This window comes from Nicotiana sylvestris, chromosome 7, assembly GCF_000393655.2.
Source record: "Nicotiana sylvestris chromosome 7, ASM39365v2, whole genome shotgun sequence".
NCBI lineage: Eukaryota > Viridiplantae > Streptophyta > Magnoliopsida > Solanales > Solanaceae > Nicotiana > Nicotiana sylvestris.
In genome coordinates this window covers 134799540-134871628 of record NC_091063.1, presented here as the reverse complement: position 1 = coordinate 134871628, position 72089 = coordinate 134799540, and the positions used below count along the sequence as shown (strand labels likewise).

Genomic DNA, 72089 nt, shown 5'->3' with positions numbered 1-72089 from the left:
AGCAGCTAAGACTCATTGTTCTAGGGTCATGGGTAAAACATGAATGTTGTTGTTTGAAGTTTAATTTGACAAAATTGGTTTATCATATTGGGTTATTTATTTAATTCTGTTCATAATTATTTTGCTGAGTAGCTAACAGTGAAATACTATCTACGAATCTTTAGTTGAACTCGAAAGTGGAAACTTTAGATTGCATATAGAATTAAATAGAGCAAGTTCTTGAACCCGGGCCTCGGGAAACTAATTTGCAATTGGGATAGACATATACCCAATTGCCTTGTTTGGTTGAAATATAGGAATTGTAAATGCGTTCTTGTTAATCTTAATTCCATAGACATATAGGCATTGAGTTGACTTGAATAGGCGAGTAAGAACTCGACAGATTCTTATGAGTAATATCAACCCTGTCAATCAATAACCAAGATAAATTGATTAGTCATTTTGAGCCAAGAACACAACACGATTGTATTACGCCCGTGACCCTGGAATATCTTCCCCTATTGTTTGTTACTTGTGATTGCTATCTGTTTGGTTACTTGCTTTAGTTAGATTAATTCTTTATAGTTAAGTAGTAAAACAATTACATCTCTTTTGTGAACAATCTCTTGGGTATATAAAGAAATTGGGTTTGAATCAGTCAACAGTTGATCATAAGTCTTTGTGGGAACGATACTCTACTCACTACTCTATTATTGATGATCACGTGCACTTGCGTGAGTGCTTTTGGTCGCAACAGGTTTTTGGCGTCGTTGCCGGGGACTTAGAAATTAGCTACTTGACTGAATTGAGCTTTTATTACTTATTTATTCGAGTTTTAACTTTCAGTTCACTTTGTTTGTGCTAATACAGGAGTTTCTATTGAATGCGAAGAAGTAGAAGCGCAAACAACCTCCTTCCTTTTGATCCCGAAATTGAACGAACACTTCACAGGTTGAGGAGGGAGGTGGATGCGAGAACCAGAATTGAAAGAGAGTAGGACATCGAAGTTCAACCACAACCAATTGAGATGGCAAGTAATGAGGAACGCACGGTGATTGAAGCCACAAGGCCCAGTCTGGCTAATATGACTCAGGCTATTGTGAAGCCTGACATCACTGGGAACTTTGAGCTGAAACAATACATGGTGCAGCTGATCCAATCCACAGGGCTGTTTGTGGGTTTACCTCATAAAGACCCACAGAGGCACATTCAGAATTTCATGGAAATTACAGATACCTATAACTATCCGAACGTTTCCAAAGACTATGTTAGGCTGACACTCTTCCCCTTTTCACTGATTGGGGAAGCTAAGGAGTGGTTGAATAAAGAGCCAGCAAATTCAATCCGCACCTGGGATGATCTGGCGAGGAAATTCTTAATCAAGTTTTTCCCTACTAAGAAAACAAAGGTATTGAGGAGTCAAATTCTTGGGTTTGAACAACGAGCGGGCGAGACACTACGTCAAGCATGGGAAAGGTACAAGAAGATGCTCAGAGACTGTCCTCATTATTGCCAGACGGACGAAGTATTGGGTCACACTTTTGTAGATGGATTAGATGATTCTTCAAAAATGAATCTTGATTCCACTTGTGAGGGTAGTTGAATGGCCAGACCGTACAGTGAAATCCAAATCTTGCTGAATAACTTCATTGCTAATGATAATAACTGGCAAGGTGAGGGTGATTCATGAAAGGCAGTTAAGCAAATATCAGTTGGGTTACTTGAGTTAGACAAAGTATCAGCCATGAGAGCCGACATTGCAAAGCTGGCCAATCAGATTACTCGGATGACAATGCAGCAACCACGGACAATGCAACACGTACAACAGATGAATATTTGATGCGAACTCTGTGGTGACAATCATATGAGTGATATGTTCCCCACGAATCCAGAGTCCATCTATTATGTGGGGCAACAGAACAGACGTCCACCGAATCAGCATGCACAATACGGGAATTCTTACAATCCTAACTGGAGGAATCATCCCAACTTCTCATGGGGTGGAAATCAGCAGAATCAGAATCAGCATAGATCCCAAGGGAATTTCAACCAGCCTCAGAGACCACCCCAACAAATGGAAGAAAGTACCAATGATCTGCTAAAGAAGTTGTTGATTGACAATCAGCAACTCAGGACCGACTTCAGAAATCTTGAAAGGCAAATGGGGTAGTTAGCAACAACTCAAAACACTAGACCTGCAGGCGCTCTCCCCAGTGATACAGAAAAGAACCCTCAAGTCAATGGAATTACACTTAGAAACGGGAGGGAGCTAGAGGAAGTGCCAAACAAAAAAAAAAGAAAGACAAGCCCATACCTGAGGGAGAGTTGATCCCTAAAGTGACTCAAGAGCAAAAGAATGTTGCTGAGGTTTCAGAGCCCGTGGAGGCCCCTAGACCACCACCACCTTTTCCCCAGAGATTGCAGAAAAAGAATGATGATCGCATGTTCACAAAATTCCTCTCTATGTTGAGCCAGGTTCAATTGAATATTCCACTGGTTGATGTGCTTTGGGAAATTCCAAAGTATGCTAAATACATAAAAGATATAGTAGCTCACAAGAGAAGATTAACTGACTTTGAGACAGTTGCACTTACTGAGGAGTGCACTTCTAGGGTCCAAAACAAGCTCCCTCAAAAGCTTAAGGATCCTGGCAGCTTTACGATTCATGTGCGTATTGGTAATGTGGATGTAGGTCGTGCTCTATGTGATTTGGGGGCAAGCATAAATCTGATGCCCCTATCTTTGTTCAAACAATTGGGTCTGGGAGCTCCAAGGCCAACTACTATGATGTTGCAGCTGGCTGACAGATCGATAGCACACCCTGAAGGGGTGATTGAAGAAGTGTTGCTGCAGATTAGGAAATTTATCTTCCCGACTGATTTCATTATCCTTGACTATGAGGCTGATGAACTGGTTCCAATTATATTGGGGCGACCTCTCTTAGCTACCGGTGATGTAATTATTAAAGTGAGAGAGGGAAAGATTATTTTGCGGGTAGATGACGAGGAAGCAGTTTTTAATATCTATAGAGCAATCCAACTTCCCCGCCACTATGAGGAGATCTCAATGATATCTGTTGTTGAGGCCGATGAACAGATTCGTTATCCTAGTGTATATCTAGACGATTCTCTAGAGAAAGCACTTATGTTACTAGATAACCTGGGGGCTGATGAGGAGGTTGAGGAGATGATGCACATCCTTGATACATCTTGTGCGTACTTGCAAGGGATACACCCCTTCGAGCCTTTGAATAGACCAGAGGGGCCTCCTCCAAGGCCATCAATTGAGGAAGCCCCAAAATTGGAACTTAAACCCCTTCCACCTCACCTGCAATACACTTATTTGGGTGACTCTGACACTTTACTTGTTATTGTTTCATCTGACTTGTCTATATTGCAGGAAGAAAAGCTATTGAGAGTGCTACGTGAGCACAAGCGAGCACTTGGGTGGACTATGTCTGACATTAAGGGCATTAGTCCAGCCTTCTGCATGCACAAAATCCTCATGGAGGATGGACACAAGCCCAGTGTAGAGCAACAACGCCGACTCAATCCAATCATGAAAGAGGTGGTAAGAAAAGAAGTGATTAAGTGGCTCGATGCAGGTATTGTATTCCCTATTTCTGACAGCAAATGGGTAAGCCCCGTTCAATGTGTACCCAAAAAAGGGGGGGTGACTAGTAGTTAATGAGAATAATGATTTGATACCTACAAGAACTGTCACCGGGTGGAGAATTTGCATTGATTACAGAAAATTGAACAATGCCACCCGGAAGGACCACTTTCCCCTCCCCTTTATTGACCAAATGCTTGATAGATTAGCTGGCCAGGAGTACTATTGCTTCTTAGATGGTTACTCGGGGTATAATCAGATTGCTATAGCCCTAGAGGACCAAGAGAAGACCACTTTTACGTGTCCTTATGGCACGTATGCGTTCAAGCGAATGCCTTTTGGTCTTTGTAATGCACCTGCGACTTTTCAAAGGTGTATGATGGCCATTTTTACTGACATGGTTGAAAGGTTTATGGAAGTGTTCATGGACGATTTTTCTGTGTTTGGATGCTCTTTTGATAACTGCTTGATGAACCTTGATAAAGTACTTGCTAGGTGTGAAGAGACTAACTTGGTGCTAAACTGGGAAAAGTGCCATTTCATGGTACGTGAAGGTATAGTCCTGGGGCACAAGGTGTCCAAAGATGGTTTGCAGGTGGACAAGGCAAAGGTGGAAGCGATTGAAAAATTGCCTCCACCGATATCTGTCAAAGGCATTCGCAGTTTCTTGGGCCATGCAAGTTTTTATCATCGTTTCATTAAAGATTTCTCGAAAATTTCCTCTCTCTTGTGCAGGTTGCTTGAGAAAGATGTCGCCTTAAAATTTGATGATGCTTGTCTGAAGGCATTCGAGGAGCTGAAAGGAAGGTTGGTTACTGCACCAATCATAATTGCTCCAGATTGGGAGCAGCCATTCGAGTTGATGTGCGATGCTAGCGACGTGGCTGTTGGTGCTGTCTTGGGGCAAAGGAGAAATAAGATATTCCACTCCATCTACTATGCGAGCAAAACTCTGAATCCAGCTCAGATGAACTACACCGTCACTGAAAAAGAGTTGCTTGCAGTGGTATGGGCGTTTGACAAGTTCCGGTCATATCTTGTGGGGACCAAAGTCATCGTCTACACAGATCATTCAGCCATCAGGTACTTGTTTAAGAAAAAGGATGCCAAGCTGAGACTGATTCGGTGGGTCCTACTGTTGCAAGAATTTGATTTAGAGATCCGAGACCGTAAAGGAACAGAGAATCAAGTAGCTGATCACTTGTCCAGATTAGAAAATCGGAACCATGTGGCTGAAGGGGATGCAATCAAAGAAACATTCCCTGATGAGCAGTTATTGGCAATCACCTCAAGTACAGTCCCGTGGTATGCAGATTATGTGAACTTTATTGCAAGTGGGGTGACACCACCAGAATTGACACCAGACAATAGACGAAGGTTCTTGCATGATGTGAAGCTTTACATGTGGGATGAGCCATTCTTATACAGGCTATGTGCAGACCAGTTGGTTCGGAGATGTGTTCCTGAGGAGGAGATGAGTGTCATACTTCATAGTTGTCACGCCTCGTCATACGGAGGTCATCACGTTGGAGACAGGACCGCCCAAAAAGTGCTACAATCAGGTTTCTATTGGCTGAAATTGTTTAGGGATGCACACACCTTTGTTAGAATGTGTGACAGGTGCCAAAGAACTGGGACGATCACTAAGAAGCACGAGATGCCGCTGCAAAACATCCTGGTAGTGGAGCTTTTCGATGTGTGGGGAATTGACTTCATGGGACCTTTTACATACTCGAACGGCCATAGATACATCTTGGTGGCAGTTGATTATGTGTCTAAGTGGGTGGAGGCCATTGCTCTACCTTTTAATGATGCAAAGGTAGTGGTAAGCTTTGTCAAGAAGCATATCTTCACACGCTTTGGAACTCCCAGAGTGTTGATCAGCGATGGAGGTACACATTTTTGCAACAAACTGTTAAACAATGTCCTTGCAAAGTACGGGGTCAAGCATAAGGTTTCCACTGCTTATCATCCATACACGAGTGGTCAAGGGGAGGTTTCAAACAGAGAGGTCAAGCAAATTCTTGAGAAAACGGTCAGTGCAAATAGAAAAGATTGGGCCGGAAAGTTAGACGACGTATTGTGGGCGTATCAAACAGCATACAAAACTCCCATAGGTGCTTCTCCGTATAGATTGGTGTATGGGAAGGCTTGTCACTTGCCCGTCGAACTTGAGCACAAGGCCTATTGGGCAATAAAGAAGCTAAACATGGATGGGCACTTAGCTGGAGAGAAGAGGTTACTGCAACTCGATGAGCTCGAGGAGTTTCGATTACATGCATATGAGAATGCCAAATTGTATAAAGAAAAGACTAAGAGGTGGCATGACAAGCACATTCAACATCGAGAGTTCGAGCCAGGGCAAGAAGTTCTGTTGTTCAATTCGAGGTTGAAGCTTTTTCCCGGAAAGCTTAAATCTCGTTGGTCGGGCCCTTTTGTTGTGGTCAGCGTGAAGCCTCATGGAGCTGTGGAGCTGAGATACATGAGTTCCACTGGCACTTTCTTGGTGAACGGTCAACGGATAAAACATTACTGGGGTGGTGACTTTGCACGTCACAAGACCTCAGTGGACTTGAAGGATGCTTAAAAACATGTTGTAATCGTCGTGCCATGACGTAAAATAAGGCGCTGGTTGGGAGGCAACCCAACGATAGTAGTAGTGTTTGATTTTGAGCTCTAACTTACTAACAAATGCAGGCAACGAAGGGCAGGTGAAAGGAAATCAACCGGGAGCAAAGTAGGTGACAATAAATGCAAAAATAAATGCCCAGGAGCGCACTTCGCGCTCCCTTCACGCAGAAGTTCGCGAGCGTTTCTGCCTAGAATCTAAGAGAAGCGCGCGAAGTAACGCGCGAACTCCAAAATTCGCGCAGAAGTTCGCGAGCCTTTATGCCCGGAATCTAACTGAAGCGCGCGAAGTAACGCGCGAACTTCAAACATCACGCAGAAGTTCGTGAGCCTTTCTGCCTGGAACTCAATGGACGCGCGAAGTAACGCGCGCGCTCCATACTTCGCGCACAAGTTCACGCGCCTGGACGAGCCTTCCAGCCCGGAACTTTTCAGGCGTGTTGTTTTCTTTTTGTTTTTAGTTTTTCTTTTTGTTTCTTCTATTTTGTAGTTTAAATGAGCTATTGGTTTATTAACAACTACCCCTTCCCCTTTTATTAAACCAAACCCAAAACCCCCAAAACCCAATCATCTCTCCCAAACCCTCAAAACCCCCAAACTCTCCTAACTCCCAGCACTCATCTCCTATCTCACGAGCTTCTTCCCTAAAATCATTAGCAACATCACCCTACCTCACGAATTCTAACAAGGTATGAGCCCTAGTTTTAGTTTTTTTTTCTCTTTCTATTTTCAGATTTTAGTTTCATGTTGTATTTTATGCCATTAATGTAGATATATTTTGTAATTTGGTGTTCAAACTTGGTGAAATATATTATGGGGTTAGTTTGTTGTAAGTGTGGGGTGGGTAGTACTTGAATTGAGTTATGGAGGAGCTTTTGAGGGAAGCCCTTGTTGCAAGACCCTTAGAAAAAAAGCTGTGAGAGCCTAATGCCCACAAGGTGTTTGTAGAAAGGCCTCAATGAGCATGATTATGTAGTTGTGACCAATTTTGCGTGTGAAGTCTGAGTAACCGCAACAAGTCACACTACTTTTGTTGGGCTGAGCTAATGTGTCCACGTTTTGCAGGTATTATGGCACCAACGAAAAAGCGCCAAGCCACAGGTCCATTATCAAGCCGCCAAAGGGCAGCTCCAGCACGCTCCTATGACAACAACAAATTTGTCTCCCTTGAGGGTCATACCCGTTTTACAGAGAAGGCGGCCAAGAAGGCAATTCTGGAGAGGGGCATCAACATCAAAAAGGTCAAGGAACGATGCCCCCACATGTTCAATGAGTTGATGGAGCAGGGTTTGCAAGCCCTCATTGACGAGCCAAAGGAGGCTAATGTATTGGTGGTACGAGAATTCTATGCCAATCTACCCGAGCATGTCAACCATGTGGTCACAATGCGCCGTAAGGCAGTGGATGCCTCCATTGAGGCGATACGCACAGATTATCAACTGCCCGGCCCTCTGCCTGAGAACACTGACTTTTATGAATATGGGCGAAATCCAACTGATGCCAAGTGGGAGCGCTTCTTTGATGAAATTTGCGCACCAGGAAAAATGGTAGAGTGGCTAGAACATAGAGAGAAGTTCCATTCATCCGTCTTAACTCAAGAGGCGAAGAGCTGGCTGTATGTGATCAACAGTCGCCTTATTCCCTCCACAAATACTACGGAGGTGAATGGACCCCGGGCTACGTTGATTTGGTGTTTCATCAAGGGTCTTCCCTTCGACATGGCCAAAGTGATCCAAGACGAGATGTTTATCCGATGCCCCCAACGCCAGTATGGTTTCTTATTCCCATCTTTGGTGACTAGGCTTTGCAGGAATGTTCAGGTGCCTGAAAACATTCGTGTGGACAGGCTGGTAAGAAAAAGCCACAAGATTCGACTTGGCACGAACACCACGGAGGTAGCCTCAGCAGCAGAGGCAGGTAGAGAGGATGAAAGTGGTTCTGATGCATCAGAGGAGGAAGAGCAAATGGATGTGGAGGGAGAAACACAGGCTCAAGCGCCCAGAAAATTAGCTGCAGCACTGTCACGTGCAGCATCCTCTTCAAGAAGTGCCAGAGTATCCCGGTCCACCACATTGGAACAGGAGGTGGCGGATATACGCACTTCCATGCATGATTTGAGCACTCGTGTGGACGCGATAGCTGATCGACAAGTCAAGTCGGAAAAAAGTTCATGGGTTGGCTGCGAACTTTAGGGCGTGCGTGCAACGTGAACCCCGAAACCGTGTCCAATCAAGAGTGAAGTTCTAGGGAAGTCTCTTTACCTCACTGCTCTTTTAACCTTTAAGCCATGGGGACATGTCTTATTTTTAAGTGTGGGGTGGGGGATTCCTTTGTTGTATGCTGTATATAATTGTACAAATTGCCGGGTTGTTTTGTTTGTCTCATGTTGACTTGACAGTTTTTTTTTGTTAAGCAGGAGTAGTTTTATTTATTTTAAAAAAAATAATTAAAATTCTTTTTGTAGTCTCTTCCTGATGACGGATCTTTTAGACGATTTTCTTGAGGGAAGTGAGTCTAGAGAAAATAACAAAAAGATTTTTTTTAATTTTTTTCTTAGGTAGTGTAGCAATTCCCCATTGGTTTTTCTTTAAGCCGCGGTTCTTTTCCAAGGGTTTAGCTTGAATCGGGCATATGTAGTTTTATTTGTGTTTTCTTTTTGATTTGTAGATTAGGGTAATGGGCTACGAGCTATAAAATTGAAAGAGAACCCATAGCGTTGACACACCTGAACACAATAGACCCTAGAGTGTAACGCTTAGTCCTAATTGTTGAATCTCACTGAAAGCGCCTTAAATTGTATATTTGTACAGAATTGAATGCTCGTAATGGAGTGTCTTGATAAGCTGATATGAATGAGTCATATGCCATGTGTGGTGAGTATTTGTGTAGTCCATGTGTTGTACTTGCGTCTAGAACTTGCTCGGTATGTGAGTTGAAGCGAAATTTGAGGTGATGCTCCGTTTGAAAAATGATGTTAGGCTTTCTTTGACCTTTTTGAGCTTAATTGCTTATCACAAATAAAATTTGTCCCTAGTTACCCCTTTTGAGCCTTTAAACTTTTGTTTGGCACCCGCATTACAAGCCTATACCCTTTTGTTCTTAATTGACATTGTTTTGATCCTTTTACCTCTTAAAGCACTTTAATTATGAGAGGAGCGCTAAAAGAAGTAATAAGGAAATAAGTGTTGGGTGACTTTTGAGTGGAACCAATAAAAGGATGAAAGGTGCACTTATATTGTAAACGAATACACCACTAGCAGAAATTGAGTGACAAGAAGAATAAACTGGAAAAAAAAGAGATGATTACATTGTGTCTTGTTCCGGCTAGTAAGAATGAATTAATGGAGTGCTTAAAGAAGAAGGGAGTATTTGTGGGATGATATTGTGTGTGAATGAGAAGTGGGTTGAAGAATTTGCGCTAAAAAAAATTTTGCTCATGCGATGTGTTAAAGTGCTTAGGGGTTGAGTCACTATTCCTAAATACATCGTACTCATCCCTTAGCCCACATTACAACCATGAAAAGTCCTAATTGATTTTGGATCGAGCTAGCCTACATTAGTAGAGATTTACATTAAGGGCAAGTTTATGGTACCAATTGCATGCATGTGACCTCTTTTGTAAGAGTGAGTGATTTCCTTGATATATGTGAGTATATCAATTGAATGTGGTGGATTGAACTCAGTTTTTATTGATGTAATTGTGAGGGCATATGATTCGTGACGGAAAAGCAAGTCTTGACTTCTGTGTAAAGTACTTTGAGGAAGTGTGAATATTGCATGACACTTAAGAGTCGATTTTGGGGCTAGGATTGTTCACTGCTAGGCGTAATACATGTACATTATTCTAGGTGTAATGCGTTAAGGGAAATGGTTGAGTGAAGGAGTCTCTAGAGAGTATAGTTGATTGCTCGAGGACTAGCAATGAATTAAGTGTGGGGTGTTGATAATAGGCGAAATCTAGGTGATTTAGCTATTGTTTATGCTTCCGCTTGATTATATTCCGATGTCATATTATGGTCAATTGATGAGAAATAGGCTCTAATTGTGATATGTATACATTGCAGGATGAGGAGCCTATATAATGCTTTCAAGAGGATATTGGAATGATTTATGAGCAAGAACAACCCCTAGGAGTCGAGTGTGCGCAAGGATGAGATGGAAAAATTGACGAAATCGAGCTTCAGAGACACGCGAAGACACGTGCGCACTCCAAACATCGCGCATTAGTTCGCGCGTACGAAGAACGGAGGCATAATCACGCACGAAGAAACGCGCAAAGTCGCGCAGTAGTTCGCGTGTGTCCGATCCGGAGAAACATTGCTTAGGGGTAAAATTGGAAATCTGGAGGGAAATCCACTTAACCTATATAAAGTCAAGCTCGCCCAAGGTTAAAATATCAAGTTTTTTATAGTTGAGTGGAGGAGATAGAGAGGCAAGAGGCAAGGAGGAGTTTTGATCATCAAGTTCTTCTTTTTTTCTTTTGTTTTTGCTGTTTATGATGAAATTGAACTTGTTTATGATGAACCCTAGTATGAGCAGCTAAGACTCATTGTTCTAGGGTAGTGGGTAAAACATGAATGTTGTTGTTTGAAGTTTAATTTGACAAAATTGGTTTACCATATTGGGTTATTTATTTAATTCTGTTCTTAATTATTTTGTTGAGTAGCTAACAGTGAAATACTTTCTACGAATCTTTAGTTGAACTCAAAAGTGGGAACTTTAGATTGCATATAGAATTAAATAGAGCAAGTTCTTGAACCCGAGCCTCGGGGAACGGATTTGCAATTGGGATAGACATATACCCAATTGCCTTGTTTGGTTGAAATATAGGAATTGTAAATGCGTTCTTGTTAATCGTAATTCCATAGACATATAGGCATTGAGTTGACTTGAATAGGCGAGTAAGAACTCAACAGATTCTTATGAGTAATATCAACCCTGTCAATCAATAACCCAGATAAAAGATTAGTCATTTTGAGCCAAGAACACAACACGATTGTATTACGCCCGTGACCCTGGAATATCCTCCCCTATTGTTTGTTACTTGTGATTGCTATCTGTTTGGTTACTTGCTTTAGTTAGATTAATTCTTTATAGTTAAGTAGTAAAACAATTACATCTCTTTTGTGAACAATCTCTTGGGTAGATAAAGAAATTGGGTTTGAATCAGTCAACAGTTGATCATAAGTCTTTGTGGGAACGATACTCTACTCACTACTCTATTACTTGACGATCACGTGCACTTGCGTGAGTGCTTTTGGTCGCAACAATGATACTGTAGACTTAGGAAATGCAATGACCCGGCCAGTCGTCTCATGAGTTATCGCTCCATTTTCCTCCATTTCTACTTCTTATTGCTTTGTCTATCGATTCTATATGTGATCGGGTTGGTTGGATCGGGTTCGTAAATGATTTGGTAAGGTTTGAGACACTTAGTCTCTTTTGAGGAAGCTTAAGTTGGAAAAGTCAATCGGATGTTGACTCATGTGTTAGAGGGCTCGGATGTGAGTTCTAATGGTTCGGATAGCTTCGGGAGGTGATTTGGGACTTAAGAGCGTGATCGGAATGAGTTTTGGAGGTTCAGAGTAGATTTAGGCTTGAATTGGAGAAGTTGTTATTTTGGCGATTTCCGGTTGGTAGGCGGGATTTTGATGTAGGGGTCGGAATAGAATTCCAGGAGTTGCAGTAGTTTTGTTGTGTCATTTGGGATGTGTGTGCAAAATTTCAGGTCATTCGGATGTAGTTTGGTTGGGTTTTTGATCAAAAGCGGGATTCGAAAGATTTTGAAAACTTAGGCTTGAATTCGATGTGTTTTGGTTGATTCAGTGTTGTTTGAGGTATTTTGAAGATTGGTACAAGTTTGAATAAGGTTATGGGATATGGTTGCGCTTTTGGTTGAGGTCCCGGGGGCCTCGGGATAATTTCGGATTGTTGACGGAGAAGTTTGAGATTTTGTGAAGTTGCAGATTTTTCTGCTTCTAGTATTTCCGCACCTGCGGATTGGAGACCACATGCGCGATGTCATATATGCGGAAGAGGGGTTGCAGAAGCGGAAGTTGGTGAGGTTGGCAGGAACCGCAGAAACGGTTGTGGGACCGCATCTGCGAAGGCGCAGTTTCAAATATTTCATCGCAGATGTGGAATTGGGTATTTTAAGTGACTTCCGCAGAAGCAGTTCAAGGACCGCAAATGCGGTACCACAGAAGCGGGTATATGGCCGCAAATGCGAAAATGCCTGGGCCAGAAGGTATAAATTGCATCCTTCGCGATTTTTGAGCTATTTCACCATTTTTGAGTCGACTTTGGAGCTTTTTGGACGATTTTAAAGAGGGATTTCAAGGGAACTTCATTGAGGTAAGGATTTTGGACCTAAAACTCATTTTTATGGTATTATTTCACGGATTAGGCTTGTAATTTATGGAATTTAAGGATCAAAGTTTGGGGAAACTAGGGCTTGGAAACTTAGACCTTTGATCGAGGATTTGAAGGACCATTTGCGGTCGGATTTTGGTACTTTTGATATGTATGAACTTGTGGGGAGATAAGGAACCTATTGATGTGAATTTTATCAAATTCCGAGATGTGGTCCCGGGGGTGGGTTTTTGGTAATTTCCGAATTTATGTTATAAATTAATTATTTTCGCTTAGGCTTCATTCCCTTAGCATATTTTAACGCCGTGATTCTGATTTTGGATAGATTCGACGCGAGTGGAGGCCGATTCGAGGGTCAAGCGTCGCAGGCTAGAGATTTGATCAGATTGAGGTGAGTAATGATTGTAAATGATGTTCTGAGGGTATGAAACCCCGAATTTACACATCATTGTGCTATATTGAGGTGACACACACGCTTGATGACGAGCGTGGGGTCGTGCACCATTGGGGATTCTGACTTAGTCCGTCCCCAATGACTATCTTATCGTGTGTTTGACTGAAATCTATTTGCTATCATCATTATTTGGGCTGAATGCCATATTTGGGCTTCGTGCCAACTATTTGAAGCCTTCGGAGGCTTTTATTGATATTTCCTCACTGTTTTGACTTTATACTTGAACTCAGTCATGTTATATTTCACTATTTTTGTACTCAACCATGTCTACTCTGTTTTAACACTTAAATGATCTTTTAAATGATTTTGGGCTGAGAATCATGTTTTACTATTGCCCGAGTGACTTGTGAGGATTTTGACTGAGTAAGGCTGAGGGCCTATGTTGTGAGGAAACATTTGATATTGATTATGAGGCCGAGGGCCTGAGATATGTACGCCACGAGGTGGCTTGATGATATGAGGCTGAGGGCCTAGTTATGATGCCATGAGATGGCTTGATATTGCGCTTGGACCGTAAGGAGCCCCTCCAGGAGTCTGCACACCCTCAGTGAGTGCGGGTACCCACTGTGATGTGAGATATAGCTCGAAGGGCTGGTATTGCTCTAAGATATTGCCCGAGGGGCGGATTTGCTGATACTGTGCTCGAGGGGCAAACCTTTATGTGTTTATTTTCCTTAATTGCCTATCATTTAACTGCTTAAATTGTTGAAAAAGGTTTTCGTGAAGTTTAATTCGAGTTAAATGACTTCTACATATCTTTCACTGGTTTTACTGCTTCATTATAGTCTGCAAATGTGCTTTAAGTGATTTCCTGCTTTCAGTCCTTATTTATGATTATTACTCACTGAGTTGAAGTACTCACTTTACTCCCTGCACCCCATGTGCAGATTCAGGCGCATCTGGTCCCGCTCCCGAGTGCTGATCTTTCCAGCTCAGGCAGATCCTAGGAGTCTCTAGGTAGCTATCGGCGTTTGCAGCCCGGAGCTTCTTCCCTATCTTATTCTCCATGTTCTTAGTTACTTTATTAAACTCTATAGATTTCTCTGAGTATTCCGGATTGTTTAGATGCTCATGACTAGTGACACCCCGGTATCGGGCTGTGTTGGGTTGTATTCCGCAAATTATGTTGTTATCTGCTTAAACTTTGGATTATTTTATCATGCTTAGACTGTTTCTTATTGTTTAATTGTTAAAAATTAAAATGGGAAGAGTTGGATGGCCTTGTCTTCACGAGAGGTGCCATCATGACCGGGTCCGAGTTTAGGGTCGTGACAGAAAATCCTTCACAAAAGAAACAAAAAAGAAATGATGAGGTGAAGTATCTCTTTATGAATTAGTATATTCATTGTTAAATATTCTGATGGCATGATTTCTTTTAATATTATATTGTCACACATTTTCTCTTAATTATTTTTTACTTTTGTCTCTTTGCAAGTTCAATATGAAACCATCAGGGAGGAAAATGTTGGTCGCTAAAACTGTTTAATGACGGGCAAATATATATTTTTTATAATATATTTATTATCTATTAGGGAAGAGAAGGATGGTCGCTAACACTTTTTAACGACGGGAAAATATATATTTTTCATAAAAAATTAATCGTCTACTAGGACGAGATTTGTAGTCTCTAAAGGGTTTTAACGATCAGATATTTTGTCCGTCTTTAAAAACATTTAACGACCGGGTTTCTTGCCCCGTCGTTGTTGACCTTTAGCGTCGGAAGCTATTACGACGGGTGGTGACCAGCTTATTCCCGTCGTAATTGCTCTATTAGGACCAGATTTTGATCTTTAGGGACTAGATTTCCTTTCCTTAAAGGCTGTTTTTCTTGTAGTGATTATTATACCATGACGGTTTATAACCGTCCCAACAGAAAAGAAAAGCGTTCCTACAGATAGAACAATAGTAGCAGTTCAAACCGTTATGATATCCCTATCTATGGAGACGATTTTTAAACCGTTGCAAATGACCGTTCCAGTAGACCTATTGTAACGCTGAATCCCGGAACGCGTCCAAATCCGTCCTAATAGCCGTATAGGGACGATTAGCGTATCTATTGCAACAGTTTTTGAAGGGTTGCCATAGCTGTAATTTCTAGTAGTGAGTATAAAATTTCTGGCGTCATTTATTTTATTGCTCTCATATTTTATTATACACCTTTAATGTTTGTTGTTAGTAGTACTTGTTTAAATTGAAGTACTGACAGTTTTTGTGCACGCTATCTTTTCTTTAATCGACTAGGTCTGACGAGTAGTCGACTAAAAATTTAAAAAGGCGACAATTCACCCTCTCTTGTACTTTCTATAAGTACCAAAAGTATATCTTTAACCATAAGGCAACTCAAAAATAGATGTTAGAATTCACATTCCTAAAATTCTACAGCCAAAAGAGAATTTTGTTAGGCACACTCATCTATTAAAAAAAACAAAACAGGCCAAGGTATCAAAGTTACATCTTTAGAGAATAAAGTAACTTAAAAATGGACTTAGCATTCACATTCCTACAATCCTAACCAAAAGAAAAGACTATTATGCACACCCATAAAAGAAAACAGTATTGTCATTCATTCCATCGTGTTGAAAAACCAGTGAAAAAGGTGGTAGGGTTTGAGCTCAGGCGCTAGGGTTTTTGCTTTCATGCTATCCTGCTGTAGGGTATTTGCTTCCATATTAAGTCTTCAATTTGGTAAACCTTTTAGTTTAAGGAGGATTAAGCTGAAGCTTAATTAACAATGAATAAAGGAACTTTAAAACTCAGCACCAAAGAATTATAAATTACAAAGTGGTTCATATGTATAATTAGGATTATTTTCCTAAAATAGAATAAGAAAAACCTAGTTCCCCTCTCATCTTCTTTCTTCCTTCTTCTCCTTTTTAATATTCCCGCGCCCTAGCTCTATAGCTCAAATTCACTGGTTGAGCTCGCATTTCGATTCATAAAATCGCATAAATCACAAATCTCTTACTCTCTGCATCCTAATTTATGTGACGGTGTTTGACTCGATACAATTTCTTTTTTTAAAAGAGAAGAAGAGATTTTTGAACTTGTGGCCTAAAGCAAACCATAAATTTTTGTGTGGCTGTAAATTAATTTATTAAGGGTAAAATAAAAATTCTAAAGATAAATTATTTCTAAAAAGAATGTAGTAATCTTTTTGGGATTGACTAAAAAAGAAAAAAATATCACAGAATGTTGCCTTTATGCCACGTCCATATGACATTTTGTTCACACTTATATCTTTTATTACTGTTTGGATTTAAAGTTTTTGAGTATGAAAGATGTTTCTTATGCTTTTTTTTATTTTTTTATTTTTTTTTATTTTTCGACTGTTTCAAGAAACCCATGTCTGAGAGTTATATTAATTCTTTGCTACATAAAGTAAGTCGTAGCTCATTTCTTGCAGCACCTCTACTTCAAATTAATTTTTGCATCCTTTCCTGTCTTTAAAGTGAACTGTTAGATTTGACTTATAATGCCACGGAGATTCTTATGGAGAACTGGAACTCCTCGTAGTATATTTTGATTCGATAGAAATTCATGAGGATTGTCTAACTCAGATAATTGAACGTGTGTTACATGTGTAAGAAGGCGTTGGAAAATTTAAAATAATTTATTTTACATTATGTTACGTTGTAGCAAATCAATGCAATTGCTGCTTATTCCTGAGCATTTCCGCGTTCAATAGGTGATGCCAAACTCACTAAATGTTGTAAGTCTCTGTATGGTTGGAAATGGAGGAACAATTAAATAAGCTACGATAGGATTTGCAATATGATATCGATCTCTTAGACATTTTTAAGATGGTGCAAATTCTTTACATAGTCTGAAATGCTCTTGTTTACAATATTTGCTTTCGGGTGTAAATTTTCTTCTATGGATTTTATAGTTTCTTTTTTTATTCCTTACAGCTTTGAGAAGGGATCCAACACTTAGTAGTATGTAAATTTCTTTTTACATGCAACCACTGGATGCAATTATATGAATACCTTTTAGTTAATTTATAAAAGAAAAACGATAAAGAAAAAAAAGTAGAACTGGAAATTGTAAATGCTTGGACGTTTCGCTTTAGTAACTTTTAGATGATAGAGCAAAATGGAGAATAGAACATGTTGTGGAGCCAAGTCAAGCGAGATGTTATTGCTGAGGTGAACTGAAAGAAAACACTGTTTAATATTTTGCTTCAGAAGGCATGTGAAACTCTCGTCTTAATTATGCAATTTGGATGTTCTTGATACTCTAATCCCTCCATCTGTCTTTCTTTCTCAACTTGTATCTTGGTGGGATTACTTTATGGAAAGTTTTTGTGTTACCATTAGTTAATAAGCAGGGGTAATTGAGTCATTGTATTGGGTTAATAAGGGGTGGTCTAGTCATTTCGCAGGAGTTAGCCCTCACATTTTTGCTTTGCATTAAATTTTATGTTGTTTAGAATTAGGAGTGGCAAACGGGCGGGTCGGGTCGGATATGGTTCGGGTCGAAAATGGATAATGAAAAAACGGATAAATTATCCGACCCGACCCATATTTAATACGGATAAAAAATGAGTTAACCGGCGGATAATAAGAGTATTTGACTTTTTGCATATATGATCACTTTTGGGAAAATTCTTACACTACTAGAAAAACATCAAATTGTGACCAAATTTTCTGACTGAAAATGAAGCAGTCGCTAATGGGACTACTTTTGCGACCGCAGTAGTCGGAAAATGATCGAATTTTTATTACTTATTTTTAAAAAGGAAAATCGACTATTATTCCGACAAAGGCAGTGAGAAAACAGCGCGCCAATTTCCCGCCTTGGCTTTTGCGACTGATTCGGTCGGACATTAAAAAGTCAAAAATTTATGTTGACCCACTAAGCAACTGCGTCGGTCGCAACATTAAAATTAAAATGATAAAAGAATTTTAAGCGGGTTTGCGACTACCGTAGTCACTAACCTTCATCTACTATTTCACCCCCAAACCCTATTTTCCCAATTTCCTCTTTCTCTCTCACTCTCTCTGCTCGACCGATAACCCCTCTCTCTGCTCGACCGATCCCTATTTCCCCAAATTTTTTAAGGTAAATCACTAATCACTCAGCTCTCTCTCTTTCTTCTCGTATAGGTAAGTTTTTTTCCCTTTTCTGTTTAATTTTTCCATTTTACTGTTTGTTCATCTGAAATTGGAGGATCTTAATCGGTCAGCACTTAGCAATATTAATCTCCCCACTGAATGCATCCTGAATATGTATATAATCTCAAATTTGGCCTTGTTTTGAACTAGATTCTCTAATCTCCTCATTGTAATGATTCACTTAGTTTCGTTTACTTGACACTAATTTTATTTTTTTCCCAAAGGGGATGGGGCGATAAAGAAGAAGGTTCCTTCACATAGATGATAGTGCTGTCATTTCACTTTTTAAAAGGATTTATGATGTCGATACAAGCTTTATAGTGATATATATATATATATATATATATATATATCACCAACAAGGTTTCCAGTTGACTATAGCCGCCACCGGTAAATCCAGTGACATTCGAAATTTGTTCCCGGCGGAACCTCCCCGTCCTGTACATTATTTTGTAACTAAGGGTTGTTTCCATGAGAAGCATATGTTTAAGTAGATTTAGACTAAGGTTTGTTAAAAAAGAACCTTAAAGAACTGAATACCGAATAGTATATCTCTTTTAAACGGGACAATGGAGCTCTATCTTAGATCTGCTCCCACAATTGCTTGATACTTAGTTTTATCAACTACAAGTTAGTTCTTAGTCTGCATTTGGTCCAATATTTGGATAGGTTAGTATTTTGTAGATTGAATTGGTCTGGAGCAACTTCTTTTTGATAGTGCTAATCACTTTGCTTGTAGTTTATGTCAGAATAAATTTTTATTTTTTAATCAGTGATGAGATGAAGATAAAACAAAGTAAGTTTCCATTTAATATTTAAAAGAATTTCCCTGCTTTTCTAAGCAAGTCAAGGGGGCTACATTGCAACTCTATTGTTGTTATCATAAGATCACAATTTCAGGGCTACATTGAAAATGTGTTGTTAGCATAAGATCCCGATTTCAGTTGTGAGGTGTCATTATGTATCATATAAGTAGGCTTGCAGAAAATATCTTATTTGATATATGCAGGTATACCTGCATTTACTGCTCTATCAAGGTGTCAAATGTGATCTAACATTGTTTGTAGGGTAAAAAAGAGTCATTAGTAGTGGTCACTCAGCTTTATGAACTAGCTATTTTTCAAGCTAGTTGGTTGAGCTATTCTGGATACATAAGTGTGTAATATTATTGAGAAAATTAGGTTGGACGAAATGCTATTATGAGTTGTTCTCTTGGGTTCTCTCGTTTTTGGTTGTTGACTTATACTTCTTTGCTCATTAGTTTTGAACTTAATTTGGTGAAAAAAAATCTCCTGTTTTCAGTCTGTTTGTTGTCAAAAAGTTCAGCTCTTACCTGCTTTTGCCCATATATTTTTCCCTCTTTCTTTGACAAGTAGTTGTAAGATGAGTTAAAATCTTTGGAATTTTGTTAAGCTTCATTTTATTTGGTCCATGCAGATTCTGCTTTTTTTAGATGCAGTTGTTTCAAGTTATAATGTGATGGATGTTTTGACATTCAATATCGTCATTGCTCTTTTACTCTGTTATATTATGTGGCAAGCTAATCTAATATCCTTTAGGCGTGCTGATTGCTATACTCTGATATTTGCTTAGAAATCATGATGGATCGACATGACTTGAAGCTAAGGGTGTTAATGAATCTCTAAAAAATAATTAAACCGATCGAACCACAAGGTTTGTGTTTAAAGCTCTATGAAAGGCAAGGTTTAATGACTAAGGTTAATGATTCGTACAAGATTAGCACAAGAAACTCTTGTGAGTTAAACTATTAGTAATCAATGAATTTAAAAAATGTACCACTTTGTTAAAGAAAAATAATATTAATGTACCATGTAAATCATGTTAGGGGGCGCTTTGTTTATATATTGTAATTCATTGTGATGTCAAATTTTGGGAAACAAAGCTTAGAACAGTGGATTAATTGCAATTTCCTTCTTCCTCCCCCTTGTTAACTTTTGTCTTTTGGCAATTGCCTTGTTGAGGGAAATGGTTAAAGTGTTTGGCAAAGGCCAAAGGGACAATATTAGAAAGCACAATCATATCCTTTGGTCAAAATGTGAATATAGACATTACTGATTCAGATTCTCAGTTAGTTTTCTTTTTAGCACTATATATAACATGTGAGATAATAAGTTTGAACTACATTTTAAATACTAAGTTTGGACTCGCTTTGGCTCTCAAGCCATAGACTTGTTATCTTAAATCCATAGACATGAGACATTACTGCAATTTGAAGACTTGTTCTGTGGTGTTTTTTGCTATGTAAAAATAAATTTAGGTGGTTGCTTGAACCTATCCCCTCGTTCCAAATTCATGCATTCTTATTAACCCTTTTCAAAAATGATGATGGGTACCCTATATTCTATAAGACTTTAGATGTTTCTCCTGAGTTTTTGTCATAATCAACTGCCAATTTTGAATATTTTTTTACCAGTACATGTTTGTTTTAGAGCTCAAAAACTATTGAGACTGTATCATTTAATGGATGCAGTCAAATAAAACTCATATCAAGCCATAAATTGGTCTAATGGATCTGTTTTGCTGAGCAATTGATCTTTAAAATGTTACTTGGAGGTGATGCCCCTAGTCGATGCTCATTCTATTTCATTGTTGTTGCCATTTTGATGTTGCTACTGTGTATTTGTTTTACTGTTGTATGTGCTAATTCTAAGATTTTGAGAAATAATTTGCTTTCAAAAAGGAATGCCAGAGATTTTGATGACAAGCATACTAGTAGCTTAGTGAATTTTTCTGTGGACTTGTATATACCTTTTCCCTTCCTCTATTTACTTCATTTTACACCTAAGATTTGGTTGTGTCATGTTAATTTCAGGAAGCCTATCAGCAACTTTTTGAGGAATGGCGTCAAAGTCAACCCGATTCCGAGAATGGTATGTCAACCCAAGTATCACTCAATGATGTAGCTTCAATATGGTCGCAGATGGTTGGTGGCGCAAATAAAGGTAGAACCTAAGGTCTTGGATCACAATATTCCGTAGGTCGTTCTACGACATTGTTGTCTGGTGATGCAAGTTATTCGCAAGATCACGAAGAGATGGAAGTATTATGAAAATAAGTTAAAGAGTTGGAGTAACGGAAAGAAGATCACGCAAATTTTAACAAATTGTAGAGTCTAGTGGAGAAATTTATGAGCGGACGTCCATTTGGTCCTTTGAATGGCGAGGATGGTGGGGATAATGAGTTTTAATTTATTATGGTTATGATGTTTGAGACATTATTATTTGTTGTAGTTGGATGTTTAGACTTGGTAATATTTACACTTGACTATGATTGTAATGTTTTAGACTAGATTGAATGGTGCTAGAATGTTTAACTCTTTTTGGATCTTTTAGTTACAAATATTTATGTTTTGCATTTTATGGATTTGATTAGTTGCAATGGTGGATTGATTGGTTGAGATGACGAATTGATTGTCTAGCATTGTGGAATAATTGGTTGGCATGTTGAATTAATTGGTTGTTGTATATTTGAATTGGCAGGTGGTACTGCTTTAAAAGAGCTGGAATTTGACAAAAAATTCCCAGTTTTCCGACCATAGTAGTCGCAAAATGCATCAAAATATTCTAAATTCAGGAACATCTTCGACTACTGTAGTCGGAAACATAAATAAATAAATAATTTTAAATTATATTTGCGACTACGGTAGTCGCAAATATAAATAAATAAATATTTTTAAATTAGATTTGCGATAACAATTGTCACGACCCGGATTTTTCACCTCGGGAGTCGTGATGGCGCCTACTAATGTGAGCTAGGCAAGCCAATTATTGAACCATCTACCTTTTTACCAATTTTATTCTCTTTAACAATTACGAAGAAATAACATTTAAAGAACGGAATATAACATAAGCGGAAGAAAACAATAAGCCATCTGAACATGAATATCTATTACAAATGTTTGAGTCTCGACTACACAGAACTGGTGTCACAGTTTTACAGACAGTCTAAGAATACTACAAATAAAGGTTTGAAAGAATTAATTACAACACTGTTTCTGGAAATACATGTAAGAAACAGAAAAGTAGATAGAAGGAAACGCCAAGGCCTGCAGACGCCTACAGGACTACCTCGGCTATAACCAACCTCATTCCGACACCTAACTACCTCAGCTATACCCATAATCCCTACCCAGCAATCATATCCCGGCAAGGGAGAAACAACTATAGCCAAACTTGATACCACACCTAACTACCTCAGCTATAACCAAACTCGTTACAACATCTAACCACCTTAGCTATAATCAAACTCGTCACCACACCTAACTACCTCAGCTATAACCAACCTCATTCCGACACCTAACTACCTCAGTTATACCCATAATCCCTACCCAACACAAAGAATCCTCAACCTAAGCATCTGTAATATCAATTAAGGACACAATGCAAGGGAACCACAATTCAACAATAGCCCGGCAAGGGGGCAACTTAATGATCTCTTATTTTCCTCACTCTTACTTCACAATTCACTTCACAACTCAAGCCAATGCTCTAGAGTTTTAATTTTCACTTATACTTTCATAACTCATTTCACAACTCGAGCCAATGCCCTGAAAGTTCAATTATTACTTATACTTTCACAATTTCACTATACAACTTGAGCTAACGCTCCTCAATGTTCATTGGTCACAATTCTTTCCACAAACTTTATACAACAATTAGAAATCTTCACCAAGGCATGAACAACGAAATCATGAAAATCACAATATAAGACTCACGGTCATGCTTGACACCAACGTATAGATACTCGTCACCATGCCTATACGTCGTACTCAACAAGAAGCAAATAGCAAATAGGACACAACTCCTAATCCCTCAAGCTAAGGTTAGACCAAACACTTACCTCGATGCCTCGAACACAACTCAAGCTTCAATTATAGCTTTACCCCTCGATTCCTCCGCCGATTCGCTCGCATCTAGCCACAAGTTACTTAATTATATCAATAAACACTAAATGAATCAATTTGAATGCATGAAAAATGAGTTTTCCAAAGTTTTACCCAAAAAGTCAAAATCGCCCCCGGGCCCACGTGGTCAAAACCCGAGGTTCAAACCAAAATCCGATTACTCATTCCCCCACGAGCTCAAATATGTAATTTGTTTTGAAATCGAATCTCAAATCGAGGTCCAAATCCCCAATTTTTGAAAAACCTAGGTTCTACCCACAACACCCAATTTCCCCATGAAAATCTTTGATTTGAAGTTGAAATCATGTTAAAAGATGTTAATGATTGAAAAAAACTAGTTAAAAATGACTTATAATTGATTTGGAGAAGAAAAGTTGTTTGAAAAATCGCCTGTTATGTTTTTGGGGTTTTGAAAAATGAAAAATGACTGAAAATCCCATCTATTTATACCCTTTCAGACCCCATGTGCGGACCGCACAAAGTCGACTGCAGCCGCACAGCAAGGCCCTGTGTGGACCGCACAAACTCGACTGCGGCCGCACAGAAGCGCCCTGTGCAGACCGCACAAAGCCGACTGTGGCCGCACAGCCTTCACCGCACTCCGCACAAGGTCGACCGCGGACCGCACTGGTGGGGTTCAGAGACCTGCAAATTTCTGGTTTTAAGCCTAAAACATCCCGAAACCTATCCGAAACTCACCCGAGCCCTCGGAACTCCAAACCAGGTGCACACAAAACCTCAAGAACATCTTACGGACTTATTCGTGCAATCAAATCATCAAAATAACATCATGAACATCAAATTAAATCTCAAGATCAATGAAATCTTCTCAAAACTTCTTTAAACATCAACTTTGCAATTTAAGTCCAAATCACGTCATATGACATCCGTTTTTCACCAAATTCCACAGAAATATCTTAAATCATATATAAGACCTGTACCGGACGCCGGAACTAAAATACGGGCCCGATACCATTATGTTCTAATCAAATTTCATTTCAAATTTCCTTAAACAATTTCAGAAAATAATTTTCTTTGAAAATTCATTTCTCGGGCTTGGGACCTCGGAATTCGATTCCGGGTATACGCCTAAGTCCATATTTTCCTACGGACCCTCCAGGACCGTCAAATCACAGGTCCGGGTCCGTTTACCTAAAACGTTGACCGAAGTCAAATTAGCTTATTTTATAATCAAAACTTATCATTTTTCACAGATTATCATATTTAAGCTTTCCGGCTACGTGCCCAGACTGTGCACGCAAACCGAAGTGACTCAAAATGAGGTTTTCAAGGCCTCAGAATACGGAGTTTCGTTTTAAAATAAGTGATGACCACAACAATAGTGGGAAAACTCAAATAAAATTACATAATAATTATAATTATGTATACCGTTTGCGACTGAAGTAGTTGGAAAGTTAATATCAAATTAAAAATTAATTTAAATTGTTTGCAGCCACGTCAGTCGGAAAATTTACCATATTTATTAGTCATTTTTCTATTTTGACTTTTCGACTGCTGTAGTCGCAAATTACGGACGGATTCGGTTGCAAAACATTTCAGACCAGCTATTTTGCGACTACGACTTTTCGATCTAAATGTAGTCGGAAATTAGCATTTTCTGACCATTTTCTGTCCGTTTTTGCAGTCACAAAATAGCCATTTTCTAGTAGTGTTAGTCTCCCTAACTTAAGGAACTCCCAATTTGAGGCTTTACAAATGTAAAAGTTAGACTCACTGGTTATCCATTTTCTAAATGGATAATATGATTCTTATCCATATTTGACCCATTTATAAAAAATTCATTATCTAACCCATTTTTTAGTAGATAATATGGGTGGTTAAATGTTTTCTTTGAACCATTTGACCACTACTATTTAGAATATATATTATATATATTCCAGCAAAATCAGTCCTACTTCAGATTATGGTGTTTTAAGTAATGTTTGCTTCTTAGGTCTTGCAAGGCTTTTGATTAATGTATTTTCTGGATTTGAAAATAAGTTTCAGGATTCAATGTGCCCAGCCCCAGGCCAGATTCATAAAGTAGGTTGTACATATATGTGCAACAACCCCCAGATACTTAGGCAGATAACTTTTAACCCCTATCTTTCTCAAAAAGAATAACTTTTGAATATGCTAAATTATGAATTATAAGGGAGCGCATGTTGGTGTAGATGCTGATAATATATTTGTAATGTCATCCACCTTGAGGAGTTTCAGCCATTAATTCTAACATGTTGAGATTAATTTTCTCCCAATTTAAGTTCCCATATCTTTTCTTTGTTCTACTGATCTTGAAGAATCAGATAAGTGATTCTGCCTACAAATCTTTCTCAATGAAGCTGCCTTAAGAGTACCTGGATTGTGTAGCATATGAATACTTCCTAGTTATATTATAATTTTTTTTTCCCTGTTGAGATGTGTTAAGACACTTGAGAATTTACTCCATCAGAGTGCTCCAGATTAGGATGAATCTTGCAGCATAACTGCATTTATAAGATGATTCAAGCTGCTTGGCACAATCTTTTGATGCTCATCTGCATTTTGTGCTTGCACCATATAAAGTGGACCGTTTGCACCTTGAGTATTTTATCTTCTCTGGCAGGATGATTGCATTGGTCTTAATGCGTAAAGTACAATTCAGCATTGCGTTTGATCTTATGTTCTCTCTGTTAGGTGTTGTCCTGATTTTCTTACCATATTTGGTTTTCCTATCTCTTTAAGGAAAGGACAACATATTTGCCCTGATTGAGTTTTCCTTCTTGTAGAAGGAAATTATAAATCTTCCAAATTTGGTTAGTCCCTTTTCTTGTAGGAAAATGTTTGGACTTTTATAAATTGAAGATTCGTTCTTCTCATTCAGTAGCATCCACAGTGTAGCCGTATGGGGTTTGAGAGTCATATTTAGGGGGAGAACTTTACGGGACAAGTGTTAGTATGTCACTTATGTTTGCCTCTTCATGAGATTATTCTCTCGATATTTTGTACTTTCTTTTATTATAGTGGATTACTCATCTCCGTCGTGGACGTAGGATAATTGACCAAACCACGTTAAATATTTGTGTTTCTTTTTGGTAGATTTCTCTTTTGTTATCTGATTTATCATCGTTCAATTGTTGTTTTACTAGCTTCCGCATGAAACCTGATTTTTTCGGTCCTAACAAGTGGTATCAGAGCGAGGTTCAAGACAGGTTCATCTTGGCGGGTTCAGTTCTAGCCGCAATATATTTGACGGTAATCATGACTTTGTTTCTAAGAAATTTGACGAGTGTGCTACGCACGTCGAGACAAAATTTGTGGTGGAGATTTGGAGATGCGACCTGTTAAAGGCTTTTCTTACCATATTTGGTTTTCCTATCTCTTGAAGGAAAGGACAACATATTTGCCTTGGTTGGGTTTTCCTTCTTGTAGAAGGAAATTATAAATCTTCCATATTTGGCTAGTCTCTTTTCTTGTAGGAAAAGTTTTGGACTTCTATAAATTAAAAATCCGTTCTTCTCATTCAGTAGCATCCACAATGTAGCCATAATGGGTTTGAGAGTCGCATTTAGGGGGAAAACTTTACTGGACAAGTGTTAGTGTGTCACTTGTGTTTGCCTCTTTGTGAGATTGTTCTCTCGATATTTTGTACTCTCTTTTTATATAGTGGATTGCTCATCTCTGCCGTGGACGTAGAATTGACCGAACCACGTTAGATGTTTGTGTCTCTTTTGATATATTTCTCTTTTATTGTCTGATTTATGGTCGTTCAAGGTTTGCTTTGCTAGTTTCCGCATGACACCTGATTATTTTCGATCGTGACACTCTCTGCAATTAGCTCGAAAGAATATTTCGTTGGAAGACACTAGGATGAAGATCCATACTTGTACAGTGGCTGCAAGAAAATATAATCCGGCGCTGGTGAATCAAGATTCCCTAGGCCTGACTTTTTTTGTGAGGTTGAAGAGTTGAGATCAGGGAAAGTGGTTAAGCTTTGCCCCAATGGGAAAGATACCATTGTGAAACAGTGAGAATTGGGATGAGCAGTAGCAGAGCCAGGATTTTTTCACTAAGGTATGTCAAAATTTAAAGAAGTAAATACATGAAAAAGTATAAAAGAATAATTTTTACCTACCTAAACCATGTATTTTTTTCGGGAGAACCCCTTGGAGCTATGTAGCTCCGCGTCAGGGGATGAGTATATATGTTAATCTTCTTATTCAACACCGCTTTGTCATATCGAGATTTTGCTGACATAATTACTAACCAATCGCTCCGAGAATGCTTTCTTCGGATCTTGACTGAAATAATGCTGTTTCTGTAGATGGAAGACTGGAGAGCACATATCGATTAGAATGGCTACAACAAACTGTTCCTCAAATATCCTGGTTCTGGGAGTGGGAGGTACAGTACATGTTTCTTGTCTGCTACAAAGTATGTTTTTACAGTATTTACTATTGACGAGTCTACACCTTTGCCCTTTCAATCTCCTCTTTCTCTGTTCTATATATTCTTTTCAAAGTTTTCTTTTCTATTACTGCAGATAGTTAGGCATATGTCCGCTTCTGTACTTCAGTTAAGTCTATACCTGTTGAAGGTTTTAGCTTCCAGACTTTAAATCTACAGCACCTCGGAGTCTCTACAAAATTAGGGACCCTATGCAATGCGTCGAATTGGTGCATGACTTGTGATAGGATAAAAAATGTAGCACATCAACTAAATTAGTCCATGGATTGATTTGAGAATTGATACAACCAGATTAAATAATTCCTAGAATTTATTTTATGATCTTTTTATAATATCAACTTGCTCATGCTTCAATTATTTCAATGATATTAGTAATCTTCCATCAATATATAACGGGTAACTTGTCCCGCCAAAGCTTAGGCCAATGAAAATAAATTACCTAATTTTTCTTGTATCTCTACTCAAATTTGAACCCTAATCTTTAAAATTATACCCACTTCATTGATTGTTGACCCTCATTGCATCGTTTAACGATTCGTGGTCGACTTTGAACAAATTGGTACGAACATCATCACTATAACAGGTGGACATATTATAAAAATTACAAAATTTTGATTGTCAACTTCGTCGACTTTGATTTTATCAAAGCCTTTGCTCTTTGGTGGGCACATTTTAAAAAATTACTACAAAATTACATTTGTCAACTTCGTCGAAATCTAAATCTACTCATACATCATTGTCAATCGCAATATCAGAAAAAGAAAATAAAATCCTATGAAAGTAAATTTTGCATCTCACTATCTTGGTCCTTTAATTTTTTATCTTATTTCTATGTATGAAACCCCTTTACTCAATTCGTTCTTTTCCATTTTTCAAAACCATGAAGCATAAGCAAGTTGGTGTGTTTTGGAAATTGACACAAACCTGATGAAATAACTCCCATAAATAATTTTAATGATTCTTTTTTATATCGTTGGTATTCGTCTATAGTTTGTGCATATCTCATACTATTACTCTCTCCGGTCCAAAATAAGTGATTTTTTTGGATGTTTTCACACAGATTAAGAAATCCACCTTTTAGCATTAATTAGCAATGAAATTGACCATATTAACCTTTACTATCTCACATAAACACTCCTAACACATATTCCAACACTATTTACTCCAAGGACAATGTAGGAAAAAAAATTAATTCATTCTTGAAATCTAGAAAAATCACTTATTTTGGACCATAAGAAAAAGGCCAAAAAATCACTTATTTTGGACCGGAGGGAGTATATGCTACCTTCTACCTACATGTAATAACTCTTCCCAACAAAGCTTAGACGAACTCTTTTTGTCTCTATTAAAATTTAAAAATTAGCTGGGTAGGACACTTTTTTGGCTGGCTATTAGAATTTAATCATATTTTAAAGTATAATGGTAAAGTAGTCATCAATTCGATTAAATTGACCATTTTTCCCCCAACTAAAATATGGAATTGAATTCCAGCAATTGGTATCGGAGTTGTAAATTTTTGACACGTGAAACCCCAGTAGCTTATGCTGGAATTCAAAGATTTTTTGAACTCTTAAACCCAAAAATGATTTAACTTTTGAATCTTTACTAGTGCAAAATACGAGAATGATTCTTGATTTTTGAATTCTCAATGTACTTCAGCAATTTTGGACCTTTACTAGAGAAAAATTAAAAATCCATGAATAATTCCTGTTTTTTGAATATTTACTAGTGCAAAGTCCAGGAAAATTCAAGAACGATTCGTGGTTTTTGAATTCACATTATACTTAAGCAATTTTTTCCCCTTTAAATATAAAATCCAGGATAGATTACTGATTCTTGAACCTTTACTAATGCAAAATCTAGAATATATTATGATTTTTGAATTCACATATACTTCAGTAATTTTTAACATTTAAATAACTGGTATTTAAACCTTTACTAGTGCAAAATTAAAACAAGTTCAGGAATGATTTATGAGTTCTGAATTCACATTAAACTTCAATAATTTGTAATATTTAAATACAAAATCCAAGATAGATTACTAAATTTTAAATATTTACTAGTGAAAAATCCAAAAAAAAAAAAAAATTCAAGATTGATTTATGATTTTGAATTCATATTATAGTTCAACGATTGAGAGCTAATGCTTCAGGTAATTCAAACTCCATGAACAAATTCTTTATTTTGAACTTGTAGATATTCAAAGTCCAGTAGTCATTCCTAGAGTTTTTCGTATTTTAAATAGGAATTTTTTTATTCAAACTTGTATATCTGTATTTATGAACGTGGCTACTTTGCTAATATAATTTAAAATATGGCTATACTCTAATAGCCGACTTAAAAGTAGTTATTTACCAATTTTTTACAATGTAAACACATTTTAAGATTTATATCTTCTTAGTGGTAGAGTTCTTGATTGGCCAACACTCTATCTCATACAATATAGTTGGTTGAATAATTGTTTTATTGAACTTACCTGAGAAGTAGTTAGACCAACTATGTTTTATGGGCGGAGAGTTTGCCAATCAAGAACTCTCACTAATGCTGTATTTTGTCCCGGGCTCGGGCCTTAGTGGGCCTAACGGGCCGGGCCTCGCGGTCCCGGGCTTTGTGGTCCCGGGCTCTGGCGGTCCCGGTCTTCGTGGGCTCAATGGGTGGAACCGGCCCGTGACGGGCCTAAGCCCACATGGTCCTGTGCTTAACGTGCCAGGCTCGTGGGCTTCGCGGGCCTAGCGGGCTTTTTTTTTTTTTTAAGACAATTTCTTGTAGTATCATGGCTATATTAAAAATATATATGTAGTATATATGTATATCTAATTATTAAAGTGCTTGACGAAAAAGAAAATAACAAAACAATAGTAAAACACTAAATTGTCATGCATAATATATTTTCTTGTAGTATATTATATTGTATCTTATGTATATATATTCTCTTATATATTTTCTTTTAGTATATGTATTGTATCTTATGTATATATATTCGCATAATATATTTTCTTGTAGTATATATATTGTATCTTATGTATATATGTTCGCATAATATATTTTCTTGTAGTATATATATTGTATATTATGTATATATTGTAGCATAATATATTTTCTTTTAGTATATTATATTGTATCTTATGTATATATATTCTCTTATATATTTTCTTGTAGTATATATATTGTATCTTATGTATATATATTCGCATAATATATTTTCTTGTAGTATATATATTGTATATTATGTATATATTGTAGCATAATATATTTTCTTGTAGTATATTATATTGTATCTTATGTATATATATTCTCTTATATATTTTCTTGTAGTATATATATTGTATCTTATGTATATATATTCGCATAATATATTTTCTTGTAGTATATATATTGTATATTATGTATATATTGTAGCATAATATATTTTCTTGTAGTATATTATATTGTATCTTATGTATATATATTCTCTTATATATTTTCTTGTAGTATATATATTGTATCTTATGTATATATATTCGCATAATATATTTTCTTGTAGTATATATATTGTATATTATGTATATATTGTAGCATAATATATTTTCTTGTAGTATATTATATTGTATCTTATGTATATATATTCTCTTATATATTTTCTTGTAGTATATATATTGTATCTTATGTATATATATTCGCATAATATATTTTCTTGTAGTATATATATTGTATATTATGTATATATTGTAGCATAATATATTTTCTTGTAGTATATTATATTGTATCTTATGTATATATATTCTCTTATATATTTTCTTGTAGTATATATATTGTATCTTATGTATATATATTCGCATAATATATTTTCTTGTAGTATATATATTGTATATTATGTATATATTGTAGCATAATATATTTTCTTGTAGTATATTATATTGTATCTTATGTATATATATTCTCTTATATATTTTCTTGTAGTATATATATTGTATCTTATGTATATATATTCGCATAATATATTTTCTTGTAGTATATATATTGTATATTATGTATATATTGTAGCATAATATATTTTCTTGTAGTATATTATATTGTATCTTATGTATATATATTCTCTTATATATTTTCTTGTAGTATATATATTGTATCTTATGTATATATATTCGCATAATATATTTTCTTGTAGTATATATATTGTATATTATGTATATATTGTAGCATAATATATTTTCTTGTAGTATATTATATTGTATCTTATGTATATATATTCTCTTATATATTTTCTTGTAGTATATATATTGTATCTTATGTATATATATTCGCATAATATATTTTCTTGTAGTATATATATTGTATATTATGTATATATTGTAGCATAATATATTTTCTTGTAGTATATTATATTGTATCTTATGTATATATATTCTCTTATATATTTTCTTGTAGTATATATATTGTATCTTATGTATATATATTCGCATAATATATTTTCTTGTAGTATATATATTGTATATTATGTATATATTGTAGCATAATATATTTTCTTGTAGTATATTATATTGTATCTTATGTATATATATTCTCTTATATATTTTCTTGTAGTATATATATTGTATCTTATGTATATATATTCGCATAATATATTTTCTTGTAGTATATATATTGTATATTATGTATATATTGTAGCATAATATATTTTCTTGTAGTATATTATATTGTATCTTATGTATATATATTCTCTTATATATTTTCTTTATAGTATATATATTGTATCTTATGTATATATATTCGCATAATATATTTTCTTGTAGTATATATATTGTATATTATGTATATATTGTAGCATAATATATTTTCTTGTAGTATATTATATTGTATCTTATGTATATATATTCTCTTATATATTTTCTTATAGTATATATATTGTATATTATGTATATATTGTAGCTTATAAATAATTCTAAGTATAGACAAAGAAATATTGCGAAAAGAAGCTCATGGGTAGAAGCAATAAATTTTATTACCAAAAAATGACATATCTTTCTTAGTCATCCTTCCCCCAATGGAATGAGCACAACAAGGTACTAATACCACCATTAGAAGGAAAAAAACTAAGGAAGATGTGCCAAAATACAAGTTACATATTATTCTATGTATTATCTCTAACAAATCTCATAAATCCTTCAAGGTTCGGAGGAGGTTGCGTTGGTGGTGGTGGAAAAGAAGCTTGTTCATCACCACTTCCGGGCGAAGCCGAATCCTCCGCAAGTTCCGCTATCATTTCTTCATAAGCTTCATCTATCGCCGGTTGTGCTTCTGCAATTCCAAAGTTTCTTCTTTCCGAGCGGATCCAATCTCTAAACAATACTGATTTTTCCAAGCTATCCCTCATAGACGCTCTATGATCACCTATTTGCAGTCTTGCTTGACTGAAAGCGCTCTCTGATGCAACAGTTGAAGCTTGAATTGATAAAATATCCCGAGCCATCCTTGCAAGAACAGGAAAATGTTTTTCCCTTGCCTTCCACCATTCCAAAAGATCAAAAGAGCCGTCTGGATTCTCCTTTTCAAGTCCCTGAGACAAATAAACTTGAAGCTCATTTAGATGTGAAGTTTCATCATAATTTTCACCTTGAGACCCCCTGAACTCCGTCCAAGATTTAAGAGCTTTTAAGCCCGCAACTCTTTTAGAGGATTGTGAGCTAGACGAAGTAGGGGTTGGAATAGTTGGCCTAGCATGCTCTAAGGCAAGTTGATAAGCATTATAAACTGTTTGAGCGTTAATCTTAATTGAAGCTTTTGCATCTGCAAGTGTCGCAATTTCCTCATTTGAAAGATCTAAAGCCTTATAAATATTTGAATACCAAAAATGAGGACCTCCCAATTTCATTGTAGGATTTAGCATTGCAGCAAGACCATAAATAGGAGGGATAGGAAAAAAATATTTTTTAAACTTTTGTTTCATTTCATTTATAGCAAGTTCATAAATATCCCCACCCTCACTAAATTCAACAAACAAATCAGATAGTGCTGCAATATAAACTAAACAGTTTGAAATAGTAGGATAATATTGCCCAGAAAATGCATTTGTTGCAATTTGAAAATGTTCTAAAAAATCTAAAAGAATTTTAACATTAGTCCAATCTTGAGTGGTAAGCATTTCATCATCATCTTCACCACCTACCCGAGAATTAAACGTTGCATTAATTGGGTTTCTATATTCATATGCTACTACTAAACTTTCGTACATACAATTCCATCTAGTCATATGCTACTACTACTTTGCATTATCCATTCCTCATCTATCCAATGACTTGTAACAGTTAGGTAATCACAATCATTACCACTTCTACCAATATCAGTAGTAATAGAAATCCGATTAGGTATATGAGTAAATAAATACCGCAAATATTGTTCATATTCATGTTTGAATTTATAAATATCACTCTTAACTGTTGCGCGAGGCCAACCTTTATAAGTAGGATTAAACACTCTTCTAATATAATGAACCCAATTAGGATTAGAAGCAAAAGTATAAGGTAAGCACATAACAGTAATCATCTTTGCTAATTCTTCACGATCTCTATTTGGATCGTAATATAAAATACCTCCAGTGACAGTGTTAATTCCTGGTTGAACTAGATTTGAACCTGTACTAGGGTTAACCGCAGAATCTACACTTGTCCCCTCTAGCTGCGCTTTCATTTGAAAAAATCTAGCCTTATCTCTAGGGTGTGTTTTTATGTGCCTAGTCAAACTACCTGTGCCGCTACGGTCTCCTACATATTTATGCGACATTAATTTCCCACAAGTTTTACACTTAGCCTTATTTTTTTCTCTTACTTGAGTAAAAAAATTCCAAACTAATGATGTTTCTAGGCGTTTAGCAGGTTCTCTATTAAAAGTAGGAGTTTCTACAGGTGGGTCGACCGGTGCATCACTTGGGTTATTAAGAGGACTAGTAGGTGTATCATCTAAATCCGGTGCTTGAGTTTCATCATCATCCTCATTTTCCTCATTATTTTCTAAGATGGTTTCATTAGGATAAAGAGCATTCATAATTTCATCATCTAATCTATCACCTGGTGCAACATTATGATAAAATTCACTATCGGTAAATTGAAAACAAGGGTGATCACTATCAAGAATTACGGAAGGAGGAGGACGTCTAGGTTGGCGACTACTTTCAACTTGCTTATCTTTTCTAGGTCGGGGAGCCGGGGGAAGGGTAGTTGGTTGGCCACTACTTTCACCGGTTTTATCTTTTCCTTTACCAAACATTTTTTTCAAAGTAAATGCCATATTAATTATAATTATGCAAACTAAACCACACAAAAATATATTCTAAAAACGTAAGAGTTGAAACGAGTTTACCGGATTGCCGAACAACTTCTTGAAAATTGAAAATCGTTGAACACTTGAAAACTTCAATTCTGTGTTCCGAGGCCTCAACAACCTCTTTTAGCATCACCTCGATTGTGTGCGCAGTCCTGGCGCATAGCCGGAAAGCCTATATGTGAAAATCTGTGAAAATGATAAATTTTGACTATAAAATGAATTAATTTGACTTCGGTCAACGTTTTGGATAAACGGACCCGGACCTGTAATTTGACGGTCCTGGAGAGTCCGTAGGAAAATATGGGACTTGGACGTATGTCCAGAATCGAATTCCGAGGTCCCAAGCCCCAGAAATGAATTTTTGAAAGAAATTATTTTCTGATAAATATATAGGTTTTTGAAAGTGAAATGTTATATGAAACCTGTGGTATCGGGACCGTATTATAGTTCCGGAGCCTAGTACAAGTTCAATATGATTTATATGTGTCGTCGATAAGGTTTGGTAAGAAACGAAATCCATTTGACGTGATTCAGACCTTGAATGCAAAATTTGATGTTTAAAGAAGTTTTGAGAAATTTCATTGATCTTGAGGTTTAATTCGATGTTCATGATGTTATTTTGGTGATTTGATTACACGAATAAGTCTGTTGGATGTTTTTGAGGTTGGGTGTATATTTGATTTGGAGCCTCGAGGGCTCGGATGAGTTTTGGATAGGCCACGGGGTACATTTTGAACTTAGAAAATTGGAGGATTTTTGCTAGTATGATCAAGCCTGCAGGCTTCGCATTTGCGAAGCTTGGCTCGCAAATGCGAGGGCTTGGTCGCAAATGCGAACCAACCCAGGCCTGCCCTTCCTCGTAAATGTGAGATGTTCCTCGCAATTCCGACCTCGCAAATGCGAGGGTGCCTTCGCAAATGCGATGTATGCTGGAAATGCTTGAAGTCGCAAATGCGACATTTCTGATCGCAAAAGCGAAATCCTAAATTTCCTGAAGGGTTTGCAAATGCGAGCCCTGTTTCGCAATTCCCAAGCCAACAGAGGTCGGGGTTCGCAATTCCCACATTTACGACCTGCAACTTTTATGCTTAGACGAATTTTTAACCCATTTTCATATCCTCTTAAAACATAAACACTCTGGGGCGATTTTTCAAAGGCTTTTTCTTCTCCAAATCAATTGTAAGTCGTTTTTAACTAGTTTTCTTCAATCCTTAACATCTTCTAACATGATTTCAACTCAAAATTAATAATTTTCATGGGGGAAATTGGGTGTTTTGGGTAGAACCTAGGTTTTTCAAAAATTAGGGATTTGGACCTCGATTTGAGGTCCGATTTCAAAACAAATTATATATTTGAGTTCGTGGGGGAATGGTTAATCGGGTTTTGGTTCGAACCTCGAGTTTTGACCATGCGGGCCCAGGGACAAATTTTGACTTTTTGGGTAAAATTTTGGAAAACTCATTTTCATGCATTGGGGTTGATTCATTTAGCATTTATTAATATAATTAAGTAACTTGTGGCTAGATACGAGCGAGTTGGTGGTGGAATCAAGAGGTAAAACGATAGTTGAGGCTTTAATTGTGTTCGTGGCATCGAGATAAGTATTTGGTCTAAACTTAGCTTGAGGGATTATGAGTTGTGTCTTATTTGCTACGTGTTAATTGTGAAGTACGACGTATATGCATGGTGACGAGTATCTATACGTCGTGTCAAGCATGCACGTGGGTCTTGTATTATAATTGTTATGATTCCGTTGTGGTTTATTGTGCCTCATGTTATTATCATCATTGTTCCCTTGCCAGGACGTTTGTTTGATATTATTGTTCCCTTGCCGGGATATTGTTGAAATATCATTGTTCCCTTGCCGAGATATTGTTGAAATATCATTGTTCCCTTGCCGGGATACTGTTGAAATATCATTGTTCCCTTGCCATGATGTTATTGAAATATTAATGTTCCCTTGTCGGGAAGTTGTTATATTGTTCTTGTTCCCTTACCGGGATTCTTTGTGATTGTTGTTGATTTGTAACATGGGAGCGGGTGGCACGCCTGCCACAAGATAAATGAAATGAGAGCGAGTGACACGCCTACCACGAGATATTTGATATGGGAGCGGGTGGCACGCCTGCAACAAGATATATGAAATAGGAGCGGGTGACACGCCTGCCACAAGATATTTTAAATGGGAGCCAGGGTGGCACGCCTGCCACGAGACATTTGAAATGGGAGCGGGTGACACGCCTTCCACAAGATATTTGGAATGGGATCGAGTTGCAATCCTGCAACGAGATATATGAAATGGGAGCGGGTTGCACTCCTGCAACAAGATGTGAAATGAAAGTGAATTCTGCCTTTGTTTTCCTTATCCTTGTTAGTAGTTGGATTTTGGGTTCCTTTATAATTCTCTTGGTATTCTGTTTTTACCTGTTATTCCCCGAAGCATGTTTCCCCTCTCCCATCTTTACTTGTTTATTTCTACTTCACTTTTCGCTGTATATTATATAACTGCACAGGTTTATTTGGTAGTCTGGTCATAGCTTCGTCACTACTTTGCCGAGGTTAGGCTAGGCACTTACCAGCACATGAGGTCGGTTGTGCTGATACTACACTCTGCACTATGTGCAGATCCCGGAGCAACTCTTGGACCGTAGTTGGAGGCTACCATCAGTCCACGCGGAGATCCAAGGTAGACCTGCAGGCGTCCGTAGGCCCTGGCGTCTCCTCCATCTTTTATTTCCTGTTTCATCTTTTGCTTCAGAAACAGTGTGTCTTTTACTTTCAGACCTTGTATTTAGCAGTCTTTGACTGTCTGTGGTACTGTGCCACCAGGTTTTGGGTGATAAGGCTTCAACAGTTGTAATAGATACAGATTTCAGATATTTTATTATTTCCTTCCGCTTAAATTTAAATTTCAGTTGTTATTGCGTTATCGCTTTATGTTTGTTAAAAAAAATAATTGGATAATGAAGTAATTAGTTTAAAGGATTGGCTTGCCTAGCTCGTACTAGTAGGCGCCATCACGACTCCCGAGGGTGGGAAATCCGGGTCGTGACAGTCATGTTTTCGTATCATTATTATTATTATTATTATTATTATTATTATTATTATTATTATTATTATTATTATTCTCGTATTATCTTAGTCTTTGATTTTTATTACTATCCATTGTTTTTTCTTGTTTAAGTTTACTCATTGCGTGCTATTTTGCCGTTGTTAGTGTTCTTGTCTTCATAATTTTCAACATAATTTTTTCGTTATTTTATTTTTTGAGCCAAAAATCTACGAAACAGTCTTTTTACCTGTACAAAATAAGAGTAAGGTCTGTGCACACATTATCATCTTAAGACCCCACCCAGCTAATAGACCACTGACATTTGTTTTAATGATTCCTCGTCGACTTTGATTTTTTCAAAGGGTTTGCTCTTTGGTGGGCACGTTATTAAAAAGAAACAAAACTACTGTTGTCACCGTCGTCGAGATTCTTCCATAGTCATGCCTCATTGTCATTCGCACTATCAGAAAAAGAAAACAAAATTGTAGTATGATATTATACTGAATATGATTAATACCCACTATTTTACTGTTTCATTTTTGTTTTTCAAGTCATTTCTTTATAATTTATATCTAATCTATTTTTCTAGCTTAGCCAGGTGGAATAACTTTGTTTTATAACTATTTGGTATTTTAATGCTCACTGAAACCCCGGTTAATTCAATTTCGCGCTTCCAATAATTTTTTATTTTATTTTTAGGACTCTGAACATAGGAGCTCTTGTTAAAGATCTTGGGTTCCACTAAATTCCTTGATGGTAGGTCATTTTTTACGTAGTTCTATATATGAAACCTTTGAATACGTTCTCTTACATTATCTTTCAAAACCATGCAGCATAAGCAAGTTCCTCTGTTTTCTTTCCAACTTCCCTGTTTCTTTTCATTTGTGCTAATCTTGACATTAGCCACTGCTCAAATTATTACCATTTCTCCTCCTCCTCCTCCTCCTACCACCACTCCACCACCTACCAGTACCAGCCCACCGGCTACAAACACCAGCCCACCACCCACCAACACCCCCACCCCCACAACCACCATAACAAAAGCTGCCAATATTACAAAACCAGGATGTCAAAAACAGTGTGGAAATCTTACAGTTCCATATCCATTTGGAATTGGTTTAGGATCAGGTTGTGCCATAGACCCAAGTTTCGAAATCAACTGTGACACTAAAACAACAGGTTCTCCGACGCCACTTCTAGGGAACATCAAAATCTATGACATCTCCGACTCTGAAATGCGCATATCAAGTGTCTTAAATCGGAGATGTTACTCATCTACTGGAGTTTTGATCCTAGATCAACCTGCATGGATGACTTTAGGAAGCTCGAGTCCTTACAGTTTCTCTTCCCTGAACAGGTACTTAATTAAGAATGTTCACATATACTATAACAAATAACACATGGCAAATGGGCGAGTTAGAAAAACCTTGAGTGAATCAAAATATGTCAAATCAATAAATGAGCTATGATCCGACCTGCCCAAAGTTTGCTTAAGTCAAATAACGAGTCATTACTCAGCACTCCAACAAGAACCTTACTTCTATTCTAGCTTAGGTATGTTTGGATTTGGTTACAATTGACCTAATGGGTTACACTACTTTGGCTTGTTTTGACCCAATAATTTGATGAGTCATTTCGAGTTCAGTACGTTGAGTCAAGTAAACAAATTGGTAATAATCTTGCGATCTCATTATGCAGATTCTCCGTCGTTGGATGTGATGAAGCTGCTATAATAGTTGGAGACGACTTCGGTAATGGTTGCCCCACTGTCTGTACTACCTCCGGTGATGTAATTGAGGGAAGATGTATGGGTGCTGGTTGCTGCCAAATAACAATACCAAAAGGCTTGAAATATTTCAACACATCTATGCAAAGCTCGAAACTAAATCACACTGCAGTTTGGTCGTATAGTAAATGTGGCTACGCATTTCTTGGTGAGGCGAGTCGTTTCGAATTCAAGGGTTTACAGGATCTCAGTGATCTCAATTTTTTCAAAAAGATTAAGGATAATGTTCCCATTGTGCTAGATTGGGCTATCGGAAATGTTACTTGTGTTGAAGCACAAAAACGTAACGATTATGCATGCCTGGATAATAGCCAGTGTGTTGATTCTGACAATGATATCGGGGGCTATCGCTGCAGCTGTAACTCGGGATATGAAGGCAATCCATACATCGGCTCAGGCTGCCAAGGTAACATGATTTCAACTTTCACGCATTGTTTTGAACTTCCTTTTGTATTTGGCAATTTTTCTTTTTTAAGACTATCTGTGGTGAATCAGTAGTAGTTGTCTATTTCCTCTTTCGAGTCAATTTTCAATCTTGGATCAAACAATAGTAGTTTGATCACCGTAAACACTCCTATAACATCACTCAAATTCAAATACACCCCTGTATTTATAAATTAAACACTTATGTACTATAAAAATCCTACACAAATATTAATATTGTTAGTAACGCGCTAAAGTTTCTAATTTCAAACCTAAAATGGTTTAGGAATGGACAAAGTTGCCCTTATCTCCACCTCTGGTAGCGTTAGAGGAGTCCTCTGTAACACGACTGTCTTTTTTTGTACTAAAGTTTTTGGAATATGAGCAACACAATGTAATTTCTGCAGATAGTGGATTCCCATCCTCCCAGCACTCTTCATATTTGCAAATCCTGATTATCTAGGCATGAATGTATCATATTTTTTTCATAAAAAATTTAGTTGACTATTTTGAGGTGAATCGGTCTAGCAATGAGGTTGCCACCAACTTATTTATTAAGTATTGTTTAAAGATTCAAAGCTCTATAAATGTTGCTTAGTTATAAATTATTTAAGCTATATGATAAAAATACGATTCAACATCAATTTGTCTCATCATGGTAAGTGGAAAGGACCAAGAAATATTGTAAAAGAAATAACGCTATTTAAATACTCCTAGTTGCCACTGAACAAAATAATGCTGGAACTTTCATTAAACAAATTCAGGTCTTACTTTAGGATACACACACACAAATATATATATATATATATATATATATATATATATATATATATATATATATATATATATATATGTATGTATGTATGTATATATATATGTATGTATGTATATATATTCACAGCTTCTTCTGCAATTAAATATGTGAAAAAGAAAAATAAAAAGGACAATTATCAGGAATTATTTTTTTTAATCCACTAGCACAAGTAACAGATAACTTTGTCCATGAGACTTTTAAGTAAAAAAGAAATTACCTAGTATTTTTTGCCACTATTAGAATTTGAATATATATGGTCTTTCATCCCACTTGATTGACTGGCCGGCCATACTCTTGGGTGTTGAAGCATCATGGATTAATGTGACTATATGTTCTTTGTTTTGTGCGCCAGATATTGATGAATGTGTAGATCCAAATACCAATTCGTGTGAAAAAAATTGCATAAATATGCCGGGGAGTTACAATTGTACCTGTCCAAAAGGATACACCGGTGATGGCAGAAAGAATGGTCGTGGCTGTATTGCACCGAACTCGAACTCTGAATTTCCATGGATCAAATTTTCTGTAGGTATAAGTTTCTCATATACTGTACTTGTCTTTAATCGCATATAGTAAATATAGTATTTTCTAAGTTATGAAATGATTAGAAAAGATGCAAATTTTGTTTTTAACTATTATTATGGCATTGGATATTTCACTACAGTAAAGGAGAGGGACAGAACCGGCAAACGGATAGCACAAGTAAATATGAAAAAATTCCACGCCTTTCTATATTTTTTGTTATTTCCATCGTAGACCAACTTGAGTTTCTGTAGAACTATTTTAATTTATGTAACATTCTTTCACCTTTCTATATTTAATAGTAATATTTTTAATTTTAAAATTTTTCTTTTACCCTTAATAAGATATTTCTAGCCACATAAATTTCTATATTTGTTGTAGATCACAAGTTTAAAAAATCCTCATTTATTTCTTAAACTCCCCAGTCAAACACCTTCACATAAATTGAGATATATGAAGTATTTCTTTTGTGATACATGCTCCATATAAGTGGTATTTTTGTTGCACAAGAATTTTTCATCTTCTATAAGAACCAAAAGTATTTGTATCATAGTCCTGATCACCTAGTCTTCTATAGCCAAGAATGATGTTGACTAGCATAAACACGGATTCCATAATTATTCGTTGTAAACAAACTTTAGTGGGAATATAATATTTTCCGTCAAAAGTCAAATGCTTATCTTGTGAAATCACTAGACATTGAATTAGTTTACAAAAAGAATAGATGAAAGTACAGCTCAATAGCTCATAACTTTAAAGGATAGTATATGTATAATATTTACAAGTTGCCAATATTCATGCATGTTTCTTCTCTTATATCATGAAGCCCCTATCCAAGCAAAACCAGAAATATTTTCAAGGGTATTCAGACTTGGAAGAAGTAAATAAAATTTTCCGACAAAGGGTGTTCAATATATGTTTTATACATTTAAAATCAATATTTTACTTATATACACAGTGTACGTTTTTATAATATATTTTGGCAAAGGGTGGTCAGACCACACTTTGAAAAAGGTGGCCTCGCCCCTGCCCTGGCCCCTTTACGTTTTTAATCCGTCCGAATAGCTTAAATCCCCACTCTTTCTAGTACAGTAAAGAAGGGTTAAATGTTTTCTTATAAATAACATAGGTATGGGAGTTGGTTTTATGTCCCTAGTAGTTGGGACAACTTGGCTCTATTTCAGCATCAAGAAAAGAAAACTCATTAAACTTCGGGAAAAATTCTTTCAACAAAATGGTGGTTTTCTCTTGAAACAACGAATATCTTCTGACGAGGGTGGTGTGGAAACAACAAAAGTTTTTACAGCGGAAGAGTTGAAGAAGGCTACAAACAACTATGCAAATGATAGAATTCTTGGTCGTGGTGGAAATGGCATTGTCTACAAAGGTATTCTATCTGATAATCGCATTGTTGCAATTAAAAAATCTAAGTTTGTGGACGAGGATCAGGTTGAGCAGTTCATTAATGAGGTACTTATTCTTACTCAAGTCAATCACAGAAATGTTGTGAGACTCTTTGGATGTTGTTTGGAAGCTGAAGTTCCTTTACTAGTTTACGAATACGTTTCTCATGGAACTCTTTATGAGCATATCCACAATCAACATGGAGCTCCTTGGTTATCTTGGCAAAATCGGCTAAGAGTTGCTACTGAGACAGCAAGTGCACTTGCTTACCTTCATTCATCTGCGGCAATGCCAATAATTCACAGAGATGTCAAGTCTGCTAATTTATTATTGGATGATGTTTATATTGCGAAAGTGGCAGATTTTGGAGCTTCAAGACTAATCCCTCTTGATCAAACGCATCTTGCTACATTGGTTCAAGGGACATTAGGTTATTTGGATCCTGAATATTTCCGCACTAGTCAATTGACTGAGAAAAGTGATGTTTATAGTTTTGGAGTAGTTCTTGCGGAACTTTTGACAGGAATAAAACCTATTTCTAGGGACAAAAATAACGAGGACAAAAATTTGGCAGAGTATTTTGTTTTATCCTTGAGAAAGAATCAATTGTTTCAAATTCTTGATCGCAGAGTGGTAAGAGAAGGAAGCCTGGAGCAACTCCAAAAGGTGGCTGAGTTAGTAAAGAGTTGTCTTAGTTTGCATGGTGAAGATAGGCCTACTATGAAGGAAGTGGCGATGGAACTTGAAAGTTTAAGAAAGTTCACCAAAAATAACCCTTGGCCTAACGGACATGGACATGAAGAAAATGAAGATGAAATTTCAGATCTTTATACAATTCACTTTGACTCTAATACAGGCGCCAACAACTTCTCTGGACAACATAGTTCCAACTCCAACACGAATAGTAGCAGTTTTTTCGATCAATATAGTTTGGATAGTTCTTCAGTGATGTTTAACAAAAATATCCCACGGTGATCTAAACCAGAAAGCTAAAAAATATGATGATTCATGAAGATTTTCTGCAGTTGTATGTTCTTGCCTTCGCGTCTTTCTTTAATATTGAATTTTCTGATGTATTTTGTTTGCTTTTTGATTTGTATTTTTCTCTTGAGAGTCAAAGTCCGACTAAACTTATGATTCAAATGTGTTGTTTTTCATTTTTATATGAGAAAAATTTGTTGTTTATGGTATCTTTGTATATCATTTTAATTATTTATTGAAAAGTAAGTTGATTTATGTTCGATTTAGGAATACGAAGATGTGTTTGCTTGATCTAATTAAGGTCTCTCATTTTTGGGTAACTCCTTTTCAGTTTATAATTTGTTACAGCAATTCATCAACTTATTTGGTGTCTGCTCTTACAGAGTTGATGCAGTTTACAATAACCAAAATCATAGAAAACAGGACGACAAATTTGTTTTCTTGACAACATTTTAGCTAGGAAAGTGAGGAGAAATATAAATATACAATAATAGTATAAACAACAAACTTTCTCATTAATAAAACGAGAAACAATATACATAAAAGGTAGGAATTTGACTCTCAAGGCAATAGAATCCTCGACGGAAAAGTATTCTATATATGCAAACCAAAATTCAAAGAGAAAGGTACAAATTAAAAGCAAAAAAAATTACATCAGAAAATTCAACATTGAAGAAAGACGAGGACGAAAGGAGCATAAAATCTTCATCAATCATCATATTGCCCTTCTGTTTTGGATCAATGGGCTATTTGTATTAGGAGTACTATATATCAATGAAGAACTATCTGAACTATATTGTCCAGAAAAGTTGCTGCTATTTGTGTTGGAGTTGGAACTATATTGTCCAGAGAAATTGTTGATACCTGTATTAGAATCAATTGGAATTGTATAAAGATCTGATACTTCATCTTCATTCTCTTCATGTCCATGTCCGTTAGGCCAAGGGTTATTTTTGGTGAACTTTCTTAAACTTTCAAGTTCCATTGCTACTTCTTTCATCGTAGGCCTATTTTCTCCGTGCAGTTGAAGGCAACTCTTCACAAGCTCAGCCACCTTTTGAAGTTGCTCGAGGCTCCCTTCCCTTACTACTCTGCGATCAAGAATTTGAAACAATTGATTCTTTCTCATGGACAAAACAAAATACTCCGCCAAATTTTTGTCCTCGCCATTTCTGTCCCTCGAAATAGGTTTCATTCCTGTCAAAAGTTCTGCAAGGACTACTCCGAAACTATAAACATCACTTTTCTCAGTCAGTTGACTTGTGCGAAAATATTCAGGATCCAAGTACCCTAATGTCCCTTGAACCAATGTAGCGAGATGTGTTTGATCAAGAGGGATTAATCTGGAAGCTCCAAAATCTGCCACTTTTGCAGTGTAAACATCATCCAATAATAAGTTGGCAGACTTGACATCTCTGTGAATTATAGGCATTGCCGCGGATGAATGAAGATATGCAAGTGCACTTGCTGTCTCAGTAGCAACTCTTAGCCGATTTTGCCAAGATAACCAAGGCACTCCATTTTGATTGTGGATATGCTCATAAAGAGTTCCATGAGAAACGTATTCATAGACCAGTAAAGGAACTTCAGCTTCCAAACAACATCCAAAGAGTCTCACAACATTTCTGTGATTGACTTGGGTAAGAATAAGTACCTCATTGATGAACTGTTCAACTTGATCCTCGTCCACAAACTTAGATTTTTTAATCGCAACTATGTGATTATCAGGTAAAATACCTTTATAGACAATTCCATTTCCACCGCGACCAAGAATTCTATCATTGGCATAGTTGTTTGTAGCCTTCTTCAACTCTTCAGCGGTGAAAATTTTGGCTGCTTCCACACCTCCCTCGTCGGAAGAGATCCGTTGTTTCAAGAGCAAACCACCATTTTGCTGGAAGAATTTTTCCCGAAGTTTAATGAGGTTTCTTTTCTTGATGCTGAAATAGAGCCAAGTTGTCCCAACCACTAGGGACATAAAACCTACTCCCATACCTGTGTTTGTATATATATAAAAAAATAAAATTAAATCCCTCTTTATTGGATTTTAGCTATTTGGACGGATTAAAGACATAAAGGGATCAAGGAGCTTCATGATCTAAGAGAATGGACATGTATGATCCTTTACAGTGTGGTATCAGTTTGCCTGTTCTGTCTCTTTCTTTAATTCTTTTTTATATCACTTTTTGTTACTGGGACGGGCGTCTCTAAAGATTGGAGAAATATACAACATCATAATCAATAGTTACTAAAGATGAAAATTGCATCTTTTCTAGTGATTTCCTAACTTTGAAGATACTCTGTACTATATGTGAGTAGAGACAAGTTTAATTTTCTGGGGAAACTTACCTACAGAAAACTTAATCCATGGGAATTCAGAGTTTGAGCTTGGCGCAATACAGCCACGACCATTTTTTTTGCCATCACCGGTGTATCCTTCTGGACAAGAACAATTGTAACTCCCCGGCGTGTTTATGCAGATTTTTTCACAAGAATTAGCATTTGGATCTGCACATTCATCAATATCTGGCATGCAAAACAGAGAAAATTAGTCTTATTAATCGCTGACGCTGTCTTTTTTATCTATTTTTTATATACGGAAAAGGGTTCAAAATGCCCCTAAACTATTGGAAAAGGTTTAAAAATACCCTTCATTCACCTATTGGGCTAAAAATACCCCTACATCCACCTTTTTGGTTCTGCCCTTTGACCGTTAGGTCAATGCTGAATTAAAAATAATTATTATTCTTTTTGTAAAACTTTAAAAAAATATTTTTATTTTTTTTAAACTAATGCACCAGTAGTCCACTAATTTAGTAAGTCTTCTTCTTCTTCTTTTTTCAGTTTTTACAAAAATATATTTTTTTTCTGTTTTTTTCAGTTTTTTAAAGTATTTTTTTGTAAAAACTGAAAAAAATTGTAGAAACAGAAAAAAAAATTATTTTTAATAAAATATTTTCGTTTTTTAAAAACTGAAAAAAATATTTTTAACAAAATATTTTCGTCTTTGAAAAATATTTTTTTCCAGTTTTTTTAAAAAACGAAAATAAAATGAAATGCTTTAAAAAACATAAAAAAATGAAAAAAAATATATTTTTCAAAAATGAAAATATTATATTAAAAACATTTTTTTCTGTTTTTACAAAAAATTTCAGGTTTTACAAAAAAAATGCTTTAAAAAACGGAAAAAATGAAAAAAAAATTTGTTGTAAAAACTGAAAAAAATAAGAAGACTTTACTAAATTAGTGGACTATTGGTTCATTAGTTTAAAAAATAAAAATATTTAACAAAATATTTTTTTTAAGTTTTTTATAAAAAGAATAATAATTATTTTTAATTTAGCATTGACCTAACGGTCAAAAGGCATAAGTGAACCAAAAAAGTGGATGGAGGAGTATTTTTAGCTCAATAGGTGGATGAAGGGTATTTTTAAACCTTTTCCAATAGTTTAGGGGTATTTTCAACCCTTTTCTGTTTTATATATACATATTTACTAACAAAAATTGTGATTACACCGTAGTAAGATGTGAAATTGTTTAACGAAAATTCCAGCATTATTTTGTGCACTTATGGCAACTAGGACTATTTAATTAAGCTTGGCAACTAGGAACATTTAAATTTTAAACAGCTCTCAGATCTTGCTTCTTTTGCTCTGCCTTGCTCCTTTTCAATGTATCTTGACCTTTTCCACTTAAGATAACGAAACAAGTTGAACCATATTCTTTATCATATAAAAGGTATTAAATATATGTAGCTTTGAATCTTTTTTTGAGCAAATAAGTTACTAACAACCTCATTGCTAGAACAATGCAACTCAAAATAGTTTATTCAATTAAAATTACAGCTGCGTTGTCTATCATGCATAAAGTCCTCCTTATCTATAACATTATTAATATTCCACATAATTTTCGTATAAGTTAGTAACAAATTACTATAAGCTGATGAAGAACAATTCGAATTCAACTTTTAAAAGTATTAAGTGAGATTAAAAAAATAGAGGTGATCAAACTGCCTCCTGCAAAAGAAAGAAAAAACAAAAAGGCAGAAAAAGAGAAAAACAAGACTCGGCAATTTATATCTATTAAGTCAAACTTTGGTAAGAGGGATGAATTACTCATAAGCTAATTTGGTCAGACTCGGTGCAGATATCCGATACAGAGTATAGATTCAAAAGTCGGATTCGATAAAATCTAAATTTTAATATTCGGGGGTCGAGGGGAGGGGGGTGCGTATCCGGGTATGGATCTGATTGTTCAGATTCGACTAAGAAAATTCAAAATTATAAATATAGATCTATAAAGATATTCTAAATTTTTATTGAAACAACAAATATGAGACAAAAGAACTATAATAGTGAAGGTATGCTATTTCCCGTATCTTAAATCTATTTTATCTTTTATTTGAGAAATTAAAATCTCAAATTTTTTCCCAAATTTTTCTATCGAATCCAGTCAAAATATCCGAAGTTTGTTGACCGAATCCCAAACTTATACCGCACCCACACTTGTCCAATGTCATGCTGAGACGGGTTCGGCATAAAAAATAAAGAGTCTGTGCAACTTAGGTAATAAGTCCAATCCAGGTTTGAACCCAAAGAGCAAACATAGAACTGCTCCCTCAATTCAAAAAAGAGTGATACTATTTTCTTATTAGTCCGTTAAAAAAACAATGCACTTTCCTAACGTCAAGAAAAATTTAACTTGAATATCCCATTTTGTCTAGTGACAAACTTTTATAGCCATATAAATTTATGACATGCTTAAAATCATAAGTTTGAAACTTTTTATGTCCACACAAAAGTGATGACATACTCCCTCCATTTCAATTTAGATGAGATAGTTTGACTCGACACGGAGTTTAAGAAACAAAAAAGGTTTTTGAAACTTGTGGTCTTAAGAGCTTAAGGGTTAAGAATTTTGTGGGGCCATGACATCTGTGTGGTTATAAAAGCTTCTCATTAAAGATAAAATGGGTAAAATGAAGAATTTAACGTTGAATTATTTCCAATTATAGAAATGTATTATTTTTTTTGGAACGGACTAATAAGGAAAATGTGTCATCTAAATTGAACCAAATGGAATAGTTAAGACCACAAGTTTAAAAAAAGTTCTTCATCTCTTTCTTTAAGCTCCGTACTCAATCATACAATATCATATAAATTGAAACAGTAGGAATATCTACTAAGTCAAACTTCAATGAGAGGGATGTATTAGTGATTACTCAACTTCACCTCCAATGTCAGGTCCAGATTTGAATCGAAAGAGCAAATTGAGTACTACTATTGATTTTCTAGGGATAGTGGTGTTAAAAAAAAAAAAAAAATTCTTCTATAAACAAAAAGGAAGTTCAAACATGTGATAAAGTAGAGAAATCAAGTTACCTTGGCAGCCAAAGCCAATATATGGATTGCCTTCATATCCCGAGTTACAGTTGCACCTATAACCACCAACACCAGTGTCGGAATCAACACACATGCTATTCTCCAGGCAAGCATAATCGTCGCGTTTCTGTGCTTCAACACAAGTAAGATTTCCAATAGCCCAATCTAACACAATGGGAACATTATCCATAATCTTCTTCGCAAAATTAACATCAGTGAGATCCTGTACACCCCTGAATTCGAAGCGGCTCGCCTCACCAAGAAATGCATAGCCACATGGATTAAACGACCACGATCCGCTATGATTTTTCGTGCTTATCATAGATGTATTGAAATATTTCAAGCCTTTTGGTATTGATATTTGGCAGCAACCAAAACCCATACATTTTCCTTCAACTACTTCACTTGAGCTACTACAGAGAGCGGGGCAACCATTCGCGAAGTTACGTCCATTTATGATACCACCATCATCACAACCAACCACAGTGAATCTGCCAAGGTGAATTTACAATTTAGAATCAGTAACTTTAGATGTAAAAAGATGGCGAAATCAACTCATTTTTAGTAATACTATCAATCGGTCCGTGTTAATTTAAACGGGTTGAGTTATAGCATACTTGATCCGGTGGATTTCAATCTTTGGGTCAAAAAGTGTTAAAATAGTATAACCCCATATGTCAAACTACAATCCAAATTTATAGTTAAAATAGCACGGTCTAGCCAGTTTTTGGACTGGTCATTCAAAAATAGCAAGCGTTTGCCAAGTCAATGAAAAATAACCATTATTTTGTTGCAACAGAGACCGGTCTAGCATAATATACTGGAATTCGCTGCACCTGTGTATGAACTTTCAGCATATTATGCTGGACCGGTATACTTTGCACTGGAGCACCGGTGCTCCAAACTCCAGTATATTATGCTGGAGTATTTTTCCGGATTTTGAACAGTGTTTTCGTTCAGATTTATCTTTACATGAAAAGTGGCTAAATTTCGATTACTTTTGAAATTGTGGCTATTTTTGAATGACCACTTGTAAATATGGCTATTTTTGAATTTCTCCCAATTTATACATACAAAATCAGATTTGAGATTGAAAATTATGTAAACATAGGAAGAATATAAACTACTCTCTCTATTTCAATTTTACGTGAACTTATTTTGACTGGGCACAAAATTTATAAAAGAAATACTTTTTAAAAAAAAACTTGTGGCCCTAAACAAGGGCATAATATTTGTGTGATTATAATTCTTTTGAAACTTATGGCGTTAAATATACCAAAGTAAGAAATGAACATTTTTAAAACATGTGATCTTAAATAAATCATAATATTATATATATAATTCTTTTAAAACTTATGGTGTTAAATATACCAAAGTGTTTGTGTGACTATAAAAGTTTTTCATTGAGGTTGAATTGAAAATTTAAATTAAATATTACCAAATTTAGAAATGATCATTCTTTCTAAACTGTACTGAAGAAGAAATATGTTCATAGAATGGAGAGAGTAATTAGAGAAAACATTGGTTTTGTTTCGAAAAAAAAATATTATTAAAGAGAGATTGGAGTCTGGCTCATGTTAGATGGGTTAGCTTATGACCCATTATTTTTTTGACCCATCTTAATTCAACAATTTTGGTCTAAGCTAACTGCGATTGATTGAGCATGCTATATATGAGCATTTCTAAAAATCATTTTGCATGTATATGATTGGAGCAGAAAACTATAGGTTCAGTTCTAGATACTGGATAGGCCAGGTACCTGTTGAGGGAAGAGAAACTGTAAGGACTTGATCTTCCTAAACCCATCCAAGCAAGATCATCTTGAAGCAAAACTCCTGTTGATGAGAAACACTTCCTATTTATGCTATTTGATATTCGCATTTCAGCATCTGAGATGTCGTAGACTTTGATGTTATATATGAAGGGTGTTTGAGAACCTGTTGCGTTAGTGACACAGTTGATCTCGAAACTTGCGTCTAATGCACAACCAGATCCTAAACCAATTCCAAATGGATATGGAACTGTAAGATTTCCACACTGTTTCGGACATCCTGGTTTTGTGATGTTAGCAGCTTTGGTTATGGTGGTGGTCGGAGTGGTGGTGTTGGTTGGCGGCGAAGTGGTGTTGGTGGGTGGAGAAGTGGTGGGACTGGTGGTGGGAGGAGGAGGAGAAGGGGTGTTAGGGGTGGTAAATTGGGCGGTGGCTAATGTCAAGATTAGCAAAAAGAAAAAGAAATTGGGGAGTTGGAAAGAAAGCAGAGCAACTTGATTATGCTGCATGGTTATGGGAGATATAATGTAAAAGAACGTATTGAGTAACGGGTGTCATATATAGGACTAAGAGAAAATGGCTTAGCAACTAGGAATGTGGTACCGTGGTAAGTATTATTATGGAGTTTCAGTATAAATCCGGATGTAATCGGGGCCCAATGCAAATACAGGATACCGGGTGAGAAAACCAAAAAAAAGAAAAAGAAGAAAATATGACTTTGGATACTGAGATGCAAAATTTAGTGGTTATTAGTAAACTACGTAACTGTATTCAGTAATATTTCATAAAAGTATCTTTTCTTTTTCTGTTATTGCGAATGACAATTAGGCATGCTAATAAAAATGTCGACGACGTTGACAATCTCAGTTCTGTCTTTTTAATAGTGTGCCCACCACACAGCAAAAACTTTGACAAAATCAAAGTCGACAAGGAATCATTAAGGTGAATGGATACGAAATTCGGGTTGAAATTTGAGCAGAGAAGAAAAATTTCTGTCTAAGTCCGGGTAGAAAATCTTATTCGGTACAAATTCTCTCTTTCTAAGTTTGGGTAGATAAAAGTGTAAGTATGTTGAAAGAAGTTACTCCTTCCGGTTCAAAATAAGTGATTTTCTAGCTGTTTTCGCACATATTAAGAAATTCACCTTTTAATATTAATTAGTAATGAAATTGACCATATTAACATTTACTATCTCTTTTACATAAATACTCCTAACACATACTCCAACATTATTTACTCTAAGGACAATATAGAAAAAAATAATTAATTCATTCTTGAAATCTAAAAAAAAACACTTATTTTGAACTATAAAAAAAAAAGACTTGGAGCGGAAGGAGTAACATGTAGTAGTGGAATAATCGAGAGGCGAGCAAATTTGAGTTCTCGGGATTATTTTATCTGCTTTTTATCAATTTCAAACCAATCCATGGACTACGTTTAGTCAACGCTCTACCCTTTCACCTTTCTGTCACAGCAAGTCATGCACTCTTTCTCTGACCATTATGGCAGTACATATTGGCTGGCAATTTGCAATTTTATATATTGCTCTTAATGTAGTAGGATTTTCTTTCCTCTAATCTTGATAGAAACAATTTTCTTGTTTGAGTAGGACATGTAGTCTGCAATTTGCACTTCTTATTAAAGTAAGATTAACTCAATTTCCTCATCTTTCCGAATGTGTTATTTCTTCTAGAATTTTTTTGTACACACATGTGTCCTCTTCGTACACATTCGGCAAATCCTTTGATTCTATTTGTTGCAATTTCAAACTTTACGGGGGATAGATAGAAAAAAATAGTACGTAGGGTCAAATGACTATATAACTAAAAGTACACTTATAATGGGCGTAAAATGGTTATTAATATCTTCTCGGAAAGTAGTACGTAAGAATCTGTGTAGGGTGTCTCATAAATTTTCTTTTTCCTCCTAAGATTTAGCATTTAGTATTTGCATTTGTTCATGCAACTTTAGAACCAAGTACAACGTAAGATAGTTACGTATACAAATACCTAACTAGCTTATAAGACGTCACTTCTGCTCATAAGATGGAGACCCCAGGTTTAGCATGAATATTTAAAGACAAATAATTTCTTTGTTAATATAGGTAAATGTTTCAAGCATTAACAATAATGGAGAAAATCCTGATAGAGAGTGCTCTCCCTTTAATGAGTCTTATGCGACATAAATTTAATTAGTAGAAATTTTCTTTTCACGATCTAACAGACATGGAACACAGGGAGAATCTCTGGATACTGATTGCAAATTAAATGCTTGTGCAATTGAGTTTCAACTTATATGATATAGATAATGCCAGAGTGAATCTCATATTATCAAGGAGAATCCAGCATATAGGCCTTACTTTATTGAAACTTAGACTTCACTAAAATATCAGGAAAATATCGGTAGATTAATACTACCTCCGTTTTAATTTATGTGAACCTATTTTCTTTTTAGTCCGTGCAAAAAAGAATGACCCATTTCCTTATTTGGAAACAATTTACCTTTACACAAAGATTTATAGTCACACATAATATATGTGTCTCATTTTAGACCACAAGATCAAAAGTCTTCTCTCTTTCCTTAAACTCCGTGCCCAGTCAAATAAGTTCACATAAATTGAAACGGAGGGAGTGTATATTTTGTTGTGAAAATTACTGTAAAGTAAAGAAATTAGGAAAACAAATTTCTTGCTGTGTTTGTGTGGAAAAAAATCATGTACTTATTCTCCAAAGGGTACTGATCAAATGACAATTATTGAAGTGTTTCTGTTACTATATTTTGTATTTGGATTTGTCATTCCAGCAACTGTCAAAAGAGTACAGACACATATTTTTTATCTAAAAGAATAAACTTGCTTATTCAAAGATATAGTACAAGAAAGGGTCTATCTAATCAGACGTCGGTACACATTTCAAAATAGTTGTATAGGAAAAATTTATATAGTGTAGCTCATTTAATCAGATGTAAATCTTTTAATTAACCATAAATGATAATCTAGTAAAAATAGGTAATTAACTAACCTACTATCACATATTAAAATGAACTGATAGTATAATTTTTAACTTAATCCATTTTAAAAGTATTATACCTTATTCCCAATAATAAATGGAACGAAATTACGTAGTACACGTGATAACAATTGAATTTGTACTGTGATTTTAAGGACACGTGATCTTACTTAGTACAAATTGAGGAAAACGTAAATTGATATTGAAATTGACAGTAAATAGGAATTAAAGCAAACCAAATGGATCAAGTAGCCTTGGTTCTCGAATTTAATCACCCATGAACCAAGTGAAGATTCAGTTGATAATTGAAGGCTTAAGAGAAAAGTAGTATATTGCTTTATGTGACGTGAATATGATGCCCTTTACAAATGATCAGGCCCCCCTTTATATAGTAGGGAGTCCTACTTATGGTACAATTCTAAATACTGTAAGAAATCCCATGATTGGCTAATTAATCGACATCTTCTTGATACGTGCCGGGATTTGCGCCGTGATCCTCGCCCGATTGCGGATATTTCGTCTTTCCGTTATTCGACCCAGTAAGCTTCCCTCGATCTCCATCTTATTCGGTTCCGATCTTGGTCAATCTCAATCTTGGTCGATCTCGGTTTTGGTCAGTCTCGATCTTAATCGCTCTCAGGGTCCCAAGCTTGAGATAAATCGAAGTCGATCCTTAACTAATCATACTCCAGTCTCGATCAGTCGCACAAAAAGGGCAAGCCTGATTTGACCGTAAATAGATAGTCCCCTCATTTTTGGGAGAGTAATGACAAGAAATGATTTGAGTCCTTGATCTTCACCTCGGTACCGTGACGTAAACATCATGCTGTAAGCAACAGAGGTAACCAAAATGTCTCATCGGAAAAATTTCTCAGGTATTTAATGTGTGCAAGTCGACAGTCGGCCACTACCGGATTGGAACTGTAATCTTAAACCTATAAATATATCTTTGTTCTTTTGCCCAAACTTTACTTTCAAATCTTCTTTGCCCTAATATTCAAAATTCCTTTGCATTCCTCAAAGCTTTGTGTTTTTAGATCTCGGGTGTTTCTTTACCTGTTTCATCACAAAATACCAAGTATTTTTTCTCCGTTTCCATTCTTCTTCATTCATAAAAGTAAAATGGCTAAGACCTCAAAAACTGTTCCGCACAAGGAAACCGCTTCATCATCAAGGCCCGCCGGTGATGGAACCGCGGCGGAACCTCCCCTAGAGGACTTCATTCCGACAAAGTGCCCCACTGCTGCAGATTTTAAGGTAGAGAATACACCCTCGGTACCGGGTCGATGCAAACCAATGTCGAGGTACATATGCACCATTACCGACGGTCTCCTCTACCAAGTTAAAAAGGACTGCAACTGGGTTGACAAGCACATGGTGGTGCCCTCGCCTGAGGAAATCAATCACTACCCATGTGGAAGGGTTTTTAAATGTTTACACTTATCCTTTCACATTGGGTCATTTAGACTCCATCATCGTTGCCTTCTGCAAGAGATACAATGTGACCCTTGGCCAGATCCATCCATCGTTTTGGAGGATCGTGATCCTCCTCCGATTTTTTGTAAACAAGATCAAGGGGCATCCTTTTACCCTCGACCACCTTATGCGTCTCTACAGTCTTCGGCTTTATCGAGGAGGATTGATCAATCTTTACCACCAAGCCACCAAACCCCCATTCTCAAGCATAGATGATACCCAAGACCGAGGTTGGATGGGCCTATCTGTCCGAATAAAGACTTCAAACCTAATCCCTACCAAAGACAGGCTATTTCCTGAAAAATGGAACATGAATGGTAAGTGTTGCTTTGCCTTGAATATCTAACTTCATCGTTTTACTTCTCATCTTTTTTCCTCGTCTATGTGTTTTTTTCTGTGTTGCATCTGTGGCCCATGTGCCGGAAGTAATCCCCGATCTCAGGCAATGGATCGAGGGCTTAGTGTCGCAGAAGTCTTACTCCGTGCATGCTTGGACAGAGTTATCAAAGGGTCAATGAGAGGCCCGTAACCATAGTAATCTTCTATTCTTATTAAGGTTTCCATTCGGGCTTCGAATTGAGCTTACTCGTCTTTTTCCTTTCATAAGCCTAGGGAAGGATGTAACAATGAGACCCCCATCTGCTGAAGAAGAGGCGTTTTCCCCTCCACCTGCCCCGAAGCAGGCCAAAGTAAAAAAAAAAAGAAAAGGGGATCCGAGCTCTCCGAGTTCTTCGGGCCCGGAAAAGAAAAGACCAGCGATGAGGCCCCGTAAACCTAAAGGGAACATCATCCCTCTAACTTTGGAGTTAGTCCTACGAATAAGGGATAAGTCCGAAGACGAGGAAGAGGAAGAAGAAAACTCCGGGCTGGTAGCCCGTGTGCGAGCTGGCACCGAGATTCAAGGAACTACTGAGCCTCCACCTCTAATGGCGTGACCTCCACCTCTAACGGCCTGACCACCTCTGGATGCCTAACCTCTACCTCTAGCTAGCTGAGCTGGCGGTGAAGCAACTAGTGCTGGAACCATGGAACGAGAACCCTGCTGCTGTGTGTCGCCCGGTGCCTCGGGGCAAAATCTAGCAATCTACCTCGGATCACCACAAGTATAACAGGCTCTCAGCTGCTGTGACTGCTGATCCTGGAACTGACCTTGTCAACCTGGGTAACCACCCTGAAAACTCTGGAGTGGAGGTGCACTAATAGGAGCTGATGGTGCACTGTAGGCTACCTAGTCAGGATGAGACACATAAGGGTCGCAATTACCTGAAGCACTGTGAGACGCTTGGAGAGTTGACTGAAACGACGTGGAAGGATGCCTCTGCCATAAGTACCCCTGAACCCAGACGAGGCATAACTGAACCCACCAAAATGATGAGGCCTTTTATCAGACCCCTGCCCCCTCTCCTGTGCAAGAACCATCTATATTCGCCTAGCAATATTTGCAGCCGTGTGAAAGGAAATCTGACCCTCGGTCTCCTTTGTAGCCTGATAGTATAGGTGAGTCCATCAATAAATCTCCTTACCCTCTCTCTCTCTCTCAGTAGGAAGCAAGATAAGGGCATGACGTGTTAGATCCACAAAACGGTTCTTGTATTGAGTAACAATCATATTGCCTTACTAGAGACGCTCAAATTGCATGCGGTAATCCTCTTTCAATCTGATAGGGAGAAACTTCTCTAAACATAACTGTGAGAACTGATCCTAAGTAAGAGCAGGCGACCCAATTGGTCTGGTTAACATATAATCTCTCCACCACCTCTTGGCGGAGCCCGTCATCCGAAACACCACAAAATCGACCCCATTGGTCTCAACTATACCCATGTTCCGCAGAACCTCATGGCAACAATCAAGATAATCCTATGGGTCCTCATAAGGTGCACCACTGAAGTGAACTAGGAAGAGCTTTGTAAACTTTTCCAATCTCAATAAAGCCTTAGAAGACATGACGGGCCTATCAACGGCCTGTGCGCAACAACTAGCTGAACTACCCCAACTAGCGGCACTGTTGCAGTTTGATACTGGGGATCCATCTGCTCCGGAGTGTAAGTAGCAGGAGTCTGTGCTCCTCCCCCAGCTTGAGAGACGGCTGGTTCCATGGGAAATGTACCGGCCTGGACCAGACTCTCCATAAGGCCAACCAAACATACTAGAGCATCCTAAAGCACTAGAGTGGATATGAACTCCTCTGGGACCTGAGTCTGTCCAATAGGTACAGTCTAATCTGGAACCTCCTCATCAGAATACACCTGAGGCCCCACTGCTGGTGGTGCCACTCGAGCTCTAGGCTAAGTGTAGACGTGTAGTTTTTGACCCTCCCCAAGATTTTTTCATATTTTAGCGTGTAAATATTTAATTTAGGCCTAATATAGCTATTTCAACTCATTTTAACTCTTTTATTTTATTTTCTTACAAGAAAAATAAAAATTACAAACAAGTATTTTAGTTTATGTACTTTTCATAAAAAATAATAATTTTAAAAAAATAGTACCTTATTTTTATCTTTATATAATTTCGAAAACACAAAAATAGTTTATATTTAGTTTAATTAATTAGGATTAGCTTTGGTATTGTGCAATATTTCTATCTTATTTTAAAATGCATTATATAGTATTTCAGATTATGAAAAAATACAAATATATATATATATATATATATATATATATATATATATATATATATATATATATATATATATATTGGATTTTATTTTACATTTTTAGATTAATTAAGTAAGTTGTTGTTGAAAAAATAGAAAAAGATCACAAAAAATAGTCATGTTACATTTTACTCTTTAATTTTCAAATTTTGACAATTTTCTTTTAATTTGATTTTAAATTAGTTGTAATAAGTATTAGGGTTAATTAATTTAATTGTCTAAGATAATTTGGGGATAGAAATTAATTTAGGTTTTATTTAAAAAAATAAAAAAAGAGTCTTACCTAACTAATTAGGAAGCTTCTATATTGGTAGGGTAAAACTAACACTAATGAAAATTAAATAATAACACTAACTAGTGGATAATTAAATAAGTTAAAAGTATAATTTGTAATGGAAGATGCACTAATTTGATGCCTATTTAGAGATTAGAGAGCTGGAGAAAGAGGGAGGGGGGGAAGTTCAAAAGATAGAGAGGAAAAAAAGATGGTTTCTTCTTAACGGAGATAGGGGGTATACACTCGATATATAGTCAGTATACGTTCTATATACCTTAGAGATACTCTCGATATACACTGGATATACACGGACAACCAACGAAAAGAGGGTCTTCTTCCTCCTAAAAATTCTACATCTGGAGCTTAACATCCACCATGAAAGAGCCATGAGAGCTCATCTTCTCCACCTGAAAAATACCCCATAAAACGCCCCAAATAGTCCACTTCCAAAACTGTTCCGGCGAGTTTCGAGGTCGTCGAAGAACGTAGTTCTGAGGTTTTCGGTTCGAGGTCTCGATTTTGCTTGCGGTTCCTGTTTGACTTTTCCGCCGTTGTTTTGTTTGAATTTGGAAGATAAGGTCAGCTCCTATTTTCTAGCACTTTGATAGTACTACTGTATCAGTGTTGATCTTCTCAGCTAGTTTGGTTATTGTCGATTTTGCATCCCTGTATTTGTTTGACGTAAAATATTTTATTTATCTTTGGTTAGTTGGAAACGTGAGTTTAAGTTGAAGGCCTTTTGATTTATTTGAAGGTTGCTGAAGAAGTACATGATTTCCCTTTGAATTTAAAACTCATTATTTAGAAAGTAAACAACAAAAGCTATGGAAATTGTTAGCTAAAGTTGAAAAGTATTGCTATTTATATCATTGTGTCCTTTAGATGTGTTTTAACGATGTGTTGTATGTAGTTGTCAAATTAGTGCCTTTATTTATTATATTAGCGGTTAACTTTAAAGATGCCTGAATGATGTGCTGTATCGTATATCTACTTGTGAAATGGCCATGTTTCATATTATTAAATCCTATGAATATTCTCACGATATTTTGTCAATAAAGAATTTAATACCTTTTGATCTCTTCTATTTTGGTTTCACCTGAACCTATGTCAAACAATTTTGATATGCTTGTTTTCTGCACATATTGGAGCAAATGTTTACTTTAGCAGTAATGTACCGCAGATGTATCCACAATAGTTCTCCTATTGAAGATGGTTTTCCACAATATATTTTGTTCATAATCCATAGCCCGCATATAACTAATTTTAATCCTTTAGAAATCGAGGCGTGCCATTAGTTGAATTTTCCATGGCCCTCGCAAATTTGAAAGTGCGTAGTTGCTTTAGGCGCGTTATTTTAATAATTTATCTTCCTAAACTCGGGTGCGCATTTATGTGACCCAAATCTAAATCTCAACAATGTTGGATAAAATACGTCACGGACCGCGGGTGCATTTATGTGACGGGGTTCAAGACGTGTTTTAGATGACGTTGAATTTTTCTTAAAAAATTAAATAAAGAAAAGCGGTTTAAGTTAAAATTTGCACATAGGTTTAAACATGTACTAAAATCAGATAATAGGCCAATTATAACAGTTGAGCGACCGTGCTAGAATCACGGAACTCGGGAATGCCTAACACCTTCTCCCGGGTTAACAGAATTCCTTACCCGGATTTCTGTGTTCGCAGACTGTAATACAGAGTCAATCTTTTCCTCGATTCGGGATTTGAACCGGTGACTTGGGAAACCATTAATTATCCCAAGTGGCGACTCTGAATTTTAATTAAAATAATCCCGTTTCAATTGTCACTTAAATTAGAAAAAAAACTCCCTTTATTATACTCTCCTCGGGGTGTAGGTGAAAAGGAGGTGTGACAGCTCTGGCGACTCCGCTGGGAACGTTAACCCAGAACCACTGGTTCAGGGTTAGAAATTTGAGCTTGGAATAATTGTTATATTGGCTTTATTTATTATCTGATTTTATTACAGTTTTTTCATCTAATGTGCTAAATGTTGCTTTTACCGCTTTGTTATTTTGTGAATTGTATATAAATTGTTACGAAACCCATCTTCTCTCTGAGTCTTCTAAATCATGAAGAAGGGTGCACTTCATGTGACTTCTTTTCTGTTTAGAGTCAATCCCATTTTTTAGAACGAGGTCCGAATAAGTTGCTAAGCCGGTGAAGCTTCTGTATTCCCGGTACGCTGCCTCCTCCTCGGCTCGAGTTGTCCGCTCGGGTAATCCAGGTTTAAAACAATACACTCAGGTTTTAAACCTAGTATGACAAAACCACATGCCGGATCCCTAGTAGGAACGTTTGTTTGCATCATGTGCATTTGACTTTGGAGACTCAACACAGGGGTTGGGTCTGTCTAGGACAGGTGTACCTGAAATAAAAAAGACCATCATGATGCATCTTACTTGCTACATGTGCATTTATATGCTTCGGACTCGCATGCTGACCGACTTTTAAATATTGGGAAATATGAAAAAAATGAAAAAAAAGAAGAGAAATAGCAGTGTAGAGAGTTAAAAGAGTTAATCACTAGTTTTGAAAATACCAATGCCCGAATAGTGTCAAAATTCTGCCAAATTTTTTAGAAAATGAAAAAAAAGTTTTTATTTTAAATAGTTTGTTTTATTCAAAACAAAAAGTCTTTATTTTTAGTTTGTCTTGTTTTCAAAATAGTTTATTTAGGAAAAAAAATAGTCTATTTTATTTGCCCGAACTACGTCGGTTTGATTCTTACCGGATATGAGATACGTAGGCAATCCTCATCGGGTCCAACTTCCCCTTTTTGCAAAAATACCTAGAAAATGTCAAAAATTTTATTATAAGTCGGGCGGTGTCGTTGTTGTCAAAAATAGCCAAATGTTCCTGAAAGGGACGTCGGAGGGCTGACTTTGCATAAACGGCCACTTTTGGTCATTTTTTTTGAATTTTGACCAATTAGCCCACACAACCTTAGAATCCTCGTCCCCGAGGCTCTGTAAGGCTGTGTTCTCAATGTCGGGTTACTATTTTGGAAAAAAAAGAAAAGAGTCTTAAATAAATCAAGTGATGCTATTTTTGTCAAAAATAGCCAAATGTTCCCGAAAGGGACGCCGGAAGGCTGACTTTGCATAAACGGCCACTTTTGATCATCCTTTAGAGTTTTGATCGGTTGACCCTCACAGCCTTAAAATCTTCATCCCCGAAGTGCTGAAAGGCCATGTTCGGAAAATCGGATATTTCTTTCTGAAAATATAGTCAAATCACTTTTTGAGTCAAATAATTTTTTGCTTTTGTTTAAATCGCCTTAATAAATGTGCAGGATGAGCACAAGTGAAAACAAACCCTTCACCGTCTTTAGCGAGGTCCCTCTCCAGCTCCATATGTGGTGAGACGATTTGGGAAAAAGTAGCAAAGAAATAGTGGTCAGAGTCTTGGGGGGTCTCATCACTCTACTAAATTTCAAGGCAAGGACGGATGTCATCGAGGCTTTGATACCATTTTGGGACCCGACCCGAAATGTATTTCGCTTTGCGGATTTTGAGCTTACACCCACACTGGAGGAAGTAGCAGGTTATGCGGGTATGAATGAGAATCTGAGAAGTCAGTATCTATTGTCACCAAGGCCGGTATCGCCACACCAATTTCTGGACTTGTTAAATATCAGTCGGACTGTGCAAAATAATGATTTATCAAAAGGATGTTGCGCTCTTCAGTTCTTATATCAGCGTTATAGTAATCCGCGGGGTTTTGACGAGCCAAATTTGGGACTGACTCACGCCGGAAACAGAGGTAAATGGGAAGCAAGACGAACCTTGGCATTCATAACGGCATTCTTGGGAATCATGGTTTGCCCACGAGACGACAAGAAAATAGAGATAAGTCTCGTGGGGATGGTTGATGTTGCAATAAAAAGGGCTGACAACACTATAGTTCCCCTGATCTTATCAGAAATATACCGAGCATTGACCGTGTGTAAGGAGGGAGGAAGTTTTTTCCAAGGTTGCAATCTATTACTTCAGTTGTGGATACAGGAACATCTCTGCCATCGAGTGGGGTATATGAACTTCGGGCTAACTGGTTTAAACTGCATTGAAAAGTTGGAGAAGCGGGTAACGGGTGTTGCGTTCCCCGAGGGTACTGGAGATTGGTTTATACGACTGAGATCACTAACGGCGGACCAAATTGAATGGGCGTTTGGGTAATTGCCCTCTATTGAAGCAATATACATGTCGGCCAAAGAATGTTATGTTCTTCTGATGGGTGTCCGTATTATCCAACCATATGCTCCCCAGCGAGTGTTGCGTCAATTGTGAAGGTTCCAGATTATCCCTCATGATGAAGATTTGAGCAAGCATACCATCGAGCTAAGACCGAATGCCACAGTCCCGGAAGATACAATTCGCAAATTGCGGCATGAATGCAGATTCCTTGAGCCCAAAACTATTGTGCGAGATTTAGCCAAAGGTGAGGTGGACCCGAAGTATGATGCATGGTTTGGGAAAAGGTTCCGGATTCATCAAAGGCCTGCTAAAAGAGCCCATGTCCAGCAATTCACGAATGACTCGCAAAAACAATGGGGCTGGCTGGCAAGAGAAGAAGGCTATCGGGTTGAAATTGGCAAGCTGAAACAGCAAATTGAGGATCTGAAATATGAAAATAGCGTGCAAGTCGATGCTGACACAGGAAAAAAGAACAGATTGACTCAAGCAAATAAGGCCTTGAAAGCCCAAATCCAACGAGTCAGAATGGATGCCGACAACCAACAAAGAGTCGGTCCGACGAAGGTCTGATAACTGGGTTGAGAAACCAAGTCATTGAAAGCCGAGAAGGTTTGGCAAGATCAGAGGCCTGCATAGCAAGAATTCAGGCCAGATGGGCAAAAGGTACAACAGCGCGAGCAAAGCACTTACGACAAGTGAGAAGGGATTATGAAGCGAGCATTGAAATATTAAGAGAAACAAATTCCACTCTCAAAGATCGGGTCTCTAAATAAGCCCGAGATGCCAGAACGGACAGTAAGCGCTGCTATGATTTAATGGCCCGAATGGAAGAACAAATGGAGAGGTCCCAAGATCAACTCGCTGACAACGCTCAAGTACTAGGAACAAAGAATCAATGAATAGAGCAACTGTTCATGGAAAGGGATAGAATCAGTGATAGAATTGAGGAGATTGGGCATTACGTCACCATGAGGTGCCTAGCATGTGAGGAAATACCCCGTAATACCCTTTTTGCTTCAGTCATGGTTTACGTCCACCGAATCATGGAAGAATTAAAAAGCTTGCAAAGGGGCCTTGCACCAAAGCCCGCGGAAAGGCCGAACGATGCCCCGTGGGCACCAAAATTCAAAGCGTTAATGTACTCCTAGTTCAAATCTGTATTTTTCTAGTTTCAAAAGTTTGTTGTCTATCCGTGTGTTTCCTTTTGGCATCAAATTATGTTAGTACTTCGGAGTCTGTATTTTGTTTTCCTTTTCCAAATGGGTAGTTTGTAATAGAAGTTTTAGTAATGAAATAAATTTTCCAAAAATTGGTGTCTTTATTTGTGGTAGAACTACGCACGGTCTGATTCATGTGGGGACATGATATGTAGGCAATCCACATAAGATTCGACCACCGCTAAAAGAAAAAGTGAACAAAAGAAAGGAAAAGAAAGAAAGAAAAAGAGAGAAAGAGAAAGCAAATAAAGGAAAGTTTCAGAAACACCTAAAGGACACAAGTAAAATAAGCCGGGATGATGCATACGGAGCAAAGACATGTTAGAAATGGTTAAACTGCCTAGGAACATTGCATTCCCCAACGTGCAATTGCAATATGTGTTAAACTCTAACGCTAACAAGTTTGTTATTTTTAAGAGATTTCAAACAAGTTAGTTTGTTAGAACGTTCTGGCAGATTACCATTACCAAACAAGATCCAAAGGGCCCATATCGAAAAGCATGACTAACTCAGAAAATAGTGTTGAAGAGGAAAGGACGGAAAGTCAGATGCTGAAAGAGGCAATGGAAAAATGGAAAAAATGAGACTGGAGATGAACGAAATGCAGCTAGCCCTGGGTAGGGTACAAAAGGGGCCCGAACCACCCGTTACTCCTACTCTCCCACCAGGACACACGCCGGAATACCCTTCATTCGGCCTTTCGACAAGCTTCCCAAGTCACCACTACTATCAGGGAAGAAATCCCTATGATCCCCAAGCTCCACCACCCAATCAGAACCTTCCCCCACCAAATGTTCCTGTTTTCGTGGCACCCCCACCAGCCACGTTACAAAGATCATCTAGTGGCCCGTTGTTTCAAGCTCACGATAACCAATATTATCCCCTGAACCTACCCTCAAAGCACCCGAGCCATATACTTATAATCCTCACTTTGAAATCCCGGTGGAGACTGAAAAGACGGTTAAGGGCCCGGAGTAGGACGAAGTGCTTCGAAAATTTAAAAGCCTGGAGCAGTCCTTCAGGAATATACATCGGTTAAGCAATCAGGTCAGTGTAGCTTACAAAGATCTATGTCATTTCCCTGATGTTCAATTACCAGCAGGGTTCAAGATGCCAAAGTTTGATCTATACGAGGGGCACAGTGATCCAATGGCACATATGCGAGGGTTTTGCAGCAAGATGAGAGGAGCAGGTGGTAAAGATGAGCTGCTAATAGCTTACTTTGGTCAAAGTCTAAGTGGGTCTGCACTAGAATGGTACACAAGACAGGATCCGAGCAGGTGGTACACCTGGGACGATCTAGCACAAGCATTCGCAGGTCACTTTCAGTACAACCTTGAGATCGTCCCTGACCGTCTCACATTGCTGAAACTTGAGAAGAAGCTGGGAGAGAGCTTTAGAGAATTTAGGTTCCGGTGGAGAGAACATGCAGCAAGAGTTGATCCTCCGATGAGAGAGGGGGAAATGGTGGACTACTTTCTACAGACTCTAGAGCCAACTTACTTTGGTCACTTGGTGACGTCAGTTGGCAAATCTTTCAACGAGGTGGTGAAAATGGGCGGTATGATTGAAGAGGGACTTAAGTCCAACAAAATCCTGAGCTATTCGGCAATCAAAGAAACAACCCAGGCTATTCAGAGCGGCACGAGAGGTGCGCTCGGGAAGAAGAAAAGAGAAGAGGTCGCAACAATAGAGGCAGGTAATTGGTCCAGATCGAGAGGTCCTTTCCCCCGCTACCAAGCCAGACCCCATCACCCAAATTACCCACACACTCCAAATTACCCCCACAGCCCTACTACCCAACTCAAGAACCACATTTCTCCATCCATCAAGCCAGACACATACCCAGCCTCCGGCTCGCCCACAGTGGCGCGCACTGGCTCCCCAAAATACCTATCCACCTCCACAGAATACATATCCACCTCCACAAAACATATATCCACCACCAAGGGCCTACAGGAATCCCGCAGGGCCAGGTTTCCGGGGGAATCAAGCTTTTAGAAATGAAAGGGTGCAGAGACAAAGAACATTATACTGCTTTGTTCCACAAATTAAGGCCATTAGGTTTGTTGAGTCCTGTTGAGCCCAGATTGCCGAATCCCCTTCCCCAAAATATGGACCACTCGGTAAGCTGTGAGTGTTGTTTGGGGGCTCCCGGACATGATACCGAGAAGTGCTGGAAGTTGAAACGTGCAGTGCAAGATCTTATTAACACCAACAAGATCAAGGTTCAGACACCGGAGGCACCCAACATCAATCAGAACCCGTTGCCAGCACACCACGAAACCTACATGATCGAGCTTGTGCACGAAGGAGGGGAGCTAAAAAAACCCTCACAAACGGTGATGATAATCCGTGCTAGTCCAAAAGAAAAGTCGACAGGTGGAGAAGAGGTGGTACAGTTGGAAAAGGTAGACGTCAAGCCAGTAGTGGTGATGGGGAAGAGTTCGCCTGTTGTTGCAAAGAATCCAGAGCCGGTCAAAGTAACGGTGCGAGGGGTACCAAGCAAGCCAGCATGCATAGGGCCAGTTGTCATCAGGCTAGTAATGCAGATGCCGATAACCAGCGAGAAAGTCGTGTCATGGAGCTACAGTAAAGCGATGGTAATGTACATAGGGAAGGAGGTTGTGGAAGAAGTATGTGAGGCCCAGGGCTTAACTCGTTCGGGAAGGTGTTTTGCTCCCGTAGAGTTAAGAAAGTCCAACCCAGCGGTGGTAAAGAAGCCAGTGACGGAGGAAGAGGCTGAGGAGTTTTTGAAGAAAATGAAGGCACAAGACTACTCCATTGTGGAGCAGTTAAGAAAGACCCAAGCGCAGATTTTGTTACTATCACTGCTGATCCATTCCAGCGATCATTGCCAGGCACTGATAAAAATCCTGAACGAGGCCCATGTTCCGGATAAAATCTCTGTAAATCACTTGGAGAGGATAGTGCACAAAATCTTCGAGGTAAACCGAGTGACGTTTTTTGATGATGAATTGCCAGTAGAGGGTACAGAACACAACAAAGCCTTATACTTGATCGTGAAATGCGAAGACTCGGTGGTCACCCGAGTATTGATTGATAATGGATAAAGCGCCAACATCTGTACTTTGACTACTCTGAACAAGCTGAAAGTTGATCATGACCGGATTCACAGGAACAGCGTATGCATCCGAGGTTTCGATGGAGGTGGTACCGACACGGTGGGTGATATCATACTGGTATTGACCATTGGTCCAGTAGAATTCACCATGGAATTCCAAGTGGTAGACGTGGCAGTATCATACAATCTTCTATTGGGGCGACCCTGGATCCATGCCGCCAAAGCAGTGCCTTCTACATTGCACCAGATGGTGAAATTTGAATGGGACAGGCAGGAGATAGTGGTGCACGGGGATGACGGTACAGGCATTGTGAGTGATGCCGTTGTGCCATTCATAGAAACTGATGACGACAAAGGTCCATGGGTGTACCAGGTTTTCGACGCGGTTTCAGTGGATAAAATTTCTGAATGCGAGGACCTTCCACTTCCCAGGATCGCATCTGCGACATTCATGGTAGCCTCGGAAATGCTAAACAACGGGTTTGTACCAGGAAAAGGTTTGGGGGTTGATCTGCAAGGTATGGTCCAGCCAGTTTCTTTGCCCAAGAAATTGGACACTTTTGGGCTAGGATTCAAGCCTACGGCAACAGATGTAAGGCGGGCCCAAAAGTTGAAGAAGAAAGTTTGGGTTCTTCCCAAGCCAGTTCCACGTCTTTCCAGATCCTTTGTCAGAGCAGGTATCAGAAGGTTGTCAGTCCCCAAAATTCTCGGACATCTGATTGGGTCAGATGGAGATTTGAATCAGGGTTTTGAAAGGCTGTTCACCGACGTCAACATGATAGAAACTGGAGAAGGTTCTAGTAGGGCAGATATACAGTTTGTGGGGCCTAGGGCCAATATCAACAATTGGACAGCTACTCCTCTTCCTACCCGGAGGGAGTCTTGGTAGTAGGCTCTGGATTTTCTTTCTTGTTTTCTGGATTATTCCAGAGTTGTAATCCAGTTTTGTTTTATTTTTGTATTCGACAAAAGCATGAAACTCTGTTATCCCGCATTTTAATAAAGTGAAAGTTTTCTCTCTTTATTTTGTTTTAATTCTGTTTTCTTCTTTTCTCTTTCTGAACAGTTCTCTTTATACTGGTTCTAATGACATGGCATGCACAACGGATCTTCAACCTAGTCTAAAAAATCAATTTGATTCCAAACTAATTGTACAAGAGGTTGATTATGATGATGAATCGGAATACGATGAGGATGAAGCCTTTGAAGAGATAAACAGAGAATTAAGCCAGTTCGAAGAGAAACCCAAACCCAATTTGAACGACACTGAAGCTATCAATTTAGGGGATGCAGACGATGTCAGGGAAACCAAAATAAGCATCCACATTGAGCCGAACATCAGGAAGGAACTAATAAAAGCACTCATTAAATTTAAAGATGTTTTTGCATGGTCGTACAATGACATACCGGGCTTAAGCACCGATCTAGTGGTTCACAAATTGCCCACTAACCCGGCGTGCCCTCCCGTCAAGTAGAAATTGAGGAAGTTCAAGATAGATATGAGTGTGAAGATTAAAGAAGAAGTAACCAAGCAGCTGCAGGCAAAGGTTATTCGGGTCACTCGATATCCTGATTGGTTGACTAATGTGGTGCCAGTGCCAAATAAAGATGGGAAGATCAGAGTGTGTGTCGATTACTGCAATTTGAACAGGGCAAGCCCCAAGGACAACTTTCCATTACCCAACATCCATATCTTGATCGATAATTGTGCCAGATGTGAGATCGGGTCTTTTGTAAATTGCTATGCTAGGTATCATCGATTCTGATGGATGAAGAAGATGCGGAAAAGACGGCATTCATTACGCTGTGGGGGACTTATTACTACCGGGTAATGCCTTTTGGCTTGAAGAACGCTGGGGCAATGTACATGAGAGCAATGACTACGGTGTTTCATGACATGATACACAAAGAGATTGATGTGTACGTAGATGATGTGATCATAAAATCTAAGCGTCAGGAAGACCACATGGCAGACCTAAGGAAGTTTTTCCAAAGACTTCGAAGGTACGACATTAATCTCAACTCGGCCAAATATGCATTTGGTGTTCCATCTGGAAAGCTATTGGGATTCATCGTCAGTCGGCGAGGCATTGAGTTGGACCCGTCAAAAATCAAATCCATCCAGGAATTGCCACCGCCGAAGAACAAAATAGAAGTAATGAGTCTATTGGGAAGATTGAATTTTATCAGCAGGTTCATCGCTCAACTCACGGCGACTTGTGAAACCATTTTTCGGCTACTGAAGAAAGATGCTGCGGTAGAATGGACGGTAGAATGTCAGGAAGCCTTCGACCAAATCAAGGGGTATCTATCAAACCCACATGTGTTGGTCCCACCTGAACCAGGAAGACCGTTTATTCTCTATCTAACGGTACTGGAGAATTCATTTGGTTGCGTACTGGGGCAACATGATATCACAAGAAGGAAGGAGCAAGCCATCTATTATCTCAGTAAGAAGTTTACCGTCTATGAGGTTAAGTACACTCAACTTGAGAAGATGGGTTGCGCCCTAACTTGGGTGGCACAGAAGTTTAAACATTATCTGTCATCATATACTACTTATCTCATTGTAAGCACGTGATCTTTGCTTCGCGAAAGTTACTCCAAAAAGAAAAGAAAATCAAAAAATATATGTCTTGTCATTGAGTGATTTGTATTTAATGTTAATTTGTATGTTAATTGTTATAGGTATTAACCAATGTGTGTTAAATTCTATTTTTAATTTTTTATAATTTTACAATTTATTTAGGAATTTGGTTTAAATTTGGTTAATTAGAAAGGGAAAGGGTTGTGGGAAAATCAGATTGGGCCCCAAAGAGAGGCCCAAAACCAGCACAAGAACCCGGTCCAAACCAGGCCTGCCCAGGCACGGACCCAAAACGACGTCGTATAGGGCATCTGATCTGAGCCGTCCGTTCAAACTCATCCAACGAACCACACTCACACCCATAACCCGACTTGTTTACTCGGGTCAACCCAACCCCTCACTTAAACCAAAACGACCCCGTTTCCATACCAAACGACCCCGTCCTGTCACTCACCAGTAGATCCAAGCCGTTGAGATCACTTGATCTAACGGCCCTGATCTATCTTCCCCTTCCGTATATAAACCCTCCATCACACCCCACGCCCCCTATCCAAACACCTCCCGGTTCCATCGTCCCCAAGAGCCCAACCCTAATGTCCCAAACCCTAGCCGCCCCCCTTCACCTTCCCCGTAAAGCCGGCGGCAAGGACGCTGGTGACCACCCCCTTAACACCCCTGATGCATCTCACCACCCCAGACCCAAATCTGTTACCCCCTGGCCTCGAATCACACTCCATCATCTCGAATCTTGATTTGAAGATTCGAGACCAAACCCCGATCTACACCAAACCAACCCAGATTCACACTAGACAACCCCTTGACCTCCCTCGTGACCAAACCAAGCTTGGTTTGGTCCGAATCTACCCACAAATCCTAGAATCTCAAATCTGAAGATCCAAACCCTAGAACACAAGAACCTGGGGAATCCGGCCAGTTTTAATAGAGGTTTGAGGACTAATAGACCTTAATCAAGGTGTTCTCGGTTGAGAACACCCCGATTAAAGTTTGTTCGGCCTCAAATGGTCAAATCTAATTCAGACCTGGGTCGGCTTTGGTTGAACATTTTCAGTAAGTTTTCTTTTTCTTTTCAGTTTTGTTTAAGTATTGTCTGAATTTGTTAAGCATGTTTTGTCGTAGTTGTTTGGTGTTTCTGATATGTTCCTTTCAATTTCTTCCGTCTTTGTAAAGACCATTTATTTGGTCGCTTGTTCTTCTGTGTATATGTTGAACACGTCTTGTGATATACATGTTCGTCAATTAGATTAGTCGTCGAGTAGATAATTCATATAGATTCTCTGTGTTGTGCAAAGGTGTTAAAGGCAGTCGATTGCCCTGTTCGTGTTGTTTGATTGATCGACCGATTATTTCATGTTATAATTAGTATAGTCAACCTGATAAACGTCGTCGATTAATTTTCTATGACTGAATGATCAAATGGTCTAACAACTTCACATGACTGATCGAACCCTGTTGTTGACTGGATGCCCGACATTGTTTGAAATTAGTTTGTTTGCATTGCAAAACAACTGAAAAGATTCAGTCCAGGGCAGCTCTGAATTTGAACTTTCAGAAGTTCAAAAATGCCCTACTGTTGCAATGAGTTAATACAGTAATAACCAGGGTTAACAAGGGTAGTTTGGGTGTTAACAAAAATAGAAATAACTAGTTTAAGTGGGCTGACAAATAGGGTACTGAATTAGGATTAAACTAATGTATTAGTGGGGACAAAACATAAGAGCATGGGAGTTTAATACTTAAATGAACCCATGACTCTTGAATAGAGCAATAGGCCAGGCGTGGGGAACAAAATGACTTGCATCAAGAAGATGCTTAGGCATGGAAAATGAAGGGGATGGGCAGTCACTGAGGCTGTGAAGTTCTAGGCAGCCCTTAGGGTTTCTCATTCAGTTATAAATAGAGTTGCTTTTAGTTAAGAAAGGGCGGGACATTTTTTAGTCTTCAGAGAAAGAAAGAAACATAAAGAGGATTTCAGAATATTGTAACAAAAACATTGTCTGAAACTGAATAAGAGACTAAGGTAGTCAGGCTACTTTTGCCAAGTCAGTTCTTCTAGTTGGGACTGTCACTATTTCATTAGGGTAGTCTGATCTCTCTGGGGGATTACTACTGTATCCTGGGCCTCTGTATGCTGCTGACTGATTCTGGCCTTATTGATATTGAAGTTATTGCTGGTTGTCTGCCGAGTTGTTGTGGTTATTGAATTGCTGTTGCGATTACATTGATTATTCTGGGTTTGTCTGCTGGTTTACCACTCTGTTTTCTGGGACTGTTGTTTGTTGCTCGACCACTTGTGAGCTTCATCATTGTGGCTGATTGTTTTTTTTGCTGTTGATCGTTGACTGCTGTTTACCTGCTGTTGCTGTGTTGTTGCATACTACTCAGCTGATCATTCTCCTTCTTCTTTTGTTTTCCTATACCAGGTACACAATTAATACTGTCCATGTAACTTGAAAGTTGAGCATGAATACAAAAGAGAAGAGTTGAAGATGTTATTTTTACACATAGTCTGTTACATTGAATATCATGCAATGTATAATGGTTTACGTTTTTGCCTGGATACTGGAGTTAGACTTCCCACACAGTGAAT

At 37.6% G+C, this 72089-nt stretch overlaps 2 protein-coding genes across 3 annotated transcripts; one reads left to right on the top strand and one right to left on the bottom strand.

Annotated features, from left to right (window-relative positions):
* The first annotated feature begins 38622 nt into the window (after positions 1-38622).
* LOC104231838 (wall-associated receptor kinase 2-like) lies at positions 38623-44019 on the top strand. Of its 2 annotated transcripts, XM_070150810.1 has the most exons (5): positions 38623-39237; positions 39579-40072; positions 41256-41432; positions 42555-42812; positions 42915-44019. In XM_070150810.1, the coding sequence occupies exons 1-5, from the start codon at positions 38708-38710 to the stop codon at positions 43802-43804; spliced, it is 2349 nt and encodes a 782-aa protein (XP_070006911.1). In that variant the 5' UTR covers positions 38623-38707; the 3' UTR covers positions 43805-44019. The 2 variants fall into 2 exon arrangements, with proteins under 2 accessions (XP_070006911.1, XP_009783200.1); XM_009784898.2 differs by having other exon boundaries at positions 38624-39237; positions 42555-44019.
* A 359-nt stretch (positions 44020-44378) lies between these two features.
* Positions 44379-51485, bottom strand: LOC104231839 (wall-associated receptor kinase 2-like). Its single transcript, XM_009784900.2, has 4 exons — positions 50951-51485; positions 49192-49682; positions 46160-46336; positions 44379-45805 (listed from the first exon to the last, which is right to left on the bottom strand). Exons 1-4 carry the CDS (start codon positions 51469-51471, stop codon positions 44526-44528), a joined length of 2469 nt encoding a protein of 822 aa, XP_009783202.1. The 5' UTR covers positions 51472-51485; the 3' UTR covers positions 44379-44525.
* Between the last annotated feature and the right edge of the window lie 20604 nt (positions 51486-72089).

What these genes read in the sequence shown, in the direction of transcription:
- LOC104231838 (XM_009784898.2), top strand. Translation starts at nt 38,708, where the DNA reads ATGCAGCATAAGCAAGTTCCTCTGTTTTCTTTCCAACTTCCCTGTTTC. An exon ending in AGTTTCTCTTCCCTGAACAG is followed by an intron (nt 39,238 to 39,578) that starts GTACTTAATTAA and finishes CTCATTATGCAG; the next exon opens with ATTCTCCGTCGTTGGATGTG. An exon ending in ATGGATCAAATTTTCTGTAG is followed by an intron (nt 41,433 to 42,554) that starts GTATAAGTTTCT and finishes TAAATAACATAG; the next exon opens with GTATGGGAGTTGGTTTTATG.
- LOC104231839 (XM_009784900.2), bottom strand. Translation starts at nt 51,471, where the DNA reads ATGCAGCATAATCAAGTTGCTCTGCTTTCTTTCCAACTCCCCAATTTC. An exon ending in AGTTTCTCTTCCCTCAACAG is followed by an intron (nt 49,683 to 50,950) that starts GTACCTGGCCTA and finishes TCACCTTGGCAG; the next exon opens with ATTCACTGTGGTTGGTTGTG. An exon ending in TATTGGCTTTGGCTGCCAAG is followed by an intron (nt 46,337 to 49,191) that starts GTAACTTGATTT and finishes TTTGCATGCCAG; the next exon opens with ATATTGATGAATGTGCAGAT.